The sequence below is a fragment of the Chionomys nivalis genome, chromosome 1 (assembly GCF_950005125.1).
Source record: "Chionomys nivalis chromosome 1, mChiNiv1.1, whole genome shotgun sequence".
Lineage (NCBI taxonomy): Eukaryota > Metazoa > Chordata > Mammalia > Rodentia > Cricetidae > Chionomys > Chionomys nivalis.
Window position 1 is genome coordinate 68,222,458 of NC_080086.1, and position 70,896 is coordinate 68,293,353.

General features: G+C 48.9%; 1 protein-coding gene across 1 annotated transcript; it reads left to right on the forward strand.

Moving 5' to 3' along the window:
* Window positions 1–5,953: 5,953 nt before the first annotated feature.
* Window positions 5,954–55,804, forward strand: Hk2 (hexokinase 2). Its single transcript, XM_057777605.1, has 18 exons — window positions 5,954–6,447; window positions 22,558–22,720; window positions 34,628–34,776; window positions 38,461–38,580; window positions 39,272–39,367; window positions 39,904–40,003; window positions 40,323–40,506; window positions 44,045–44,200; window positions 46,017–46,250; window positions 47,121–47,425; window positions 48,511–48,659; window positions 48,929–49,048; window positions 50,752–50,847; window positions 51,279–51,378; window positions 51,475–51,658; window positions 52,616–52,771; window positions 53,367–53,600; window positions 55,043–55,804. Exons 1-18 carry the CDS (start codon window positions 6,385–6,387, stop codon window positions 55,185–55,187), a joined length of 2,754 nt encoding a protein of 917 aa, XP_057633588.1. The 5' UTR covers window positions 5,954–6,384; the 3' UTR covers window positions 55,188–55,804.
* The last annotated feature ends 15,092 nt before the right edge of the window (window positions 55,805–70,896 follow it).

Consider the following 70,896-nt stretch of genomic DNA (forward strand, 5'->3'; position numbering starts at 1 on the left):
ATAGTTGCTTACATATTATTTATATAATCCCATCACTTATGCCTCAAACTTTGCAATAGTTAGCTCCTTCTCTCCCTTCCTTTTATTGAGAGAGGGTTGACTCTACAGCTCTGGCTGTGTGGAACTCACTAATATACCAGGCTAACCTCAAACTCACAGAGATCCTCTTGCCTCTGCTTCCCAAGTTCCGGGTTTGTTCTTTTCTTTTTTTTCTTTCTTTGTGTGTGTGTGGGGGAGTGTTTAGAGACAGGGGTTCTCTGTGTAGCCTTGTCTGTCCTGGAACTCACTCTGTAGGTCAGGCTGGCCTTGAACTCGGAGATCTACCAGCCTCTGCCTCCTGAGTGCTGGAATTAAAGGTGTGTATCATGACCTGAGTTCTTGTGTGTGTGTGTGTGTGTGTGTGTGTGTGTGAAGGTGTCAGATCCCCTGGAACTGGATCTTCAGACAGTTGTGAGCTGCCATGTGGGTGCTGGGAACTGAACCCCGGTCCTCTGGAAGAGCAGTCAGTGCTCTTAACCGCTGAGTCATCTCTCCAGCCCCTTTTTTCTTTTATTTTAAACTTTATTTTTATTTTATTTTATTCTTTGTGATTTTCACATCATCCTTTCCAATTCCATCTCCCCCCTAATAAAAAAATAAAATTTAAGAGAAAAAAGAAAAAAATCTGTTTTTTACTCTTCTTTTCTCTCCTTTTTTAAAATTTTCTTTTTTGTTTCTTTTGAGACACGTTGTCTTAGTTATTATTATTGCTGTGATGAAACACCACGATCAAAAGTAACTTGGGGAGGAAAGGGTTTGTTTGGCTTCTATATCCTGGATCACAGTCCATTAGTGAAACTAAGGCAACTCAGACTGGGCAGGAACCTGGAGGCAGGAGCTGGTGCAGAGGCCGTGGAGGATGCTGCTTCTTGACTTGCTTCTCAAGGCCTGCTCAACCTGTTTTTCTACAGAACCCAGGGGCAGGTGGGTGGTGGTGGTGCATGCCTTTAATACCAGGACTTGGGAGGCAGAGGCAAGTGGGTCTCTAAGTTCGAGGCCAGTTTGGTCTACAGAGCAACCAGGGCAACCAGGGCTACTCAGAGAAACCCTGTCTCAAAAGACCAAAAAATAAAATAAAAAAATAGAACCTAGTCCAAGGTGATACCACTCACAATGGGCCTCACCCTCCCGCATCAATCACTAATTAAGAAAATGCCCCACATACTGCCTACAGTCTGATATGATATTATAGAGGTTTTTTCCAACCAAGGTTCCCTCCTCTCAGATGACTCTAGCTTGTTTCAAGCTAACATCAAGCTAACCAGCACACAGGGTCTCACTACACAGCTCTGGCTAACCCGGAACTTGCCATGGAGACCAAAACTGGCCTAGATCTCACAGCAATCCTCCTGCCTCCTGAGTGTGGAGATTAAAGGCATGTGTTACCATACCTGGCCTTTAAAAAAAAAAATGGTTCTCTCTCTCTTTCTCGGGGTGTTGATTTTATTTATTTATTTATTTATTTGAGGCAGAGTTTCTTTGTGTAGCCCTGACTGTCCTGCCACTCTCTCTGTAGACCAGGCTGGCCTCAAACTCACAGACATCCACTTCCAAAAGCTGGGATTGAAGGCCTGTGTTACTACCACCCTAAATCTTTTTTTTTTTTTTTTTTGTTTTGTTTTTTTGAGACAGGGTTTCTCTGTAGCTTTTGGAGCCTGTCCTGGAACTAGCTCTTGTAGACCAGACTGGCCTAGAACTCAGAGATCCACCTGCCTCTGCCTTACGAGTGCTGGGATTAAAGGTGTGCGCCACCACGGCCTGGTTTAAATCTTAATTTTCACAAAGGGACATTTTGCAGATTGAGGTCTTTTAGCAAAATAGAATTGTTCCCAGAGAGTTTTCTGAAGCCTATGTAGACTCAGGTCAATCCCATGCAGAGACAAGGCCAGATCCCAGACCTGAACCAACCAGCTGTGAAATCAGAAAACTGGGATTCACACTCACTAGACTCGCAGGCTCTACCACATCTAAAGACACAGACACATTTGGCTTCTACGATCCATTTCCCTAATCTATAATATTTGTTCCATGGGCTCATTTTATGTCTTTAACGAAACAGTAATGCTTTAGGAGGGGCAAGAACCACCTGTTTCCTTTAGTGTTTCTCTGCGAGCCTCCTGCACGCTGGAAGGGCTTAGTCAACACGTGCCGCCTGATTTCTCTCTTGGAATGTGGAGTGTAAACTGTATGGCTCTTCTACCAGTCTTCAGCATCTGTGCCCATGTGTGCATAGGGAGAGGGAGAACACTGAGGTCGGAACACAGCTGCAGCCCCCGATCTCGTGTGGGTGTCTGTCCTCTGATGAATCACATCCCTGTACGTTAGGGACTACCACAGCATGTATCCCAGCCAACCTCCCAGTTACTGGGAACTCTGCCAGAGAGCACATAGGCACCCCGTGACCATGACTTCGTCCTCACAGAAGAGAGGATGGAGAGAGCACTGAAGCATGTGTCTGTGTAAGCATGGGTGTGATGTACAAGTCAGTTGATGCAATCCTTGCCTAGCACACGTGAATCCTTGGGTGTGACTCTCATCTCCAGAGCCGAATAAGCTAGGTGTAGTGGTCAATGCCTGTAACCTCAGCACTGGGTGTGGGGGGGGGGGGGTGGAGGCAGGAGTATGGGAAGTTCAAGATTCTCCTTGGCTGCAGATTTTGGGCTATATGAGTCTCTGTCTCTAAAATAAATAAATAAATAAATAAGTAAGTAAGTAAGTAAGTAAGTAAATAAATAGAATTAGTCCATAAAGAGGGGATCATAGCTGACCTGACCTTACTAACTTTGATCTTAGTTTTTGGAGGAAAATGGTTTTTTTTTTTTTTTTTTTTTTTTTTTTTTTTTTTTTTTGGTTTTTCGAGACAGGGTTTCTCTGTGGCTTTGGAGCCTGTCCTGGAACTAGCTCTTGTAGACCAGGCTGGTCTCGAACTCACAGAGATCCGCCTGCCTCTGCCTCCCGAGTGCTGGGATTAAAGGCGTGCGCCACCACCGCCCGGCGGAAAATGGATTTTATATACTGAGCTAACTATTGGTTTTTAAGTGTCTCTAGAATTTTTTTTATTACATTTATTGATTTTGTGTGTTTATGTATGATGTATATATGCATATATGCCATAGCATGTGTGTGAAGGTCAGGGGGCAATTTTCCGGAGTTCATTCTCTCCTTTTATTACATGGGTCCTAGGGATTAAACTCAGGTTGTCAAGGTTTGACAACAAGCACATTTATCCACGGACCCATCTTACCAGCCTCTGAGTGTTTCTAGGAAGCAGGTTTTTTTTCCCCTTTCTCTTTGCTGTCTATCTTTAACCTATGCCGTTAATTCTGCTTCAGACTTCTGAACACCTAAAGCCAGCCATAATCAGACTCCCTGCCTCGCCCGTGCCTGGGCCCGACTTTTATCTTATCTGAGAGTTCCGGTCTCTTCTTGCTTCAGCCTCCTCTCTGATCCCTTCCTCCCATTCACGCGGAAGACAGCTATTGTCCTACAAAAACAAATCTGATGAACCACTGCTTCTGCTTTAGGTTTCTCTCTCTTGGGAATCCAAGTCCCTGTCAGACACCTCCAGTTTATCTGTGTCTGAAGAGGGAAGCTGGGTTATGAGGCCATTGCAGTTAGGTGAAAGATACCGATGAATTGTGATGGGTAGGTCGGTGGGAAGGATTGAAGAACTAAGTCTCTCTTTTGTGTCTTATAGTCATATATGACATAATAGCCATCACTATAAATCATCTGTTAATTTACACAACAAATACCTGTAGCATACTTACCTTGTGTTAGAGCGCCTCCATTCTAGGCCCTAAAAATATAAGGGAACAATATAGACCTGGACTCTTGATGTTTGGACTGGGGAAGACAGGATGGATATACACCTAGAGAATACGCTGGGTGTGGTGGCACATATCTGATAGCTCACTACTTGGGTGTGAGAGCTGAGATAGGAAAAATTGCATTTTGTTTTTTTGTTTTCAGACAGGATTTTTCTGTGTATCCTTGACTGTCCTGAAACTCAGCTCTCTTCTAGTAGTCATTAGGATTTTGAATTTTATTTGGAGACTGGAAACCAATGGTTTTAAGACAGAAAAAAGACCAACTGATATATATATATACATATATATGTACATATGTAATCTTATCTATTATCTATCTATCTGTCCATCTGTCCGCCTGTCTGTCTGCCCAGGGTCTCAAGTACTCCGAGTTGGCCTTGAATTTCTGACTCTTCTGCCTCCCCCTCCCTCCTCCCTGGGGCTGGGACTCCAGGTGTGTGCCACCAAACCGAGCAATGGTTTGTATTTGAAACAAGCCTCTTTAGTTCTGGAGTGAAGGAGTGATCACAGTGGTCAAGCTAGAGGCAGTCAAAAATGGAAGTTAAACACTATAAAATGGGCCCTGGTGGAGCTTGGTAGCTTGGCCACGAGGGTCTGGCCTCGTTGCTACATTAGACCATTTGCTCACTGATGGTGTGGATATGTGAGAGAGAGTAGCAGGAAAGAATCATGGATGGATGGATGCCATTTTTGGAGACAAAGGGGAAAAAATGGGAAGAAGAGTTAAGTGCAGTCTTGTACATGTTAAGTGTGAGATACTAGTCACCAGGGCAGGGGTGACAAATGACAGTTGGCTAAGAGAGCCAGAAGCCCTGGGGAAAGTCCTTGCTTGTAGATTTAGGTTTGTGAATTACCTGTGTGTAGATGGTGTAACTGCTACTGGCAGCGCTGGGACCAAACATTCATAGAGGAAATAAATGAACCACATCAGAGGTTGTGGAAGAAGGCAGCTCAGCAGAGAAAAACGGGCTGGGGTGTACCTCAGTCGGCAGAGTGCTCTTCTAGCACAAGCCACTGGAGGTGGAGAGAGAGCTTGGGAAGTGAGGTTAGCTGGAACTTGAGTTTCCTGTCCCTCCACGTGCTCTATAAACTCCAGGCTTGCCATTCTCCACCAGCACCAGCCTCAGGTCACCTGAGGTGCTATTTCAATATTGCTGGCTTCTACTAATATGCAAACTTGGAGTCTGGCTTTAGGCATGAGCTGAGGCAGAGGCTTGGGTTCTTCTTGGCGTTTATAAAACATTCCACACTACCGGAGTCTAGGATCAAGCAGCTACATACTCACCATCCCCTCCCACTTATCTGTCCCAGCTACTGACAAGGTTTCTCCCCAGCCGTTTGCTTTCCTGGTTTCCAGAAAGGCTGGATAATACAATGGGGAAGAGAATTCCGTTTCAGAGTGATACCGGTTCCTGTCTTCATCTACCACTTGTTAGCGATGTGACCTTGGGCAAATCTCATTAACAGCACAGCGCCCGGTTCCCTAATCTATAAAACGGGGTTAGTAAAACCCTTACGCTATTGGTATGACGGTTAAGAGGGGCTGACTTTTGTAAGGGCTGGCTTACTTCGCTTCAGGCATGCAGGGATCCTCTGAGTGAGCCAAAATCAAGATGAAAATTAAGATGCTTCATACTGTGACAGAGCAGTGGCAGCCCCTCACATGATCCGCAGATACCAGACTGTGTCCCTGTCCGCCCAGGGCGTGTGTTGGTGTTAATCACTTGTCTTTCCAGTCGCCCAACATCTCTTGGGTCCGCGATCACGCGCCCCCCACCCGAAGCCGTGCCTGACGCGGCGGTGGCTCATGCGCCCTGGAGTCCCAGGCCCTTGCCACGGAACACACGTCCCATCCCCGGCGCAGGGCTCCGCCCCTAGCCTCCGGCGCGCCTCTCTGGACGCCTGCTCCGGTGTCTGAGCGGCCGCACCCGCGGGCTCTGGGCACTGATTGGCTATGAATCGCGGGCGGGCAGCCGAAGAGCTCACACACCCTCTTCCCGCAGCCAATGAACGCGCGCACGTCACTGTCCGGGACTGCCCAAAGAGCCGGCAGCCCCTCAATAAGCCACATTGTTGCAGCAAACTCCAGTGCTGGAGTCCCAGGACACCACAGGCTACTCCGCGTTACCCAGCTAAGGAGATCCAAGGGCGGGAGCATCACGCCAGTGACCCTGAGAAGCTCGATCGTCGGAGTGGAGCAGCACTGTCATTCCTCCCAAGTTAAGCCTTAGTGACCCTGTGACTGAAGTTAGTGACTGGACTCTGGGCAGTTAGATCCGTCTCCAAGAGCGAGACTTTAGGCACTTTCCGTTGTTGTGACTAAACGAAATAAAGAAACTTGTTTCTGGAGACTCGAGGCTCCCAGCTGGTGAGCCACCGTGGTGAACCTTCTTTGTGTGACTCCTGGAGTCCTCAATCCCAACCGAACACCCGTGCCTGCGTACAAAGCGTTGCGCTCCCCCGCTAGCGCTCGAGTCTCGGTTTCTCTACTCGGGCCCCGTCTGGTCTCAGCAAGATGATCGCCTCGCATATGATAGCCTGCTTATTCACCGAGCTCAATCAAAACCAAGTGCAGAAGGTAAGTCACCACGAGCGGGGGAGGTTGGCTCGCTTTGGACCAAGTTGCGTGCTCTCCGGGAATCTGGAGCGCGTGGGGGATCTGCTTCCTCCTTCTTCGGGGCTGGGGACGTGGAACCAGTCTGGGTAGCTGGGAAAGTCCTAGGCACGAGAAGCCACGTCTGCTAGGCACCATCTGGGCCAGGGCGCGCACCACCGAGATACCCACCTCCCCGCGACCCGCGCGCGCTCTCCCCACACTTAGATCCCTGGTTTCTTGAGGGGCGGGTCGCCCTGCACGTAGTCAGAGTCTGCTGCGCCCACGTGGGAGGAGCCCCCTTCTTGCTGCCGAGTTCCGGCAAGAGCACGTGGGGAAGAATCCAATGTAGGGGGAGGAGGCGCGGTGGCAGTGTGTAGCAGCCGGGGCCCGGCCCTCTGGCTCTTAAGGACGCGTTGGAGAGGCTATCGGTTCCTCGTGGCGCCCCTTGGAGGTGGATCGGGAAAAAAAATAAAATAAAAGAAGTCACCCAGGAAGGAGCGGGAAAGGGTGCAGAAAGAGTGGCCCGCCGCGCCCCCTCCCCGGAACTGAACTACCCGGAACTGAGGCTCGAAAGGGGCGCCCCCTCACAGCAGATCTTCCTGGGGACCGCCCCGCCTTTAGTCCCTGCGTCCGGCCTCTGAGTTGGCGGATTTTGGATAGTACTTTCTGGTTTGCTACTAAAAGTTACACGAAGTGAACTCACCTTCCCACCCCAAGATTTCCTGAGTTCTTTTGTATTTTTTGGCCTCTGAAAGCGAACCTTTCAGCGCTCAGATCCTCCTGTGCCCACCTCACTCTCGGCAGCCCAAGCTAATCCGAGCTTTCGGTAGTGCGGCGGGTCATTTACATAAGAAAGGGCCTCGGGCCCTGCCTGGAGCCTCACTCTCTGCCTCGGGGTAGGGAGGTGGGGGTGGACCAGAGCCAAGCTCGGAGTACTCTAACTCCCGGGAGAATTGAGTTTCTAAAATGCCCAGGATTACGGGATTGGTTCCTGTCCTGGGCCCTAGTCCAAGATTTGAGGCAGGGAATGGTCTAGTATTGGCGGGGCGGGGGGGGGGGGGCGTGTTGTCCAGAGGGTTGTGTTAGAGCTGTGAGCCGTTGCTCAGTTACACACTTGAAATTTCAGTGTCTCGTGGGAACAGATTTTAGGGAAGTAGGGAAGTGCCTTCAGCACGTCCTAGGACGCCCCCCCCGCCCCTGGTCCTGAGTGCGTAGGACGGGATGATAGATTGCTCTTGATGTGTACAGGGCCCTGGCTGATGAACCTCACACCTGATTTAGTTGAGATTTTTCTCTGTTGGTTTGTGCTCTTTAATCTCTTGGGATGAGTGAGGTCTTTGATTCTGCTGATTCCTCTGGTCTTTTCTGTTCAAGATACGACAATCTCTTGGCAGTTCCTAAAACATACAGTTGAGGGAGGCCCCTTAATCGTAGAGAGAGTGAATTTCCCTCTTGGACACCTGAATTCTTTTTATGAACTTTCTCTCTGGTTGTGGAACTGTGGATGTATAACAGACACCCTAAGGGGCATGCCACGGAGTCATCTGTTTCCGGGAGTGGAAAGAGGATTGACTAGGGTGTCTGGAAGTGTGGTTTATTCACAACAGGACCCTGAGCCCCTTGAGGCTTATTGCTTCCTACCAGCTGCAGGTGACTGTGCCTGGCTGGCTTTATGAGGACTTGCCTGGGCCCTGGCTTTTTATGTTCCTAACCCCAGGACACTTGGATGTATTTCCTCTAAGTTACCAATAGGGACAGAATCAAATCAGGCCTGTAACTTAAACCAGGTGTACCATGGGATTTAGCCTCCCAGTTTAGACTCTGATCTGGCTTAGGTGTGCAAAGCTGTTTGATCCCCTGCAGTTTGAGAAAAGGCGCAGAGTATCTTGAGTGTCTCTGCACTGAGGAGAAATTAGGAAAGATGAAACTCTGGTTTAATTTTGGAGTCTTTGAGAAGTGCTTGATTTAGATTTTTAGTTTTTTGGGGGGGTTGGCACAGGATCTCTCTAGAGAGTTCTGGCTGTCCTGTGTAGACCAGACTGACTTTGAACTCGCAGAGATCTGCCTGCCTCTACCTTCCAAAAGCTGCGATTAAAGGCGTGCACCGCCACTCCGGACCTTGACCTTGACCTTGAACTTCCTTCCTTCCTTTTTTATTTTTATTTTTTTTGAGACAGGTTTTGACTATCCCTGGAGGCCTGGCACTTACCTGTAGACCAGGCTAGCATCTTACAGAAATCTGCCTACCTACCTCTGCCTCTGGATTAAGGGCCTTGGCCACCATGCCTGGCTTTTTTGATTTGCACTTCTCTGGGATCCCTCAGAAATGATCTCATTCTAGTCTCAGGGTTTGAGAGATGACTCACTGGCTACAGCTAGCCCCTCTAATGTCCTAGTGAACGAGTGCAAAGTCTCTGCTCACCGTTGCTAACTGAAAGTGGAATTCCACACGGAACATCTGCTGTGAACAGAGCTGTTCTAAGCTTCTGACACCGGCTGTTAGCTCACGGAGAGTCAAATAACTTCTGGAGATAAGTGTGATTAGTTTGAGTGTTCCTTATTTTATTGGCAAGGAGCTGAGGTCAAGATAAAGTTGTTCAAGATCACTTTAGAACACCAGGGTGGTTTCTGCTCTTTTTGGTAGGAACATCTTGTTCTTGACCACACACTTGCCTGCTATGGGAACAGTATACTGGAGTGTTCACTTGTGGTGCTGAGAACACTTTGAACCAGCGGGGTGGGGTGGGGGCACTGGTATAGCCAACTCCTGGGTTGGTTTGAGCAAAGACATTGGTGCCTACTGGGTCTTCCTAGGCCCTGGATTCCTTTTTACCTAATGACAGCTACAACCCTGTCAGTTGGTCTGCAGGTTCCTTCCAGACACCATAAGTTTTCCAGACTCTAGTCTTGGAGATAGACTGGTGTATTTCAGGAGGAGTCTTCTCCAGCCCTACCGACCGCCCCTCATCCCAACTTCATTTCCCAAAGTTCCCGACTCTCACTAGGTCTTTCTGCCCTTGCGCTCTCGGGGCCCTGATCACAAATGAAGTCCGACTTTTCTCTCTGTACCTCTCCTGTCTGCATGCATGCCTCCTCTTTCCTGCTTTCTGTCTTCCACCCGCTCCGTGCCTACATCACTGTGCTTGGTGGCGTTGGTTTAGCTACACCCTGCGGTAAGGCTGATGGGTTTCAGTTGGAATCCTTCCTCAGGCAGGGAGAATCCGGGCTGCTCCAGTTGATCATCACGGTTTCTGATCATGGATGGAGTGTTTAGAGTTAGTGTGGGAATGGGGGAAGGGCACTGGTGGAGGAATCAGTGAGGGGCACCGGGGTGTGTGAACCTTTGAGGAAGGGCGGCTCTCGGCTCTCCTTCACCTGAGGCTGCTGGGTGGGAGCGGAGACAGGGTGTGATTGTGTTTCCTGTGTCAAGGCCTTGTGTCCTGCCTGTGGAGAAACAGAAGGTTAGTTTCTTAGGGGGTGAGAAGCAGAGTTAATTTAGCCATGGTCAAACTGTCTCACTACCAGAAAAGTGACATTTAACTCCACTCCTATAATAAATAGGCTCATACACCCTCCTTGTCTGAGGAAGGGTGGACCTCAGCTCTAGACAGGAGGCACTGGGAAGATTACCTCCATCCCCCATGGAAGCAAGGGTCTTATGTAGCCCAGGCTAACCCTGTAAGGGAGGATTGCCTCAGACTCCTGGGCTCCCTGTTCCTACCTCCCAAGGGCAGGAATGAACAGATAACATGATTTTCAGAGCTGAACTTTTGTTTTTGAGGAGTTGACAACTCATTCAGCTGTTTTCTGGGGAGAAACAGAACAACACAGACCAGAGTTTTAAAAAGTCATAGCTAGAGTAAGCTCTGCTACCCAAAACAAGACACCAAAGCCAGGACCCCCCCCAACCCCCACCCCAGGGCTTCTGAAGACCTGCTCTTGGTAAGAGGGTCCATCCCTTTATCCTGGAGTTCTGGCGTCAGCCAGTTTGGTTTGGTTTTGGACACCGTGTAGTCAGCCACTGCCATTTCAAAGCATCGGGAATGGGGCACGGCAAGTCACCCCATATTTTATTGGCTGTGCCGGTCCCAGCAGGGCTTGCTTGGGTTGGCCATGGTATTGTCTTAGTGGCTTTCCAGCTGGGGTCCTCAGACATTTGGAGGTAGAAAATTTTCTGTATGAGGGGCTATCCCCTTCTATCATTGAATTTTATTTGCTTTTTGAGACAAATCTCTCAAGCTGACTTCCAACTCTCTAGGCAGTAGAGGATGACCTTGAAATTTGATTCAGCCGCTACACTCATGCCACTATCTTTGTTTTATGTTGTGTTAGAATCAACCTCAGGGCTTCATGCAGGATAAGAAAGCACTCTACAGACTGAATTACATGCTCAGTTCTTCTCTCTCTCTCTCTCTCTCTCTCTCTCTCTCTCTCTCTCTCTCTCTCTTTCTCTTTCTCTCTCTGACAGGGTCTCACTGTATGTATGCCTGGCTTGCCTAAAACTGCTATGTAGGCCAGGCTGGTCTGGAACTCACAAGAAGATCCACTTATCTCTGCCTCCTGGGTGCCAGGGTTAAAGGTGTACACCCCCAGACCCAGCTTCCTTCCTTCCTTGACAGTCTCAGAGCAACCCGAGCTGATCTAGATCTTAGTGATGTTCCTATCTTGACTTCTCAAATGCTGGGATTGTTGATATTGAGCCTTCTTGCCCTGCTAGCCCCCACCTTTCAATAGTGTGTCACGTGGGAATCTGAGGAAGTTGTGAGACCACGGCCTTAAACAAGCTCCCACCCATCACTGAAAGGCAGGCTCACAGGGTTGGGCCAACTAGAAAGCTATGGGCTGTGCCCTGGTTCCAGGAAGCCGCTGGGGAAGAATCACGGTCTCCTCCTCCGGGAGAATCTCCTTCTGGCCCTGTGAGAGTTTCTTGTTAGCTTTCCACACGTCTGAGCTGGGGCGAAAGGCTGGTGACCCCTGAAAGCAGCAGGTTCTTGGTTACATGATGGAGTCGGCTTGTGGGATTGAGTCCCGGTTATCCACCTAACAAGCATCGGCAGTTTGGGCCAGTTAGGAAACTTTCTAAGTTGCATTCTTTCTGGTTCCCTGGGGGAAGTGGCACCTCTACTCAGACTTTTAGGTGTCTGTTGCTGCACCCCGCGTTGAAGCATGCGCTCTTTGGGGAACCCTGCACCCACCCACCTTCCAGTAACTCTTTTTCAGGAACGAAAGGGCAGAGGGTGCCCAGGGCGATTAGTAGGCCTGCACCTCTGGGGACTGGCATAGGCTTCCTGTCATCTGCTCCAGACGCTGGCTCCCCTGGGGAAAGTCCTGGAGCTGACCTGTGCTGAAGTCATAGCACCCGACCACGGGAGGTGTGGCTGCCTTAGGTTCGTGGAGCTTCTTCCCCTAGGGCCTGAAGGAGACAGTATACCCTCATTCTTTTGGTTCATTAGATGGGGCCTTCTTGAGCCACACTGTAATAGTCTCTGTCGGGAACCCACTGTCTTCACCCTGACATTCCTTTATTACTTTTTGAGGTGCCAAGGGTTAAACTCAGGGCCTAGACAGATTCTCTGTCCCTGAACTATATCCTGTCCCATCCCCTGCCTTCTTTGTATGTGTGGTGGGGGAGAACATCAGGATCTCATATTGTAGTCCAGGCTGGACTGAACCTCACTATGTAGTCCAGGTTAGTCCCAAACTCATGAGTTTTCAGACCTTGGAGTGACGGGTGTGACCCACCCCACACTGCCCCTTGTATATCTTGAATAGGTTTTGTATTCTTTAGTTAGGATCTGGGAGTCTTGGCTGGGGGAGTAGAGACTCATTCCATGGTGGTTGTGAGTGCTTAGTGCTTCTGTCTGTAGATGTTGAGATTCCTTCTCTAGGGCGGCTTCGTGAAGACTTATCTCAGAACCTGTTCCGGAAGTCCTAGAAGTAATGGGATCAATCCATCCAGCAACCTTCTCTTCGTCCCTGCCTGGGTGCTAGTGCCCCTGTCCCTGGAGGTGTGGGTGCACTCCACATTGTGAAAAGCCCTTGCACCCGACTTTCCCTTTAGCCTCTCTAATGCCTGATAAAGGAAGGGATGAGGACAGATCCAACATCTGGGGTTCAGCAAGGGCATTTGCCCCTAATTTCCTTTCCCAGTTGAGGGGCTCTTCCTTCCTACTTACTATGTTTTTCCTGTTAGTGCTTTTCATGAAGCCTTCTAGACTCATCTGTTCCTTCTAGCTGTAAAGGTCTTTATTGGAAAGAGGGTTGAGACAGGGTCTCAAACCGTAGTCCGGCTGGCCTGGAACTCAGTGTGTTATTCAGGCTCCATTAAACTTGCAGCACCCTCCTGCCCCAGCCTCCCTCTGGATACCTGGGCTATTGTTTGTGTCAGCCACCTGTGCTGGATCTCCTATAAAGATCTTAAAGATAAACATCCCTTGTGCTTAGGAGCTGGTATCTCAGACCGCCCTCTTGCTGTATTGCAGAGAAGGCTCTGTTATGCCATTCAGGTAAGGACACCAGGTCAGCCTTTTGCCCAAGGGCGAGACAGAATTCAAACCCGGGCAGGTGGCCTCACTCTGGAGCCCGTGCACTTCACCACCCCCAACACAAAGCAGCCTGGGACAACTGGAGAAGGTTGTCTGTTTTATTGGGTTATGAGTCAGGTGTCAGTTGGAAAGGGACCTTAGGGATGATGTCATTCAAGCCCTTTTACGGTAAAGAAACCAGTTGCGGTGTACAAGGGGACTGGTCCAATATCTCCCACAAGTCCCAAATCTGGAACTAAGTTTCCGGCTCACTGTCCTGGTCCCGTTTCCTTCAGTGTCATCTTTGGGCGTGGGTTCCTCTAGAGCAAAGTCTGATTGACTCTGTGGGCTGTCTGTCGCTGTGGACTGTGTAACGTACGGCCCAACTGGGCCACCTTAGAGTGGATAGCCTTGTCCTTTCCACAGGTGGCAGCCTAGGTGGCCCTGGGCGTGTGAGCATATAGGTGTGGTCTTGGGTTGGGGGAGGAGTTCTGGGCTGTACGCGGAGCAGAGAGACAGACCCCGCAGAGGTTTGATTCAGCAGGTAGACAGTGGCTATAGAAAGAATGAGAGAAGATGCCCCTGTGGGTCAGGAAGCTGCAAGGCAGGTTGTGTGGTCCCTGGCCTGGGGCTGTCTAGAGAAGGCGAAGGGCCCTAGGGAGCCAAGCACAACAGGCAGGACAGGCAGATGACCGTGGAGGAAATGGTGTCAGCATCCCGCAGTGAGAGTCGTGGCCTGGAGAGCAGGGTCGGGCATGAGCGCCTGTCAGTCTGGAGTAACTAGTCTTCGTGTTTCTGTTGTTGTTACAGCCCCATGTTGGTAACCGTGACCCAGTACCAACTCAACTTGAATACTGAGAATTGCTGGCATCACAAATATGCCAAAGACTTGGTTGGTGCTTGTAGTCTTCTGGGAGCAGTGAGAATGGGAGGGACATGTCTAGTGAGCCTGGAACCAAGATGTCTGTCTGCACATCCATGGTCATTGCAGCAGCCGCTCATGGTAGTCAATTTATTGGCTATCAACAGATGTCCATCAATAGATGGGTTGGCTAAAGAAAATGTGGTATATACACATGAAATCTTATTCTGCAATGAAGAATAGTGAAATTATGTTTGTGCAGGGAAACGGATGGAACTGGAGATCATTTGATTGGAATATACCAGACGCAGGAAGATAAATTTCATATTCTCTCATATGCAGAATCTCGATTAAAAGAAAAATGAAACTGGACTGTGGTGGTGCACTCGGGAGGTAGAAGCAGTTGGATCTCTGAGTTCGAGGCCAGCCTGGTCTACAGAGAGTTACAGGACAGCCAGGGCTACACAGAGAAACCCTATCTTGAAAAACAAAACCAAAATAAAGCAAAGTATAAGAAAGTATGAGGGGAACTTTTAGAAACACAAAGGGGACCAGCAGAAGTGGGGTGGGCAGGAGATGGGATGGGGGTTAGATATGGACGAAGAACATGGTGTTTCTGTATGGAGATTATAGTGGTACGTCATTTCCTCCTTCGATTTTTCTCCCTCCAACCCCTTTTGTATCTCCCCTAACTTTTTTCCAAATTCATGACTTTTTCCTTGTTGCATATACTTGTGTATGCATGTGTATATGTAGTGTGTATGGATGTGGATGTGTGTATATAAACATGTACATGTGTATATGTAGTGTGTATGGATGTGGATGTGTGGATATAAACATGTACACATGTGTATATGTAGTGTGTATGGATGTGGATGTGTGGATATAAACATGTACACGTGTGTATATGTAGCGTGTATGGGTGTGGATGTGTGTATATAAACATGTACACGTGTGTATATGTAGTGTGTATGGGTGTGGATGTGTGTATATAAAGATGTGGATGTGTGTATATAAATGTGTACACATGTGTATGTTTTCGAGGCTGACCACTTGGTACTGGATAACCATTCAATGTGCTCTTCTCCAGGGAAGATGGTTTTTCCCACTTGAAGCATTCCTTAGTTTCTGTAGTTCTTCTAGGGTTGAGGCATCTTGAGATTTCTCCCTAACCCATCATTTTAAAAAATGCTTGACTATAGACTGATTTAAAAAAAATTTTTTTTGAGACACGGTTTCTCTGTGTAACAATCCTTACTCATTTTGTAGACCTGGCTGGCCTTAAACTCAGAGATTGGTCTGCCTCCCAAGTGCCAGGATTAAAAGTGTTTGCCACCACTGCCTAGACGAAAAAAAAAAAAAAGAAAAAAAAAGAAGAAGAAAGAAAAAAAGAAATCCTTTCTAAAAGAAAAGAGAAGCGCTAAGTGTGGCGCCATCCACCTTGAATTCCAGCACCTGGGATTGCCTGGGCTAAATTCTCAAAAACACAAGCAAAGCGAAAACAGAAAGTGGTTCTAAGCCTATGTTTTATAATCGCAATCCTACAGTTGTCTGTCCTCACCTTTGCTTTGTAAGTATTTCCTGGCATCTTTGCCTCTTGCTGGCAGAGTCTGTTGTCTCCTTTACCCTGGTGTCTTTGGTGCCCAGCCCTGGCACACTCGATCAGTTCATGGGTAAATGGATCAAGCCGGGGTCCCCCACACCTGGGACCTGTTGTTTGCTGCATTCTCCGTCTGGATGCAATAGCTAAACTGGGAACTGGAGGGCCCAGGCTGGGTATCCCCACTGCCCACCTCCTGGCCGCTGGCAAGTGCTGCCCCCTGGTCTGTCTCATTCCATGTGGCTGAGAGTGAGAACTGACCGAACAGGAAGGCCCGTGATTCACCACGGCACAGGAGGATCTTGGGGGAGTGGCCTGCATGCTTCCTCCTCTTCCACATCACCACACTGCCTCAGGCTCGTGAACACGCTGTGCGTCAGAGCTGGAGGCTCCCCAAGACGGCAGGGCCGCCCCAGCGAAGAGCCTCCTCTCCCATTTAAAGAAAGCATTCAGCAGATCTGTTATTTTCCACCAGTTGGGGTCAGATAGCACGGGTTGTAGCTCATCCTTGTGTCTTCTTCCTTGGGTCGCCCCTTCCTCCTTTAGGAGATACCTGGGCTTCCCTTGACAACTTCAGAGCATAAATTTGCTGTCCTCCGCTCAGCCTTGGCCTTGCTGGGAGGAGTCCGAGAGCATTATAATTAACAAGGACATGGAGAGCATCTGCTAGCTTTCCGAGGATGGACACACCTGTGCCCCAGGTAGGGGTGCCCAGTGAACCGACCACCTGACTGTGGGCCCTTGCCAGGGATTAGGCTTGTGGTCTGGGAAAGCTTCTCCAAGCCTTGGTTTCCTTGTCAAAGGCTGGTGGTAAAACATTGGCAAAGGAATAATGATATATATTTATGAATGAAATTCTTTTGAAATTGTGCTGCAAGCCCGTGTCAGCACACGAGCCATGGCAGTGTGTGGCCAAGTTTAAAGCAGAGTGTCCTCTCTCACCTGCCCTCTTGATCTCTCTGATATGGGTGCTTTGACAGCACACACATAGTATGTAGGCTAGGGACAAGTTCTTGATATCTGCCTTTTGTTGCTCCTACTTCCTTATACAGGGTCTTTCTATGTAGCCCAGGCTGGCCCAATACTTGAACTCTCCCTGTCTTAAGCCGCCCCCCCAAGTGCTGGGATCACAGATGTGTGGCATATAAAGTAGTATCAGTGGTGTATACAGTTAGTGTATATATCAGGTACATATTTTAAATTTTAGTTATGTTTGTCTCTTTTGTGTGTGTGTATGCATTTGTGTGTGTACTTGCACACACACTTGCGGAAGTCAGAGGACAACTTGCACCTGATGGGTTCCTAGGATCGTACCCTGGTCATTGGACTTGGCAGCTCCTTTACCCGCTGAGCCATCTCACCAGCCTGGTGTATTTTATTTTATTTTTTTATTATTTTATTATTATTATTATTATTTTTGATTTTCGAGACAGGGTCTCTACGTAGCTTTTTGGTTCCTGTCCTGGAACTGGCTCTTGTAGACCAGGCTGGCCTCGAACTCACAGAGATCCGCCTGCCTCTGCCTCCCGAGTGCTGGGATTAAAGGCGTGCGCCACCACCACCCGGTTAGCCTGGTATATTTTAAATTATTTTTGTACTACTGGGGATCAAACCCAGGGCCTCATGAATTACTGCGATTACAGGCCTGTGCCATCAGGTCCAGGCTTCTTAGCTTTCTGAATTGAAGTGTGATACACATAAGAGACTAAATAAATACGTGTGGGCTAACAGCGCCACCCATCCTGTATCACCAGTCACCCCCACTTTCTGGCACCAGTTCTCCCTATCTCCCCCGAAGGGCTTCTCACTGTATCCCAGGCTCACCTAAGCCAAGGATGGCTTTGAACTCTCCGATCCTCCTGCCTTCACCTCTTAGTTCAGGGATTGATTGCAGGAATGCATCCCTGAGCCTGGAACCCTCACGACTTGGATTCATGTGAATGGACTCCCTGGGTTGTTCCTACTGTGCCTGCTTCTCTCACTGCTCGTCTGGAGAGGCACATTTGTGTCTTTGTGGATGGTGGCAGGGGCGTGTCCTCATGCTGTGTGATAGTTGCCCCGCATTCCTAACTGTCCTGTAGGAGGCCGAGGCCTGAGACGGTTGACGTAGTCCTTTCTTCAGGACAAGAACCTAAGTGTTAAGAAAGCCGAAGCTCAGCCCGTTGGTTTTGGAACAGGCTTTTTTTGCTAGATTACCCAGACTGACCCTGAACTCACTTTCTCGTCAATCAGGCAGTCCTTGAACTCGAACCTAATAGTAAGATTGGATAATGTTCCTCCAGGACCACTGGAGAAAACCTTCTGAATAGTAGTAATGAGGATACCCAAAGACTGGAGACGGGGGTCAGCTGTGTGTCCGGCTCCCTTCATGGCTTTGCTTTGCTGTGGTGAAGCCGGTGTGGTCACCTTTTTACCCTGTTTCTGCCAGGAGGGTGTGCCTTTCAGAAATGACTGATCATTTGGTTGTTCATGTATTATTTATGCTCCATCTGCCTCCTGAAACAACTTGGTGATTTAGGTCAGCTTCGGTCACAGGATTTCTTGACCAAGGCATTAACAGGAGCTGAACGCAGATCTTTGTCCTTCCTCACACTTAAGGCGAAAGGACAGGGCTCTTCTGGAATCAGGATTTTCATCCCTTGGCCGATAACAGGAAGGATGGTGACTCTGGTACCCAAATGTCCTGCCATAAAATCCTGCAGGGCATTCACTGGCCAAGGGAGAACCAGCCAATAACGTGGGTGGCTACTTTAAAATGCTCAAGTGGTCTTTGTTTCTTTTCCAGATTTCTGTTTTGTTTTGACGAGACAAGGTCTTGCTATGTAGCCAAGGCTGGCCTCAAACTTGTGGTTCTCCTGGCTTAGCTTCCTTAGTGCTGGGATTATAGATTTGAGCCACTGTGCCTGCTATGCGCTTCCTCCCTCACCGGGCAGGGCTTGAGGGATGAGGAGGTTTTGAAGGACCGGATGATACCGGCTTCCCTTCTGGATAGGATTTGCTTTTCTTTCTACCTTTCTTTCTTTTTCTTTTATTTGAGGCAGCTCTGGTCTGGAACTTGCTCTGTAGATCAGGCTGGCCTCGAACTCGAGACTCGCCTACTTGTGATAATCCATTGCTGGGATTAAAGGCATAGACTACCACCGCCTGGCTGTGTTTGCTTTTCTTTATAGCTTGTCCTGTCTCCACCTCCAACTCTGGAGGAAGAGTCACCGTCAGACTGATGATGTGGGAAAAATGAAACCGACCCCAATTGCCCAATGAGGAAGTTCTAATCTCTTCAGCATCTCCGGGCTATCAGCTAGCAGAGCTCTCTAACGCGCCCTTGCCTTGGGTAGCCTGGCAGCCTTCTCTTCTCTGACCCCAGTCAGCTTTGCTCAGGTCTGCCTATGACTCCCCAGTCTGTTTTCCGCTTCTCATTCAGATAGAGACCTACAGGGAAAGCCTCCCCCTTTTTAAAATATGAGTTCTTGGGGTGGAATTCAGGTCCTTATGTTTTTAAGGCAACTTTGCTAGCTGAGTTTTCCCTAGCCCCATTCCCTGCCCTTTTTAAAAGCAAATTCTCACTCTAGCCCAGGCTGGCCTAGAACTTACTCTGTAGCTGGGGCTAGCTTTCAGTTTGCTGCAATCTTCCTGTTCGAGTACTAGGCTCATGGGCTTGCTTCACTGCCTGAAAGACTTGGCAGAGTACAAGAAAATGACTGACTTAAGGCGACGAGACTCCAGGAACCTGACCAGGTTTGATCACATTGTTAACGCCGAGGAACCGTGTTCCAGAGAGGGGTGAGGCTCTTAGACTCAACCCCAGCAATGCCCATTTGGTCAGTCTGGAACGAATATTTAGAGTCTAGGCCATCCTCAAATGTTCAGTGTAGCCAAGGGTGACCTTGAACTCTTGTTTGTCCTGCCTACACCTCCCAAGAGCAGGGATCACAGGCCTGACCACCTGCACTTAGGGCTTATTATTTTCTATTAATTTTTCATATCAGTCAAAATATCATTGATATTTTTTCATTTTGATTATGCTTTTCCCATTCCTCAGCTCCTCCCAGATCCTCCCCAACTTCCTACCTACCCAGATAGTTCTCTCTACCCTTCCCCAGAAAATCAAAATCAAAACAAACACAAAATCAATAATAAAAAAATAAACAAACACACAAACTGAAACACAACTCCCTCAACACAGAAGAGGCTCTGCAAGTGCCTCCTGCGATGCCCGATTGCAGCCCAGACTGGAAACCCTTATCCCGAGAGGCCATTTGGAGACCCTGCAGGAGTTATCCCAGGCTCGTTCAGCTGTGACTAAAGACTGGGGTGAGGGGGCTCTAACCTCTGGGGAACTGAGGGAAGTAGCCGCACGTTTGAAAGCGTTCAGCCTGAAGTCGGGCAAATGCAGTGATCAAACACACACATTCACTCCACTTTTATGTTAGCTGCCCCAGAGCTCCCTTTCCTAAGAGTACTTGTGTTTGGTTGGTGTCCCCACTGTGTGTGAAAGTAAAAACTAGTCCCACCCCCCAAAGGGGTCTTCCGTGACTCCAGGCTTGTGTCCTCCCGGGGACAAATAAAGGGTTCTGGAAACTGCTTTCACTTCTGGAGGTGGCCCTTGGCCGCCACTCATCCTGTAAGTGCACCCACGGAGGGAGGAATGGGCACCGGTGGCATATTTAGGAAGCTATGGTGCTAGGATCTGTAACACAGGTCTGGAGAAGTTCTTTCAAAGACAACAGTGATCAGGTCAGGAGGGGCCTTAGGTTAGTAAGCAGCCTGGAAATGTTTACCCTCTGCTAGTGGCCACAGTGCCTTTATCATTTTTGTCTGCCACTGGAAGGTGATAAGATCTCCTGAGCAAAGGGTAAAGAGGCCTCTAAGAAAGGGCAGCCTTTTAACTCATTCTTGGAGTTAAGAATGAGAACAATTAGCAATTAAAGCCCCCGAAGGTGGGGCTGGGGCTGGGGCTGGCTCAGTTGGTAAAGTACTTAGCTTAGGAGCAGGAGGACCTGAGCTCTGTCCCCAAATTGCATGGTGTCCTCCTCTCTCTCTCTCTCTCTCTCTCTCTCTCTCTCTCTCTCTCTCTCTCTCTCTCTCTCTCACACACACACACACACACACACACACACACACACACTAAAATAAAAACTCAGGAAGTTTGAAGATAAGCCAAGAGAGATTGCTGCGGAATTTGCTCTTTTGTAGACACAACTTCACACTTAGGAAGCGGCACAGAGGCCCATCACAAGGACTCAGCTCTGCCATGTGGGATTTCGTCTACCTCCCTGGCAAACGGTGGAGAGGGGGTGTTCTCTCGTGGAAACAGTAAAGTAGGGCCTCTAATTCTGCCATGTTTCACATTTGAGGCGGTGCATCAGAAGGAGAAGGATGCACCGCCCTGTGTCAGGATTCTTGGGTTATCTATTCTCGCCCTTGGAAGATAGCCCCTAGGCTGCCCCCATCACAAGAGTAAATCACTAGTGTCCTTCAGCATGATGCCTTCTAGCTATGGTGTTCAGGAAGTTAGGGTTAAATGCCCGTTGGGTGGGTTAACCAGGGTGTAGCTAAATTGGAAGACCAGGAGCATTATTTCCAAAGTGTGGTTTAGGTACGGGCAAGAAAAAGCTCAAGTCCTTGGAATAGCTGGGAGGCCTGAGCGTTGTCTTCAGGAGGGCCAGTGCAGGCTCTGGAGGAGAGGGGTCAGGGCTGGCAGGAGGTGATGGGATATGCATGTAGTTTCAGGATCCTCAATGCAGCGGAGGACAGCTTGGATTTACTGCACAGACGGAATGTGGACGAAGAGCAGAGACACGCCCTATGACAGGGAAGTGGACGGAGGCTAGCTTACGTGGGGCTTAGGATGTTTGATGGCTTTCTTAGTCATGGTTCTATTGTTCAGAAGAGACACCATGACCAAGGAAATTCTTACGAAAGGAAGCATTTAGCTGGGGGCTTGCTTACAGTTTCAGAGGTTTAGTCCATTATTGTCATTGTCAAATCAGACAGGGATTGCGCTGGAGCCGTCACTGAGAGCTCCACCCTGATAAGAGGGGTAGGGGGAAGAGGGCGAGCCGGGAGAGGAGAGACACTGGTCCTGATATGGACTTTTGAAACCTCAGTTCACCCACCCCCAGTGACAGACTTCCTCCAATAAGACCACCTACTCCAACAAGGCCACACTTCATAATCCTTCTGATCTTTTGAAGCAGCTCCTCTCCCTGTGACTAAACATTCCAATATATGACCCTACGGGGGCCATTCTTATCTAAACCACCACAGTGGGAAACCCCTAGCAGAAACTAAACACAGGAACAGAAGCGTCTGGGTGGGGGTTGGAAAACTGATGGAAAGGTTAAAGATAGAACTGGGGATTGTGTAAAAACCAGGGAGGAGGTGATGGCTGCTAGCCCTGGGGTGAGGGGTGATCGCATTGGTCATGTGAGATGAGGCCAGTTTGGGCAGCAAGAGAAGAGGGGAGGCCACAAGTCTCTGCCATAGGATGTTATTGTTTTAATTTGGTTTGTTTGAAAATGACTTCTCTTTCCCAGATGTCTCCCCCTAGTTCTCTATTCTCTAGAAATTAAGTTGTTTTTCTTGTTTTTTGGCTTTTGGGGGTTTTTGTTGTTGCTGTTGTTGTTCATTTTGATGAGTCATGTGTAGCCTCTAAGTGGCCTTGTGCGTCAAAGAATGACTTTGAACTGATCCTACTACCTCTGCCTCCAAAATGTTAGAATTTGGGGACCCACCAGGCCTGATAGGTTTTGTTGCGTTGCTTTGTTTCTTGCAGTGTTGGTATTCAGCTGGCGTCTTGTATATGCCAGGAAGTGCTTCACCGCATGTTTTTAGCTGGAGTTCAACTGCCAGCTCCAGAGAATACACACGTGTGCGTGCGCGCGCGCACACACACACACACACACACACACGGCTTTAGTGTGTTGTTTAGGCTACCTTGGAACTGCAATTCTCCTGCCTCTGCTTCAGCTCCTGAATGCTTGAGTTACAAGCCTAAGTTTGTTTGTTTTTGAAAGGCTGAGTGATATCTCTGACATGCAATACTATACTATCATGACTATACTATAGTTCATTTAACCCATTGGTATCTATTGTCCCCACTCCAGGTTGACCAATATCTGTACCACATGCGTCTCTCAGATGAGACCCTTCTGGAGATTTCTAGGCGGTTCCGGAAGGAGATGGAGAAAGGACTAGGAGCCACCACACACCCTACTGCAGCTGTGAAAATGCTGCCCACCTTTGTGAGGTCAACTCCGGATGGGACAGGTACTGTGTGTGTGTGTGTGGGGAGGGATGTGATCACTCCAAGAATCCCTGGACTGGGAGTCCACTTGGTTGGCTTTGTTCAGGGACACAGAAAACTAGTCTCAGTCAAGAGCTTGGTTTCACCCTTAGAAGTCAACGCAGGCTGACGCAAACACTGAGGGCTGAGTGGAAGGCCGCTGTAGGAATGGGATGACCATCCAACAGCTTGGACAGCGGGGGTCAGAACTCTACTTTGTCAGTCTGCTGACAGCCATTGGTTTTCTGCTCATGTGTTGAGCACGTCTTCTTGGCTCAGTTTGGGTTTCCCAGTTCCACATAGATAGCGCACCGTGCTGGTGGTTAGCCATGACAACCATGGGGTGATGGGCACAGCTGTAGGCTATGGAAGCCACTCTCTGTCCAACCTGTACCTAGTTCCATTCACAGTGTTTAGATTGTTTTATGAGCTCCACGAGAAAGTGCTAGAAGTTCAAGCAAACTAGAAAAAAAAATGTGAAGAGCCATTGTATATATCCCAGTTTTGTTTCTGTGTGTGTGTGTGTTTGGTTTTTCTATGAAACAGTTCTGGCTATCCTGAATTCACTCTGTAGACCAGTCTGCCCTCAAATTCACAGAGATCCACCTACCTCTACCTCACTAGTGCTGGGATTAAAGGTGCATACCACCTTCACTCGGCCCAGTATTCTTAAAAATATTTGTATTTTTTTTATGTGTATGAGTGTTATATCTGCGTGTATATCTATACACCACACGTGTGTCTGCCCGCGAGGCCAGAAGAGGGTGTCAGATCCCCTGGAACTGGATTTACAGATGGTTGGGAGCTGCCATGTGGTGCTGGGAATCGAATCCAGGTCCTGACGAGCTGCCAGTGCTCTGAACTGCTGAGGCATCTGTCTCTCTAGCCCTGAAGGTGGAAATAAGAAGCTGTTGTTTGATCCTCTGTTTGGATAATCTCTTTTATGATGCCACTAAGTGAGAGGTTTTTATTACACTGATGGAGACTGATATTGGAAAGATAGTGTTATTTGACTTTCTGGGGAGAAGTAGACAAACATCCATCTACTTAGGCCCCAACACAGACCAAAGAAACCACCTCACTGAAGTCCAGCCTGGTGAGCAAATGGGTTTATTGGGGTCACTTCCAGGAGCATGGGTGACTCAAAGACAGCTTCATGCCAGCAAAGCCCATCCCAGCATAGGTGACCACTTAGAAAAGCTGCAATCCTACAGCTCCTTGCCCAACTTGCCCGCAGCTCCGTGGTCTCCTTACTTACCACAGTGCGTGCTACTGTTGGTACAGCCTTAGGGGAGGGGCCTTTTGCATTTGTGACTTCCTGGTCTTCCTAAGTTTAGTTAACTTCCTGAACCCTTTGTATTCACCAGCTTCCTGAGTCTTACCAACCTCCATCCAGGAGGGAACCTTCCAATGACAGGAAATAGCCACGGGACAGTTGGGTGAGGCTAGATCCCAGAGGGCCTTGCATGGGCCCCTGAAATGTAGAGTTTCCTTCTGTTGCTATGGTGGAGGTGATGGAGTTTTGGAGGGGTGGGGTGTGCACAGAATCTTCAGGCCCATGTTAGTTCATCAGCACAGGTTGGGGTGTCTGGGAGACATAGTCAATGGCCTCGGGGGTCGGCATGATGGTCAGGGAAGAGAAGATTCAAAGCCAGTGCCAGGAGGTTGAACCTGCACTTTGGTTTTGGTGGCAGCATCCCTGGAGGTAGAGGTGGGATTGAGCATTGGCAGAGAGACCTTGCTTACTAGTCCCCAGAATCATCTATGTTCTAGACCAGCACTTCTGAGGTTCATGAAAGGTGGGGTGCTAGTGTGAGTTCTTTATCTGGGAGTGCGAGGAGAGTGCCCAAGCCATTGGAAGAATCAAGAAGTTGACTCAGAACCTGAGGGAGGAGACGACTCTAAGAAGTGAGTCCACTTGTAGTTCCCCAGGCCATGCAGGGTCCGTGGCCAGTCCACTCGTAGTTCCCCAGGCCATGCAGGGTCCGCGGCCAGTCCACTTGCAGTTCCCCAGGCCATGCAGGGTCCGTGGCCAGTCCACTTGCAGTTCCCTAGGCTATGCAGGGTCCAGGCAGTGGAAGGCTGCTCTCTGTTTGTACCTGATCTTGTTGTGTCCTTGAGGAAAACCTTTTTGAGATTCTCTGAGATCTGGTTTAACAAGATTTTTGTACAATTCCTAAAATAAGTATATTTGCTGAAGCCTTTTGACCCAGCCAGACCCCAGTAGTGAGCATGAGTTCAGGGTCATTGTCTGAATGAATGTGGGTCTTTTCCAGGCCCGCAAGGAGCCCCTTGAAGTGTGTGTGTGGGGGGGAGCTGGGAGTTCTGCTGTGCTGTGCCCTCTAGATTGGTATGTTTACCAGTCCTCATTCTGATGGGAAACTGTGCCCCTATCTATGGTTCAATGTGACCTTCTGGTGAATGGATTGACTTCTGAAGGACAGAAGTATTTTGTTAAGGAACTGAAGTACATTTTATGAGCTAGGGACTAATCCTGAGCATGTTAATCCTTAACATGTGTTAAGATTTATTTATGTTTTTAGCTGGGCGATATTGGTGCACTCCTTTAATCCCAGCACTCGGGAGGCAGAGGCAGGTGGATCTCTGAGTTCGAGGCCAGCCTGATCTACAAGAGCAAGTTCCAGGACAGGCTCCAAAGCTTCAAAGAAACCCTGTCTCGAAAAATGGAAAAAAAAAAAAGATGTATTTATTTTTGTGTGTATGAGTGTTGTGTTTGCATACCTGTCTGCCATGTGCTCTGTCGGGAGGTCAGAAGAGGGCACTGGGTCCACTGGACTGGGGTTACAGACTGCGCCATCGAGTGGGCACTGAACACTGAATCTGGATCCTTTATAAGAGCACCAAGTGCTCAGCATTGCTGAGCCACCTCTAACTGCAATTCGTTTACTTAAACAAAAGTTCTATAAGGTATGTTTTTATTTTTTTATTTATTTTCATGAATATTTATTTAGTGTTTGGGGGCACTTGGGTGAGTATCGAGGACAACTTGCTGAAGTAGGTTCTCTCCTACCGTATGGGTCCTGGGGAATGGACCTTAGGTTGTCACGCTTGGCAACAAACAAGTACCTTTACCGTCAGAGCCATCTCACCAGCGCCTAAAAGAGATTTTTATCCTCCTTTTTAGATTATGAGGTTTTGATGGTCAAATACTTTGCCTAAGTTCACACCACTAATGACAGGCAGAGCCAGGAATCAAACATGAATAGGCCAGAGTTACCAGGTGTGTGTGTGTGTCTGTGTGGATAGCAAGTGCTCAACTCAAGCTTTTGAAATAAGATTGTGCTGGTGGTTTAGGTGGTATGACAGGCAGGTGACAAGTGGTGTATAGGACAGCTCGGCGAATCCACATGTTCCTAGCCGTGTTGTTTATAATGCCACCATATTGAAAATGAACGTATCTTTGCCTGAAGGAACAGTGCATAACATTTACTTTATGCAAATGAGCCTGCCTACTACAGAGCTCACAACATAATGAGTTGCCGGAAGACACATAACCCCCTAGTCATTGGATACAAAGAAAACTCAAATGCTTCAAAGCATCCTTGCACGAGGTACGGTCACATCCATCCTGAAGTCACTGAGACAGAAACTGTACTGTGTGTACCGGATAACAGATAGTCCCGTGATAAGGCTCTCTCAGAGCCTCAGTGATAGGTACTCCAGAAAAGGAAAGTTGATTTGCAGAGCAAGCAGGTGGTAGGCCAGCTCAGCGCCAATGCCCAGCCCTGAAGCACACCCCCAATGGCACGCTTTATTCTCCGTGTACCTCCCACGTGCCTAGCACAACAATGCTTCATTCTTCTTTTGAGAACCCTGGTTCAGCTGGATCCACAAAGTCCTCTCCATGGTCCTGTCATCTGTGAGGCCGTGGTGTGCCACATTCCCGTGTCCTGCCTTTGAAGAGTGAAAATTGTCTCGGGGAGAAAACGCTTACGCAGATGAGACAATTAGAGAGTGATACCGGGCCATATAATGCAAGCACAGGCGCGATAAGGAGAGACCGGCTTGGTGATAGGCTGTGTGGAAGCTGCCGGAGCCCCTTATCTTGGTTGCTGTGTATTATACCAACATCCATGCCGCGAAGGCCTGAGTCAACAGCGAGCGCACAAGCCAGTTAATAAGTGGGTTTCTGTGGTGCCGCCAATCTAAGCAAAGATTGTGCTGATAGCCTCTATAGTGGGTGGCATTTTCATATGTTGGGTACTGGGTCAAACACCTGTTCATTTGTTGTATATTGATTTTTTGTTGTTGTCGTTTTTTTTAGATAGGGCCATATATAGCCCTTGTGTAGCAGTCCCCAGAGGCCGCTGGTGTTGTGCTGTAGGACAGGCTGGGGCAGGTCCCTTTCTGGGAGTGTAGAATTTGTTATAAGGTCAGTTCAGAAACTGAATGTAGACGTCTACTTGGGAACCGAGTGAGGGATCTTGGAAGTTCATGGCTAGATGCTTCTGGCACTGGTGGCCAGGAATGGTCCTGTGTTTCGTGAAGCCAATGCAATCCAGTTGTCTAGATTTCCCAGCTTCACCACTTAATCGCATTACCTGTCTACACTGGGTAGTCCAGTGCCCTAGAACGCCGTCCCCCACTGCTGCTTGGCTGGGCTGCCGTGCACTTTCTACGCCCATCCTCTGCAGTGCTTCTCACACTCCAGCCTTGCGACAACATGATTGACCTGTTTGGGAACAAGAGTCTTTGACGATGACATTTGCGAGATCCTGGCAGCCCAGGATGAGCTCTGCTGTAACTGCTTTCGCCAGGGCCTATTTTGGCATTATATAGTTATACCAGACCCGTGTCCTGACATGCTGACACCTAGCCATGCCATGAACTTCACGTGCTCACCAATTTTCTCCATCTGGCAGCTTTGTACTAAGTCTTGTTGCCTGTGCCTGAACGGTGTCCTTGTACGGGCAGAATTGATCGTCTCTATACCACCTTGTATGGGCAGAATTGATCGTCTCTGTTTTCTCCTGGCTGGGCTGCAGTCAGAGGCTGGGTTCCAATCAGAACAACTGTGGAACTCTGACGAGCTGTCTTCAATGCTCACTGTTGAAGCAACTGATGTCAGGGAAATGCTTGATCCACAGACTCATGACGGATTCAGGTTTCTTTCCCTCCACTGTGTGACCCACTTCAGTGCCAGCAGCCTACAGGGGCGGGGCAATGGTTAGAAGGCACAGTTTGCTCTAACATGAGACACACTTTATCTCTCTCTCTTTTTTTAAAGTTTCATTTTGTGTTTATTTCTAAGACCAAGCAGCCCTGGCCGGCCTGGAATATGCTATGTAGACCAGGCTGGTCTTGAACTCACAGAGATCTGCCTCTGCCTCTTGAGTACTGGGATTAAAGGCGTGTACCACGACTCCTGTCCCTTCTATTTTAAATTATATATATATATATATATATATAATATTTCAATATATATATATCTTTAGAGTGTGTCATAGTCAGTGCCCTGAGAGGCCACAAGAGGATGTCCAATTGCTCAGAGCTGAAGTTAAAGTAATTGTGTGTGGATGCTGGGAACCAAACTCAAGCCCTTTGGAAGAATAGCACATGCCCTTAATCTCTGAGTCATCTCTCTAAGTCCCAGGTTTTTGTCTTTTAACTTTCAAAATAAGTTTTAATCATACGCTCTATATACAAGTTACTGACCAGCCATTTTAATAAAGTGAAAAGTCGAAAACACAAAGTTGATGCCTTTTAATGATTGTCCATTGCCCCACATCAGTGACGACAAAGAGAAGGGGGAGGGCGTCTAGAAACAGACTATTGAAGGTGGGCAGGGTCCAGTGCGAAGCTGGGGCCTGAGTGATCGATCACCACCACTGAAGTAGTGACTTTTAGCTGGGTACCGTGGCTCATCCCTGTAATTACAGCACTCTGGGGCTTGGGGGAGGAGCCAAAGCAGGAGGATTGCGTGATTTTGAGGCCAGCCTGGGCTACAGAGTGAGGCCTCATATAATCAAACTTCAAAACAAAGGCCGGTGAGATGGCTCGGTGGGTAAAGGCAACTCAACAACCTGAGTTTGGTTCCAGGGGCCAGCATGGTGAAGGAAGCGACAGACAGCTGTCCTCTAAAGGCTACATCCACATACATAAATATATGTAAAACAAAACCAAAGCAAATACTTCATTAAATGACCCCACCTCTATTTGGAGAATGTATCACAGATCTAAATTTAATTGAATGAAATCTTATGGTGCAAAAACCCACAGAAGAAACAGAAACAGTGAGAAGAAATAAAACTGGAGATGGGCTCGAGTGAGCTACTATTGAGTCTCTCCCTCACCCTCGCTACAGGCAGGCCTTGCCACTTTGAAGCATGCCTAGAACCATGGGAACTGAGAGGGATATCCCTTGTTTAGAAGGGGCTCCCAGAATCCACCATTTCTAAGTAGCCTGTTTAATCACCTGCTGTTGGGGCTTAGGGGCCACGCGCCAGCCCCAACCCTGACCCAGGACACTACGGCTTCGAAACATGAGGCCAATCGCCTTTTTATTGCAAGGCACTCTTAACAGAGCTCTGACTGGGCCTTCTGTGGCATGTGCCCGACAGGAGAAGCAGGTGGCGATCTATTTTAATTAGTGGCAAGTACCTAATGATTGAAAATAGACCCTGCTGGGACATTCAACTGGCCCCTGTCCCTCAACCTTAAAAACAAAATAAAACAAAACAAGAACCCAGACGTCAGTGGGAGAAGTTTTTAAACAACCCTGGAGTGATGAATGGCCCAAATCAATTACGGATGTCATGGTACCTAAGGTGACATTGACCTACCTGTTTCAGATGGCTAGCCAACTGCCATTTCAGTGCCTGGCCTTCCCGGTGACAGGTGAGTTCCCAGGAGAAGCTGGAACCCTTTATCTCACTGACCTTATGGATCTGATAAGAGTCAAACCGAAAGTGGACTGCTGGTTGTGTGGGCTGGGAAGTGAATCAGCGAACGAGAGGCTGGAAGGAGCAGCTTCGCCCTTCTCCCACCGGGCAGTTTGATGGAGGTGGCACCACCCTTCCCCTCTGTCACCAGTACCTGCGCTGTGGGTGGAACTATTTTCTGATTTATATTTTATGTATTATGTGTGTGGGTGTTTTTAAATGAAGAGCATTGGGCTGGAGAGATGGCTCAGAGGTTAAGCGTACTGGCTGTTCTTCCAGAGGTCCTGAGTTCAATTCCCAGCATCCACATGGTGGCTCACAGCCATCTCTAATGAGATCTGATGCCCTCTTCTGGCCTGCAGGCAAGCATGCAAGCAGAACACTGTGTACATAATGAAAAAAAAAAAACAAAAACAAAAAATGAAGAGCATCTTCCTCAGAGAGTGTCCTGAGGTGGGTACAGAGTATGTTGGTATAGTACAAGAGAGTACCCGTTTACTTTGTTCATAGACAGGTAACCCCACATCAACCAGCTTCCGCAGGTCCTGCTTTAGGGAAGGGCCTACCGCTCTTCACCATCTTGCTTGTCTTCATCCCTCCGCTCAGTATGGAAGATCTAGCCTCCAGCGGATCAGCTGGACTCTTGGTAGAGATGGCGGAATCCTTGTTTCTCCTTCTTGCTACTCTATGGCTTCCAGGAATGAGAGTCACGAAAGAGGAGGGTGTGGGCTTGAAGAACAGGCACAGGTTTTAGAGTTGGAAGCCTTGGCATCAAACCCTACTTCTCTTTCACCCTTTTGTGACCTTAACCAAATGACTCAATTTTAGAGGCATCACTTCCTGACACACAGCCCAACTCGAGGGTGCTGTTGCCTCCAGGTTTTACACTCTTGGCATTGTAAGTGAAGAATTCCCTATTTGAGGGTTTATAGCTTTCCAGTAAGCAGCCTTGTTACTCATCGTCGAAAAATCCTTTGGCTAGGCAGCTCTGGACCTGAATATTGGCTGTGATCAAAGACATCTGCCACTAACTTCTCCCAGCATATTCAATGTTTTATTACACTTGTTTGTTTGGTGTGTGTGTGTACCTGTGTGTGCTGGAATGCGCGTGCGTGTGCAAGTGCCACAGAGTGAATATGGAGGTCAGAGAAGAGCTTACAAGAATGCGTTCTCTCTTTCCGTCATGTGGGTTCCAGGAGTCAAACTCGGGCTGTCTGGCTTGGCGGCAGTCGCCTTTACCCAGTAAGCCAACTCATCAGATCTCATATTTTATTTTTTAAAAAGTGAAAGTTAAGACCCAGTGATAACAGCTTGCTTAACAGTATGAGAAGTCACCGGACCAGATCTCATAAAACCCTTGTAGTTGCCAGACAAACGTCTTTCTAAAGAAGTGTGAGCCATTAATGAACGAATCCAACGTGAGGTAGTGTTGTGCATACTGAGTTGCCTCAGAAACCAACTGCAGTTACTTGGTATTCTCTGGGGAGCCTGTTGAGCTTTTTTGCTAGTAGTTTTTTAAAAGTGTATTTTATTAGGCATTATTTTAAATTTTATTTTATTTTTTTATTTTGAGGTAGAGTCTTTGTCATCCTGTCCCAGAGTGCACTATCTAGACCAGGCAGCCCTCAAACTCACAAGAGATCTGCCTGCCTCTGCCTCCAGATTAAAGTTCTGCATCACTAGGCCCTCTTAATTTAATTTTATTCGTATGTATGTATATATGCCTGCTTGTATGCCTGTGCACCATGTAAACGCAGTGCCTGTGGATACTAGAAGAGGGTCTCTGATCCTTTGGAACAGGAGTTTTAGATGGTGGGGAGCAACCCAATGTCGGTGCTGGGAGCCATCCTCAGGTTTTCTGGAAGATCAGTGCTCTGTCGTAACCCACAAGCCATCTCTTCAACCCTGGTTATGACTTTTTAAGGAATCTTTTCCCCCGTTGGACTGAAACTCAGTTTGTACCCGTAGTGGTATTTCAACTGTATTTTAATAAATAAAGACTTCCTGAAGATCTGAGAGTAAACAGTCCCACTGGTCAACCTTACAGACCAGGTTATGGTAACACACACCTTTAATCCCTGTAGCCACAAGGACACACAATCTCATTCTGAGATTCCTGGAGGCAGGATCGCTATTTTGGACTGAGGTTGAGGGTAAGAGCCAGTGACTGGCTGCTTTGCTTTTCAGATCTTCATGTTGAACCCCAATTTCTGACCTTGAGTTTTATTAATTGTGTTTCATGTAACTGAGACTTACTCCAGTTCCCACTTCTTAAGTATTGGATTTACAGGAGTATGTCACCATGCTGGGCTAGGAAACTGCTCTTGGTGTGTTTCCTTGCATCAGAACCTTTCTCCTTCCCTGCCATAGTCCCACTGATGTGTTTGCCCTTCACACTCACAGCCCGTCACATGCTCCCATGAACGCTATTCTGGGATGCTGGAATGTCTTGGAAGGATCCCAGTAGAGGTCGGGCTTGAGCTATGACTAGTAGTATTCAGAGTGACCAAGAAGAGTTAGGAGAAGAACTTTCAGACCAAGGAAGGATAATGAAGGATGACAAGGACCCTGGCACTTTCCCGATGGCTATCTGTGTGTCCATACATTCATATATAAACTAGTCTGTATTTCATCAAAACCTCATGAGCGCTGTGGGAAGTCAGTACTATAAGCTATGGGTTCTATAGGTGAGGAACGTGCCCGGAGGGCCCCAGGCAGTGCCCAGGCCACTGCTGAGCCAGAATTCATGAATCCTGGTCACCATGCATAAAGTCTGTCACTTAATCTCTGCCCTGTGTGGAATGGTCATGAGCCATACAGAGATTGGGTCCTTCTGTTGCCCTTTGGGGTCATCGTGTGGTTTCTGGAGTCACTGCTTCACGCTCTGAACTGAGAGAGGATCCAGTCCTTGGTCACGAGTGTGTGAGGAGCATGTGCTGAAGAGAGGAGAGGAGAGGAGAGGAGAGGAGAGGAGAGGAGAGGAGAGGAGAGGAGAGGAGAGGAGAGGAGAGGAGAGGAGAGGGGTGTGTTCTGAAAGAATGGTGAGTGTCCCTCTTTAGTCCATCACAAAATACAGCTGAATCACATTCCTGATGGAGCCGAGCTGGGCTGAATCCAGCTGGGCCGGTCTTCATAACCAACCGTCCCCCATGGCCACTGATTCAGCGGATCGTGTGTATCCCCGACCTCAGAGTGCTGATGAGGCAACTCACCCTTCATTTTCTCTTTCATCCCCCTGACAACCACCACATAGTGTTTCCTAGACTCTGGCTGAGGCCCCATGGCTGGTGGTGGTTCAGTACTCGAGTGTCTAGAAAAGTCATCTGAGGCCATGAGGAGGGGTGGACAGAACGCTCCCCCCCCCAGACAAGGCTGGCATTGCTTTAGTAAGCCAAAGGAATTGGCACCTGGTGTGAGCAGTATGGCGATGCTCTCCGAAGCCCAGTAGTGAACGGAAAATTGGTACCTGTAGGAAGAATGCTGAAATCTCCAGCATTGACTCCAGTGGCTTTCCCCAGAAAGGTGTCTGTCATCTCTCACCATATGGGGTCTGGGAGACTTGTCCCAATAGGTGTGAGACTAACTTTGCCATGAGCCTGGTGCTTACTGTGTCTTTTAAGATCTTGCTGTAGTTCTGGATGATTCAAGAACATTACCTAATTCTCTCAAAACAATCGTGGGAGGTGTGATGCTCCTATTTTACAGAACAGAGGCCAAGGAACCAAATTCTGTGTGCCTGGAGTAAAAGAGGCTTTAGGCTAAAAAGTAGTCAGGCATGGCTTCTCACATGTGATGTGGGTTTCACTAGCTCTGCACCAGAAAAACTGTGTGTGTGTGTGTGTGTGTGTGTGTGTGTGTGTGAGTCCTGAGGAGTCTCAGGTGGCTGACACTTAGCCCAAGCGACTGCTTTCTGCTTTGCATTTTAGGGACTATAGACACTGTATTCAGGGAACTGCTAAGATGTGGCTATTCTGGGGGGAAGGGGATGGCCATTTGCAGGAGGGAGGCAAGGTGCGTAGGGAGCCCAGGGAACCTGGGCACAGACAAAATCGAAATCCTTTAGTTTATTTAGTCAGAACATGTCTTTGGCCCTCCCAGCCAGACAAGATCAGTGTTGACCAGCACATTAAGTGAGTCTCCCCTCCCCCACTGAGAACAAACCCTATCCCTGCAGAGAAGGTGAGGCAGGTGGCCATTGGGAGAGGCTACAGTGGGGTGAGCGCTCTCTTGTCTGGCTCTCCTGTGGCCTCCAGACCTCTTCTGCATTTTCCTGCTGCGCCCACTGCCCTGTGCCTCCCAGCAGCTGCCTGTGTCATGGAACCGCTCTGGGGTGCTTCCTCCCTATTGCTAGTGCCTGGTGGGATAAAGCCTACAGGCCAATCTGTTTTCTCAATGGAGCTTCTTCTTCCCAAACAACTCCAGTTTTAAGTCGTTGACAAACCAACCAGGCAAGCAGGAATATGAAATTGTTTCATTGTTCATGTGAATTGCAAAGTAATAAAAAAAAAATCTTATCATTAAGAAAGCCAAACATAACCCGGCGGTGGTGGCGCACTCAGGAGGCAGAGGCAGGCAGATGTCTGTGAGTTTGAGGCCAGCCTGGTCTACAGAGTGAGTTCCAGGACAGGCTCCAAAGCTACACAGAAAAACCCTGTCTTGGAAAAGGAAGGAAGGAAGGAAGGAAGGAAGGAAGGAAGGAAGGAAGGAAGGAAGGAAGGAAGGAAGGAAGGAAGGAAGGAAGGAAGGAAGCCAAGCGTGAAACTGGGTATTGCCCATAATCCTAGGGCTCTGGAGGCAAGCCTGTGTTACTCTATGAGACTGTCTCAAAGAAAGAAAGAAAGAGACAGATGTGTCTGGAAAAAGGGAACCAATTGACCGCCCTCACCCGTGCTCATGGAAGACTTGAGGGTTGAAGTCTTGACTGGTCTCCCGGAGGCCGTTTGCTCTTGTCTTTCACCATATTGACAGTGGCCCCTCCTTTGTCTACAGAACATGGAGAGTTCCTGGCTCTGGACCTTGGAGGAACCAACTTCCGTGTTCTTCGAGTAAGGGTGACAGACAATGGCCTCCAGAGGGTGGAGATGGAGAACCAGATCTATGCCATCCCTGAGGACATCATGAGGGGCAGTGGAACCCAGGTACAGTCTTCTTATTGGGACAGCAGAACCAAAATGCCCCCAATCCCAAGTATCCAGCTGCCAAAGGATGCAGGATAGCCTCAGAGCCACGCTCAGAGACAAAGGGTCTGAAAATATTTCCTCGCTTCCTCAGCTCTCCATGAGCATGCCTTCCCCAGGAGTGGTCTGGTTGGGGGAAGAAGCCCATAGCCAGTTGAGGGTCCCACCTCTCCCAGCCAAGTGCCCTCTGGGCACGGAACATGGCAGAGAGAGTCAAGGCTCTCCTCCTGGAAAACCTTACAGCTGGGACAGTATCTAGGATGTCCTAGGGACTGTCTTGTGGTGGGAGAAGGTGCAGGGTGTCCCATGGGTATTGGTAGCTCAGCTGCTGTGGCTGTGTGGTGTCTGCACAGTGGCAGGGTGTTTGCTTAAAAGATCAGGTCCTGTATTGGGACAGCCTTGGTGTGATTCTGGGCAAATGATAACACCTCACGGTGCCCCAGTCTGTAGAGCGAGATGATGGGGTAATAGTTAGGTCATGCAGCTGCTCTGAGGGCAGGGGTGTGGCTAGTGCCACAAGTGGCGGGCACACTGGTGTTTGCTGTTTCTCCACGGGAGTTTTTCTCTTTTTCACATCCTTCCTGGCCTGTCTCCGGCCAGCGGTGGCATTGTTCCCCTTCACGAAGAATGTGATCACCTTTTCATGTTGCTTGTCTCTCATTATGGGCCCTGCTCCCAGATGACAAATATTTGAGAACCAAGTAAGACAAAGCCAAAAACTGTACCAGAAGTTTATCTGTGGTTGTGAGAAAGACTTTCAATGTCCTAACAATGAGCTGGATGATTCTCCCATCTCCATAGATGGCTACTTACTCTTTAACCACACGAAGTGCCCAGGTACCCCATGGTCCTGGCAGATTCCTCCCAGGAGCCTGGCTAGGGCTTGGGACGCGAGGTGACAGTCGCACTGTGTCTGTCAACCTAGAAAGAATCTGTTTCAGGATCCAAGAAGTTAAAATTGACTTTGAACTCTCTCAGACAGGCAGAGCTAGGTACTCAGCTGTAATCCTAGCTTTGAGAAGCTGAGCCTGGAGGATTGAGAATTCAAAGCCAGTCTGGGCTATATATAGAGTGACATTATTTCCAAATGAAAATAATTAAAATATGACATCTAATAAAAAAATCTCAAACTACTGAGTTAGAAGGCATGAAAAAAATCATTTCTATTCTTTTTTTCTTTTTAGCTGTATTTATTTATTGTGTGTGTCAAGTAAAGATCACAGGACAATTTGTGGGAATCAAATAACTGTGAATGTACTTGTCCAGGGTGTCGCCTGTCACTGACTTCCCGTTCAGACCAATCTTGATAACCTCTTCCTCCTCAGCCTTCTGCCACACCCCGCTGGGGTTTATGAGGTGTAGCTCTTGGGAAGAGGAGTGAGCTGTCAATAAGAAGCAGGAAAAGCTTGGAGCGCAGGCTGGCATGCTTGTGCCCTTTGAGCCTTTTTATGGCAGCAAAGTGTTGACTTTCCCAGCATCCTATCCTGATCCTCAGAGAGCAGGAAGAGAGAGTTAGTCTTCCAGTTCAAGGGAGCAATCTTGATTTTTCTATGACTTCTCTTTGGATAAAGAGTCTCACCCTAAAGGCTGGGGCTGGAGCTGTGCAGAGCACACACACAGCATGCACGAGGTCTTAGTTCTGTCTTCAGCACAGGGAAAAAGTGTACAAACGAGCATCGGAATAGGGTTCTATGAATGTGTTTAATATGCCCCATATTTGTTTCAGCATGGGCAGAGTTTACTGCTCTCTCTCTCTCTCTCTCTCTCTCTCTCTCTCTCTCTCTCTCAGCCCTATCTATATATTAAACTTTCAGCTAGCTCAAGGGAAGATGGCCTGTCTTTGCCGATGACCCTCTTGGTGACAGCTTTGTCTGTGCGCTTGCCTTGGATTGGAGGTTCAAAGTTCAGCATCAGCTGTGGTTACCCTTGCGCAGGATGAGACAGATGGACAGGATCCACGTGGGAGTTCAGTGCGGGCTGGCTCCTAGATTAGGCTGGCTTCCTTCCTGACTCCACACCTGCCCATCACGCCAGACATCAGGGAGCCAGTGGCCTTTTAACCCCCATCCCTTACGGTGGAAATGTGGAAATCTGCTTCAGTATTCCACAGTGAACTTGTGGCTTGGTCTCCAGAGGGGTGTGTGAAGGCTGGAGGATATCACAGGGTAGTCCCGCTTTTCTCCATCATGTGGGTCCCAGGGACTGAACTCAGGCCACATGCTGGGTGCCAAGTGCCTTAACTCTCTGAGCCATCTCACCAGCCCCTTTGCTTCCTTCTAGCAAGGAACATGCATGTCCTCATTCTCCCGACTTTGCTTCCTTGGCTTTTAGATTTTTGCTACCTGGCCTCTTGGCCCTTGGAGTCTGTTCAGCCTCTTTGGCTTCTGCTTCCTTTTTACCCCACATGGCCCCTGGCCTCGGTCTCTCAACATCTGGAGAGCTACCAGCTTCTCTTTGCTAAGTGGGTGAGGAGGGCCTGCTTGGTGGTGAGCTCTAGCCTGCTGGAGGCCTGACTTGTCAGGAGCCTCTGCGGGGCTCAGTGATGTGTGGGCCCAGCTCAGTGCTCTCACTGCCCTGGCTTTCATTTTGAAACCAGAAAACAGACATAGGGGCTCTGGGAAATGACTTAGTGGTTAAGAGCCATTGCTGCTTTATCAGGGGACAAGGGTGTGGACCCCAGAATCCACTGCAGGCCCCCGACAACCCCTGTAACTCTAGTTCTAAGGGATCACTCTCTTCTGGCCTCCTGGGCAGACAAACATACATCTATACACAGATAGAAAATAAATTAGAATAAGATAACAACAAAACCAAAAATAACTTCTCTGAATTGAACCCCAGGAATTAGTTTTCTCTTACAGAGGAAAAATATGAAGGTTGCTTTTTTTGTTGAGTTGGTTCATCAAGAGCCAACAGAAAGTATTCTGTCCCTCCTCCATCAAGAGTCAGGGGTGCCAAAGCACTTCTTGGCAGTGAGATTGGCATTCTATTCTGGGAAGATAAGTCGGACTTCCATGATGGCCAGAGGGGGATGCTCTGTCTTCGGGGAATATGTGGACTTTCTGATTGCTACTTCCCCTGACTTATGGGCTCTTCTGACTGAGAGTCACATAAAAGCCTTCAGTGGAAGACTCCATCTGATGAGCACTAATTAGCATTATACCTCTGTGCACACGGAGACTTAGTCATATCCTGTAACCAGAGAGCAGAGGATGGCTTAAGTTCTAGTAGTTTGTCTTTGTATAAGTTACGTGTTACTGTAACAAGGTACATTAGATAGTCAGGGTTTATTTTGCCCTGGTGTTAGAGGATACAGCCTGTCTTGGTCAGGAAGATGTAGGCAGGAGCCTGGTCACATTGTGTCCATAGTCAGGAGCAGAGAGATGGATATGGGGGCTCAGCTCAATTACTCCTTTTTATTAATCCAGGACCCCAGCCTGTTGCAAGGGTGCCACCATGTTTGGGGTAGATCTTCCCACCTGTACGAACCTAATTCAGAAACACCCTCACAGGCATCCTTAGAGGTTTGTCTTCTAGGTCACGCCAGATTCCGTCAAGCTGGCAATCAGTGTAAAACCGCCACACCAAGTCTCTTTCCCTCTGCGTTATCCTGCATCCCTGCTCACTTCCTGTTTGTGTCCTCAGCTGTTTGACCACATTGCCGAGTGCCTGGCCAACTTCATGGACAAGCTACAAATCAAAGCGAAGAAGCTTCCCCTGGGTTTCACCTTCTCGTTCCCCTGCCACCAGACGAAACTAGATGAGGTATGGCAGGCTGAGATGCTTGCGGTGGCATCGGGCTTGGGGTTGTGAGGGCGGGGGAGAACTCCCGAGCCCTCTGCAGCTGTGGTGGCAGTGGCGCAGAGGCGTTTTGCATATGAGCTCTCAGTATTGAGACTTTGGTCCTTCTGGGAACCTGTGAGTATGTGTTATGTGTCGGTGCAGAGGACAGTGATGCCATACGAAAGATGGGGTGTTCTGTTACCCTCCTCTACACCCCAGGACACACTTTGTGATATCCGTATCCTGTCCAGATTAGTAGTAATGAGAATTTAAGATCTCTTCGGATCTAAAGGGCCACGAGAAAGACCTGTGGATGAAACAAAGATACCTGGGAGGCTGGGCATGTGCTCACCTGATAGAAGGCTTGCTTCGCACACACAGTGCCTTGGGTGCCATCTTCAGAACGGCATAAACTGGCCACAGCAGTGCATGCTATAATCCCAGCCCTCAGGAGGGTCAGAAATGTGAGGGCTGTGTGTGTCCTGTTTGACACCTTCCACTGCTTAGAGACGGGGAATCACGACAAACTCGTGTATGCACGCTCCTCTCCCGGGCTAGTCAGGAGACAGTGTACAGATTTAGCCATGGCTTTAGCCCTGAGGTGCAGAGGGCTCTGCTGAGCGCTTTTGTCACTGTTTCAGTTGTGGGAAATCATTCTTTGGTCTTCTTCTAGAGTTTCTTGGTCTCGTGGACCAAGGGGTTCAAGTCGAGCGGCGTGGAAGGCAGGGATGTGGTGAATCTGATCCGGCAGGCTATCCGGCGCAGAGGGGTGAGTAGCCAGTAGGAGCTCTCCGGCTGCCAGCTCTGTCAGCTCCACTCTGAATCTTTCCCTGTCTGCCCTTGAACTCAGCACGAGATGGTTTTGTAGGACTCAAGGATAAGTGTTGAGCATTCCTGCCATGTTACCCAGGGACTTTTGTATGTGATCAGATGCCTTTGGGGTTTTGAGATTTGCTTATGAACAGTAACTCTGGCCTTGGTACAAGAAACACCCTTTAATCCTTAACCTGAGGACTCATTGTCAAGTAGGGATGTTGGCATGATTGACAAGAGGGAGGAATGGAGCAGAGAGGTGACAGGCTAGTTCTGCTGGCTGTGTAGGAGGGACGAGGCAAGACGGCCCCAATCTTTGCTGCTGTCTGGGAAGCTGTCCTTACTGAAGACAGTTGGGGAGATCTCTACCTCTAACCATCTTTGGCTATGGTTTGAGTTAGTATCACACCTGCACGGTGTTACACATGTTGCTTTCTCCATCTTCCCGCCTCTCTCCCCTCGTGATGATGAAGGTCCTTTGATCCTCTGCAGGACTTTGACATTGACATTGTGGCCGTAGTGAATGACACGGTTGGGACCATGATGACCTGTGGCTATGATGATCAGAACTGTGAGATCGGTCTCATTGTGGGTGAGTGAGCCCCTGGTGTGAAGGCTGGTGCCAATCAGTGGGTGGTGATGGGCACCGAGAGTGAGGAAAGAATTTTTAGCCCCGGCGTTTTCTCCTACTTTGTAAAGACAATGGTGCAGCTACTTTGGGCCAAGCCAGGACCTGTGCAGTTAAGCAGTGTAGTGTACTAGCTGACTGGCCTGCCTGTGCACTGCATTGTCCCGGGATGCTGCCATGAGGAATCTCAGCCCTTAGGCAGAGAAACAGCAGTGAGGAGGGAAGTGGGTGGGAGCCGATTGTGTATGTAGGCAGTGGACGAACAGTTTCTTCCCTTGACCAGGTACTGGCAGTAACGCCTGCTACATGGAGGAGATGCGTCACATTGACATGGTAGAGGGTGACGAGGGACGGATGTGCATCAACATGGAGTGGGGGGCCTTCGGGGACGATGGAACGCTCAATGACATCCGCACCGAGTTTGACCGAGAAATCGACATGGGCTCACTGAACCCTGGGAAGCAGCTGTAAGTGGGGCCTTCCTGTGGATGGGTACAGGTAGGGTGTGGGGCCGAGGTGGGGACCGCCACGTGGGAGGGTTGTTTCCGTGCTTTTGCGTTGTCCCCAAAGGGTTGTGCTGGCACACACCAGTTATGGGAATGCTCAAGATCATAAGTCACCAAATAAAAACACACTGCTTGCCCTTCAGGATGGTCACTTTTTGTCTTGGGTTCTTTCGGAGACCGAATCTTGATGAGCAAGAGTCCTACCTCAGCCTGCCATGTGCTGGGATCAGAGGTGTGCTGAGCAGAAAAGTCATTTTGGAAGGTCACATTCCAAGTACTTGCCTTTTCCTATAGACAGTGAGCCCCGTTAGAAAAGGCACAGCGACTATGAGACTCCTTTAAAGGCACCGTTTGTGGCCTTCAGCCCATCACTGCTGGGGGACAAGATTGTAGCACCTGCTTTATTTGATGAGGAGAACTGAACCCAGGCAAATACTCCCAACCGAGCTTCATTCCTGACCTCGATTTGGTTTTGTTTGAGACATGGTCTTTCACCGTTTAGTCCTTGGCTGTCTATGTGGACCCAAACTGGCTACAAATTCACAAACCCACCCACTTGCCTCTGCTTCTTAAGAGATTTAAGGGTGTGTGCTGCCTGGTGTTGGTTCTTTTTCTTTTTTAATTGTTGCTTGCTCAAAGTGCCAGATCTTTCAGACTTCATTTGTACTAGGCATCTGGTTCAGCTGTGTCCTGGGGAAATCGGAGGCTCAGCATTTAGATTCTGAGTCCTTTATGCTCCAGTTTGAGCTTTGTTACTTTTGATTTTTTTTAAAAGAGTTTCATAAGATGTATTCATTTTGTTTTATATGTGAGTGTTTTGCCTGCGTGTGCGTATTGTACCACATTCATACTTGGTGACTGGAGGAGATCAGAAGAGGGCATTGGATCCCCTGGAACTGGAGTTACTACCATGTGGGTGCTGGGAATCGAATCTGGATCCTCTGCAGAGCAAGCAGCCGGTCGGTGCTCTTAACTGCTGAGCCATCTCTTCAGCCCTGCTTTTGACTCTTACACAACCTTATTTTGCTGTTGAATTTGCTAAACTTCTGTTGAAGATCTTGAAACAGGGTTGGCTGCTGCAAGGGCTAAAAGGCGGTTGCAAAACTGTTTTGAGCAATGTACCATCTCTGTGGTCTTCTTGGTGCTGTGTTTTAGAAAAACTGTTAGTTCTGGCCTCTATCTGGAAAGGAAGCCCAGAAAGCCCAGCTCTATGAACCGGGGCAGAGGTGGCTCGCCTTTAAGTCACACACAGGCTTCTCTCCATGTTGAAATGGCAGTCTGTGCACTTGGACTCTTAGGAATTTCTGGATGTGTCTGTTGTGGGTGCTGAGAGGTTTATCAGCTGCAAAGCCACTAACTTGGTGCCTGCTTACATTCTTGGGGCACACCCTCGTCACTGTGAGGAGCTGTGTCTTCAGAAGTGCCCACAGAAAAAGTGACCTATAGTATGGCTTATCCATAGATGACTGACAGAGGCTGGGAGGGCATCTTCCAGATTGTCAGCTGGGGTGGCCCTAAGTCATGCTGGACAACGTCATGTTGTGAAGAGCATTGATGGAGGGGTGGTACCCTTTCAGCTGACAGTGTGATGTAGACATTTGAACTTTATAGTGTTGAATTGAGGTCAGGATGCTACTCAGGCTGGGGCCCTTGTTGGAACTTTGGGTTTTTCATTTTAGAGACGAGTGTCTCTCATGCAGCCCAAGCTGGCTTTGAACTCACTATCTGGCATGATTATTTTTATTTTTAAGATTGATTTTTATTTCATGTGCATGAGTGATTTTTTTTTTTTGCATATATTAACCGCACTGTGTGTCCACGTGCCTGTGCTGAGGAAGCCAGAAGAGAGAGGGCTGGAGCCCCTGAAGCTAGAATTACATGCAGTCATGGGTGCTGGGAATCTAGCTTAGATTTTCACCAAGAGCAGTACCCACTGTTAACCATAGAATTGTTTCTCTATCCCTGATTTTCTTCTTTTTGAGACAGGGTGTCACTGTGCAGCCCAGGCTAGCCTGAAACTTTGATGCTTTTGCCTCAGTCTCCCAAACGCGTCGCTGTTTGGTGTCTGAAGCCAAGCTGCCAGATCTCCTTTTGCTTTATCCTGCTTTAGCAAGTCACATCTTGCTGCTTGAGAACCTGGCTTTCAACTCCTGCTAAGTATCACTCTGTGTCACGCCCCTGCTGGGGTATGGCCCCTCCTAGTTAGTACACATTGTGCTTCCTTTCTGAGACATCAGTGGGCTTTCTTTACCAAAAAGATAATCCTCAAGGCTTGGTTTCTTCTGTCATGTGATCCTAGGAGCCTAGGCTAAAAACAATCACTAAAGAAAACAGTGACACCTAGTGGTGGGAAGTCAAATTACAGGACTCGATTCCGGAGCTGATTATCACCCATTTTCTTGAGAGTCCACAAACTTCGGAAGGCAGTGTCTGTAGATGAGCTGGAAGATCTGCACCTAGATCTAATTAGAGCTACTTCGGTTTTCTGTTGGGGCTCTATATAAGGCTAGTTTAAAAAAAATATTGTTACTATTATTTTTTTTTTCTTGAGACAGCATCTCACCAGGCTGGGCTGAAACTTGCTGCATACCCTACAGTGACCTCAAACCGTAGCATTCCTGTCTCAGCCCCTCGGTGTGAACAGTGCGAACTACCATGACTGGCTTTAAGGTTTTGTTCTAAAAAGAGCATTTGCCTGCTTGGTGTAGGTAAACTGCACCTGTAATCCTAGTACTTGGGAGGTTGCCTGGGTTCGAGGCCGGCCTGGAGACCCTGTCTCAGAAAGGCAAAGCAGTAACAGCAGAAACTGTACCACTGACAAAAGCATTTTGTTGTTGTTGTTTGTTTTGTTGTGGGGTAGACTAATAGTAAATACTTTTGTTGTTGCTCTGTTTTGGATTTTTGAGATGGGGTCTCCTGTAGCCTAGTGTGGCCTTGAACTTCTGACCCTCCTACCTCTATTTCCCAAGTGCTGCCATTATTGGTATGACCACCATGCCTAGCTCTGAGTTGGACTTTAAATAATCACTCTCTGGGAAACTTAAGTTATACCAGATTTTGTTCCAGAATATTCCATAATCCCTATGTTTCTTTGGGATGCTTAATGAACCCACTCATTTTTATGGATGATTGGCTGGTCCTGTATCTTATGTCTCCTTACAGAACCGCTGTGTTCTGTAAGTCTAAGTGAATCCTCAATCGCTGAATTCTAAAGCATGCTGGAGTCTCATGTCTGCCGGCCTCGGGAGGAGGCATGGCGTCCATCCGTTACTGGACCGTCACTGGTCTGTCTCTGGAGGAGGCATGGCGTCCGTCCGTTACTGGAACGTCACTGGTCTGTCTCTGGAGGAGGCATGGCGTCCGTCCGTTACTGGACCATCACTGGTCTTGTCTCTGGAGGAGGCATGGCATCTGTCCATTACTGGACCATCACTGGTCTGTCTCTGGTGGAGGCATGGCATCCGTCCGTTAATGGAACGTCACTGGTCTGTCTCTGCAGGTTTGAGAAGATGATCAGCGGGATGTACATGGGGGAACTGGTCAGACTCATCCTGGTCAAGATGGCTAAGGAAGAGCTGTTGTTCCAGGGGAAGCTCAGCCCGGAACTCCTTACCACTGGCTCCTTCGAGACCAAAGATGTATCAGATATTGAAGAGTAAGCTGCTGGGCCCTCTGCCTCTCTGCTCACCCAGTCTCTGTGATTTGGGTGGGAACTGGGGTGGAGGGGAAATGAGGGGGTTGGCTTTGAGCTATATGTGTGTCTGTATGTAAATGTGTGTGCCATAGGTCAGACTTTGTATGTTTTACAGCCTGCCTATCTTACTTTTTTGCGGGGGGGGGGTTTCGAGACAGGGATTCTCTGTAGCTTTGGAGCCTGTCCTGGAACTCCCTTTATAGACCAGGCTGGCCTCGAACTCACAGAGATCCGCCTGCCTCTGCCTCCCGAGTGCTGGGATTAAAGGCGTGCGCCACCAACGCCCGGCCTAGCCTGCCTATCTTTAAGATAAATTTTTCTCACTGGCCTAGATTTACCAAGTAGGCTAGGCTGATTGGCCAGGGAGCCCCCAAGGTCTCCCCCATCTCCCCCTCCTCGGTGCTGCGATCAGACATACATCATATCACCTGACTTTTACATGAGTTGTGGGGATTGAACTCGGGTCCTCATACTTACAAAGCAAGCACTTTACCCTCTGAGTGTCCCCTCAGCCGGGCCTTTAAGGTCTGAAGTAGGATCACAGGGGTCCATACAGGTGTCTTCGGGTGGCCCTATGACTGAGTTTGCTCATCTCTGCTCCTGCTAATTTGAGAATGACACTACCAAGGTGACTCAGGATGCTAGGAATAGTTGGTGGGACTTGGGGGATGCTGCTCTGGCCGTGATGTTGGAGGAAAGATTCTGTGCTGACCTCAGTTTTACAATAGGAAAAAAAGCGGTCTTTCGATGCTACTCTGTTTTCTGCTGCGATGATACATGCTGACCAAAGGCCACTTGGAGAGGAAAGGGTTGGTTTGGCTTATACTTCCGGGTCACAGTCATCACTGAGGGAAGTCAGTTGGAACTTGAAATAGAAACACTGCTGGCTCAACTGGCTTCCTTTTTCAGCCCAGCACCATCTGCCTAAGAACGGACCACCCACAGTGGGCTGAGCCCTCCAGCAATTGACAATCAAGACAGTCCCCTAAAGACATGCCCACAGGCCAACTGATCCAGGCAGTTCCTCCATTGAGGCTAACCAGAACCAGATTCCCATAGATACACGTACCCACTCATAGCTTGGCAGAGATGGGAGTAAGGACATCCTGGTTTTTCTTTCTCATTGATAACAACACCACAAGATTTAACTCTACTCTTCTATGCTTGAGATTTCTATGTGACTGAAGGGACATGATGGAGAGAGAAAGTTTTTGTGCCAAAGCAGGGCAGCGAAATAGTTCAGTGGACTTTGCTAATAAGGACCCTTAGAGTAATTCTGCCTGCTCTTTGTTAAGCCCAGAGCAGGACAAAGGCCTGTGTTATAGAGGCATGCGCCCACTCGAGTCTCCTTGACCCTAGCTGCAGGTATAGTCTGACTATTGCTGTTCTAGAGAGCGACAGGTGGGCCGCACACTGAACTCATGCACTCAGAGGTGGCTGGCAGCTGGCCCGCCATTCATCTGCTTCGAGGGGAGCAGAGCAGGAACCCGCACACTCGCTCACTCGCGTGTGCAGCAGCAAAAACAGGGTCTTGTCTTTATAAGGCACACCTAGAGGAGCTACTAGTTTTCCCTGTGTGTATGTAGGGGGAGCGGGGCTCTGGGAGAGGAGCCTCGGAATTGCCGTGTTGGACTCTACTCCCTACTGCTGAAGGAGTCTACCCTCCCTCGAAGGGGGAGTTTGCTGGAGCTGGGGACTCCCCGGCCAGCCCACAGCCCCTCTCACTGGTCATAGCGAGTTAGACACCCTTTCTCACACCCTATTATCTGTTTCCCAGTGATAAGGATGGACTACAGAAGGCCTACCAGATCCTGGTGCGTCTGGGACTGAGTCCGTTGCAGGAGGACTGCGTGGCCACACAACGAATCTGCCAGATTGTGTCCACGCGCTCGGCCAGCCTGTGCGCAGCCACCCTGGCTGCGGTACTGTGGCGCATCAAAGAGAACAAGGGCGAGGAGCGACTTCGCTCCACCATCGGTGTCGATGGCTCTGTCTACAAGAAACACCCCCAGTGAGTGAGCAGTCTGGGCGTGGGAGCAATGGAGCCCGCTGGAGACTCCAGGAGCCAGTGCTGTGTTCCCCAGTCAGTGGTCACTGTCTGTCTGGATGGGGTTGACTTCTGAAGGCAGCTGGTGATTTGCCCTCTGTCCAGAGTCCTTGGCTTGGCTTGTCTCCTCCTCCACTCTCTGGTTTTTGCCGTTTTGAGATAGGCTGTTGTGTAGCTCTAGACTGGCCTCAATATGTGGCCATGGACGAGCTTAAATTTCTGATCCTCTTTTCTCTACCTCCCAAGTTCTCAGATTACAGCTTGTGCCACCTTTATGTAGTGTCGGGTTGAGTGCTCTGTGCATTGTAGGCAAGCACGTTGCCGGCTAGACATCATCCCCAGCTGCTTCCACCTTTTGGTTCTGTTTTATCAAGACAAGGTTTCTCTGTAGCTTTGGAGCCTGTCCTGGAACTCACTCTATAGACCAGGCTGGCCTTGAACTCACAGAGATCCTCCTGAGTCCAACTGTTCCTGTTGGGTATTCCCTGGGCATTGGATGAAATGAGATGAACCAGGAGCAGGCAGCATAGGAAACACTTGATTCAAGTAGATTGCCCTAGCAGAGGATGGCTCCATCTGCTAAGCAGAGGAGCTGTGACGTGTTCCATGAGAAAGATCATGTCTCATGTGACTGCATACAGGGGCAATAGCTTTAGAAGAACCAGCTAGGGCAGTCACGATTGCATACCAGCTCTTATACAGTAAGATGGAAGAATGGAGAGAGGAGACATGGACACGGGGCCACTGGCTCGGGGCAGAGACGGAAGCTACTCTGCAACCATTTGTACCACTGTAACCATGGACACCTGTCTCTTACTCTGTGTGTTGCTGCAGTTTTGCCAAGCGTCTTCACAAGGCAGTGAGGAGGCTGGTGCCCGACTGTGACGTTCGCTTCCTCCGGTCTGAGGATGGCAGCGGCAAAGGGGCGGCTATGGTGACAGCGGTGGCCTACCGGCTGGCTGACCAACACCGTGCCCGCCAGAAGACACTGGAGGCTCTGAAGCTGAGCCGCGAGCAGCTGCTGGAGATCAAAAGGAGGATGAAGGTGGAAATGGAGCAAGGTCTGAGCAAGGACACACATGCAGTAGCCCCTGTGAAGATGCTGCCCACTTACGTGTGCGCCACCCCGGATGGTACAGGTACACAGCACGGGTGCCCTCAGCTCGCCTGGTGGGGTTTGTTCTGCTGCCGACATTCATCAGGGACCTTTTTAAAAAGATTTATGTAAAGTTTCATGCCTGTCAGTATGCATAAGCTGGTTGAGTCCACGGGAGGGTGTCCAGTCCTCTGGAGGTGGGGTTGCAGACAGCTGTGATGTGGGTGCTAGGGAATGAACTCGTGACCTGCAAGAAAAATATCTGCTCTGAAATTATCTCTTGGGCCCCATTTGTTTTGCTTTTTGGCGTGGGTCTCGTGTAGCTTGATGTGACCTGAATACTTGTTCTAGGATTATTGGTGTAGCCAACACTTGAACCAATTTTGTTCAAGTGTTGGCAGAAAACTGCAGCTGAGAGAAGTTAAGAACCTTGCTCAGGGTCATACAATCAGAAAGCGTCAGCAACATTCAGACCTAGGGATCTGGGGTCAAGAGTCAGCTCAAACACTGTGTTAGTTGGGGTCTATTTGTATTTCCTACCTGGCCCCACAAAAACTTTCTGATCCATGGTGGTCTTCCATAGTTGGCATAGGCTCCAGAGGAAGAAACTAAGATTTGGTTGCTGGTCACCTCCTAGCGATGTGGCCTTATTCCATTCAATCATATCTCCAAGATCATCTATATGGGGGAACGAAATGGGTTGGGTTGCCTTGGGGTCAAATAGCCCAAGATTGACTTTAAACTCACAGTGTAGCTGAGGCTGGCCTTGAATGCCTGATCCTCCTGCCTCCACATCCCCAATGCTGGGATTGCAGGCTTGCCACACTGCCTGACTTCAGTTTCCTTTGAAAGAGTCCCTCAGCTGTTCCTTCTCTCTTCCAGAATCGTACCCTCTGTAGCATTTGTCTTGGCTCAGATGTTATATCTGACAATTTTAAGCATACTGTACTGACATACCTGATGTTCTAAAGAGCTGACTTCTGGGATCAGGTAGGACCATTAGGATCTGGTCCTGAGGCTCTTCCTTCCTTAACTGCTAGGTGGCGCTCACACTCCGTCTTTCCTAACAAAGGACAGGTGTATAAACTGTCAACCACAACTCATTACCATTCTGGGTTGATTTTCCAGAGAAAGGAGACTTTCTGGCCTTGGATCTTGGAGGAACAAATTTCCGGGTCCTGCTGGTGCGCGTGCGGAACGGGAAGCGGAAGGGTGTGGAGATGCATAACAAGATCTACTCCATCCCTCAGGATGTCATGCATGGCACTGGGGAAGAGGTGAGGCTTGGCACAGGAGAGAAAAGGAGCTGACATGCGGGGGAGGAGGGGAGGTCATGAGCTTCTGGGAGGATCTAGTGGCCTTCCCAACTTCAAAGACACCCCCCTCCCCACGCCTTCCCCCCTGGCTTGGGGAGGGCTCAAGGGTTCAGGGCCCTGGCAGAGTGGCTCCTCAGGTGATGCCTGAGCTTGCATTTTTCCTGGGTCGAATGTTTGGGGGCATCCCCCTCTGGCCTGGGTCTTTCCCTCACTGCCTGTTCTTCCTGCAGCTCTTTGACCACATCGTCCAGTGCATCGCGGACTTCCTTGAGTACATGGGCATGAAAGGCGTGTCTCTGCCTCTGGGCTTCACCTTCTCCTTCCCGTGCCAGCAGAACAGCCTGGACCAGGTAGCGCTGCCTTCTGGGAGGGCTCTCCTGTGGGCTTCAGTTTACAGAGGGGAGAGTTGTTCTTCGAAGAGGGAAAGAGGGTATGAGTGACCTTGGTTGGGAACCTTAGTGGGAACTCGTATTTTACAATTTAATTTATTTGTGTGTGTTGGGGTGCCACATGTATGTTCAAGCAGGGGTATCCACATTGTTTTTGAGACAAGGTCTCTCATTAGCCTGGAGCTTACTAAATTTGCAAGGCTGTCTAGACACCAAACCCTAGAGATTCTGCGATCCCCACCTTCCCAGGTTTTTACGTGGGTACTGGATATCAAACTCAGGTCCTCGTGCACCCAGGTAGACACTACCTTTTCATGCCAACACATGTGCAATCTTTGTGCATTTATCGGGGAACCTGACACTGTTGACTGCTCCTGTCATGACTGTAACATCTTAGATACTTGCTGAATTTTCCTGTCTGTTTCTGTGAGGCCTGTGTATTAAGTCTAGAGCTGTAAAAATAAAGAGTACACAAAGCAGGAGCCAGCTGTGGCCATTGGCTCTGATGACATCACCCTTTGGATGAGGTTTCAGTAGACGTTAAGGAGACATGGAGACCCAGAGGTCTCTGGCCACATTTATTCACCACATTTATTTGGCAAGTCTCCCTGGCTGTTGAAGCCCAGCGTTGTCTTATTGTAATGACCATCTGAAATGAGGTTATAAACACTTTTGCCAGAGGCACAAAACTCACCAGTAGATGAGAGATGGGTAGGGGAGACAAACACGTCTTTGTCTGTGTGGGGGTGAAGCTAGGCCTTCACGGGGCTGTTTGGTTCTGAATCTCTTGGGATCTGATCACAGGATGACACATCCAGGTTTAGAGAATACACAATTGATGGGCGCATCCATGAGTGAGGCTTGGAGACACCGTGTGTGTGGGTGGCCGTGGTTCCAGCCTTATGGGAAAGGGATTTGAGGCTGCTGGTTTGTGCTGGCGGCTACAGTATCAAGAGCAATAGGGAACAAACCTTTCTCCCACGTGCAAAGCCAATGGGTATCTGTTCAGGTGGCCCGCACACAATGAAGGGCACATTAAAGGGGTTCTAAGGGGCTGGGAGATGGCTCAGATGGTACAGTGCTTGCCTTGTAAGAATGAGGATCTGAGTTCATATCTCCAGCACCCATATAAAAGCTGGGTACAATAATGTGCCTGTCACCCCAGCCATGGGGAAGCAGAGCCAGGCAGATCCGGGCACTTTTGACCAGCCGATCTAACTGAATTAGTGAGTTCCTGGTTTAATGACAGGTCCCTGAAAACAATAAAGTGGACAGCAAAGGGGGAAGATGTCAGGTATTGACCCCCGGCCTCCACACGCCTGCCACCTGCACAGCTTTGTGCACACAAACATGAACAGAAGCACTCATCCCTCCCCGCCCCCGGCCCCGTTCTTTGTCTGAGTCTGTACAGACTCTGGGGAGCCTGGTGGCTTCTCTCCCTATGCTGTTCCCCAGCTCACTGTTCACTATGTCTGGAAACTAAGACATACACACAAGCAGTGGTGAGAATTAAATGATACAACCAAGTCAGTACCTTAGATACAAGCGCAGGGTCATTTGTGGGTAATCTGTTTGCAAAGTGGGACTCCAGGAATGACCAGTATCCCCTTTCTGATGTCTCCCTTTTGTACCCGTGCGTTATTTATTTATTTGTTTTCTTCCAGAGCATCCTCCTCAAGTGGACAAAAGGCTTCAAGGCATCTGGCTGTGAGGGCGAGGATGTGGTCACGTTGCTGAAGGAAGCAATTCACCGGCGAGAGGTGGGGGCCACAGTACAAGTCCCGATGCATCAGTACCGCCGTAGGAGACATAGTGCAGATCCTGATGTTTTGGTCCCCCAGTGCCCAAGGTCCCCGCAGTATTCAGAGTCAGGGCGATATCACACGCTATTACTTTGTTGGAGGGAAATTAGCTCCATCACTCAGCAGTGGCTGATTAACTACTGGGCGTGAGGACTCAGGGCTGACCACAACAGTCTACTCTAAACAGAAGCCCATGATCCAGTAGCAGGCGCTGCTGTAAGGCTTTGAGGAAAAGTGAAGTTGAATGGGGAGAGCAGAGAGGAGTGAGCAGATAAGTGGCTGTGTGTGCGTGTGTTTGTGTGTGTGTGTGTGTGTCTGTCTGTCTTAAAGTGCCTAAGCAGAGGATATTGGAATTTGTGGACTAGACAGACATCTGCTTCTGCCATCAGGAGTTTGACCTGGATGTAGTTGCTGTCGTGAACGACACAGTTGGGACCATGATGACCTGTGGCTATGAAGACCCTCACTGTGAAGTTGGCCTCATCGTTGGTAAGGACACCAATTCTCCTTCCCGAATGGGGATGCATGGCCTCGGGCAGATGGGAGACTGGTGCTGAGGGAGGACCGGTGCCCTCTGATTGACAGGCACTGGAAGCAATGCCTGCTACATGGAAGAGATGCGCAATGTGGAGCTGGTGGATGGAGAGGAGGGACGGATGTGCGTCAACATGGAGTGGGGGGCCTTTGGGGACAATGGCTGCCTGGATGACTTCCGCACAGAGTTTGATGTTGCTGTGGATGAGCTCTCTCTCAACCCTGGCAAGCAGAGGTAAGCACTCACCTGTGTTGGGGGCGCACATCCTGAATGAGACCTCGGTTGGCTAGGTTCTCTCCACCACGACATCCACCCCGCCCCCCAGACACTTATTCTCTTGAGGACCTTAGTGGGTTTCTCCTTCAAAGAGCTTCTTAAACACACCAACAAGGTCCGGGAGAGTGCACTGGAGGCTAGGTCCGAGACTGAGGAAAGCCAGTGAGAACTGGCAGCTCTTGTAGCTCCCGGGGTGAAGAAGTGGTGTTGGCGTGGCTTTGACAGGAAGGAAGCCTTTCTCCGGCTACCCAGCATCTAGTGCCTCTATTGTCAGAGTGGACGAGCATCCTCAGTGTTACGGAGCCTCACGCAGTGTGGAGGCTTAGAGCTGAGCTGAGACCTAAGGTCTGCCACCCTTCCCACTAGGAAGATGCCATCTAGAATGTCACCAGACTGAATTAGTCAAAGATCTTGGTCCTTTAGACAACACTTTGCAAATGATTAGTCTAAATTAGAGGGCTCAGACTAAAATACCTCTGCAAGCCAGGCAAGCACCATTCATGAAGGAAGCAGGCTACACAATGAGGTAGGGTAGCGATAGTGTCATCATTGACCTTTGGGCTTTAGCTTTTTAAAAAGGCATTGTGCGTAGTCACAGTCATGGCTGGCTCCAAAAGTATGTGTCGACACAAGTTATTTGAGCAAGTAAGTTGTCCAATGGAATTAAGGATGAAGACTCAGCCATCCTGCCCCGATCCTGGAAGGGGGATTGGGTTTGTGAAGTGTGTCTCTTCCTAAGGAGCCGTCAGCCATCAGGTGGTGTTTTGGTGAATGTTTGAAAAGATTCCTGGATGTTGCTCACACGACTCAGGAGCTGTTCTTTTCCCGCAAGAGGAGTGTGCCAACTCCCTACTTTCTTTTTTGCCTGGACACATTTGCCCCCTTCTGACTTCTGTGGGCACTGTCACACTGCAGATTCGAGAAGATGATCAGCGGCATGTACTTGGGCGAGATTGTGCGTAACATCCTCATTGATTTCACTAAGAGAGGGTTGCTGTTCCGCGGCCGCATCTCAGAGCGCCTCAAGACGAGGGGAATCTTTGAAACCAAGTTCCTGTCTCAGATCGAGAGGTAAGGATGGGGACTTGGGAAGAAGGTGGGACCATGTGCTCGTTTTTTCCCCTCATGAATGGACAGGCTCACAGGTTTCCCCGGCTCTTGTGAGGTCAGGATGTGGCTCAAATTGGTCTGCTTATAGTGAGTGACCCCTTCCCAACTGACACCACCCCCCAAAGAACCATGCTGGACATGGAAAAAGGCCGTGGAAAGTGGTATTGCTGAGTTTAAACTGAATATCAGGGCTAGTCTGCTTGGAGGATGTGAGTTTCCTTTGTCTTTAGTATAGATTGGTTTTTGTCTTCTTGAGATAGATCTTACTATGTAACCACGATTGCCATTGCACTTGGTGGCAATCCGCCTGCTTCCGCCTCCTGAAAGCTGGGATTGCAGGCCAGCACGCCTGTGAGCATCAGTTTTGTGGTAGCCATGTTCTACCTTGGGTGTCAGATAGAACGAGGGCCTTTTGTTCATAGCTCTGTCACCTGTGGGAAGAACGAGCGGATGAGCACTGCTCAAGAGCCAGATAACACCCTCCCCCCCTCCCCCACCCTCACCCCCAGAACCTGCCTGGGCACACCTGACCATCCATTGTCTCCTTCGCACGCAGTGACTGCCTGGCCCTGCTGCAGGTCCGCGCCATCCTGCGCCACCTAGGGCTGGAGAGCACCTGCGATGACAGCATCATTGTGAAGGAGGTGTGCACCGTGGTTGCCCGGCGCGCGGCTCAGCTTTGTGGCGCAGGCATGGCCGCTGTGGTGGACAAGATAAGAGAAAACCGAGGACTGGACAGCCTCAAAGTGACAGTGGGTGTAGATGGGACTCTCTACAAGCTCCATCCTCAGTGAGTACCTGCCCCTGGAGGCCTTCCCTGTCTTCCCTTCCTGGTGCACGTCTGTCCTTGACTTCTCTCAGCCACTCCAAAGAGCGTTTAGTGCTTAGTTTGGAGATTAATGGTCACGGCCCCTTTGCTGGCTTGGGAGTCTTTGTGCAGTTGTGGTTTGATCATTTTCAAGGCTGGACAGCAGCTTTTTGGGTTTTTTGAGGCAGAGACTTGTGTAAACCACATTAGCCTTGACCGCATTATGTAGCTGAGGCTGGCCTCGAACTCCTAACCCTCTGACTTCCACCTCACAAGGTGGGATGGCAGGTGTGAACCAGCACACCTGACTGCGGCGGGGGGGGGGGGGAGGGAAGGGGGGTCATGTTTTCCGGTGATCACATCACTGCTGTTCTCTGTCGTTTAATCGTTCTGACATTTTAGCTGCTGTGAACAGTGCTGCTGGGAATACTCTGGTTCCCTCACTCTACAATTCCAGCAAGATTTTCCCTGTGATCCGGAGATTATCACACAGTACCACTCAGGGCTTGTGTTAATAAAGGTTTTGGAGGCGCACAGCCATGCCCATGTCTGTGTGCTGACAGTGGCTTTATTCGTGCTCAGATGACACATAACCCACAACACTGAAGCGTGTATGTGCATGTGTCTATGTAGGGGTACATACACAGGGTTAGGTGTCAGAGACGGATTGATTTCCTGGAACTGGAGCTACAGGCAGTTGTGAGCTACCTGACATGCTGCCAATTACATTTGTCTCTTGAAAGAACAGTAGATGAATAGACGTTCTAACCCCAGAGCCATCTCTCCAACCCGTAATTGACCCTGTAATTATTTGTACATGGGTAGAGGTGGGGAGTGTGGGGAAATTGTGTGCTTGGGTACCATGCCTACAGAGGCCAGAAGATGGCATTGGAGCTGGAGTCACGTGGGTGCTGGGAACCGAATCTTGGTCCTGCAAGAGTCGTGTGCACTGCTCGTGCCAAGCTAGCTGTTCCAGCTGTTTTTAAAGCTGGTCTCTTGTATTCCAGACCCGCCTCTAACTTTCTATGGAGCCAAGGGTAACCTTGAGCTTTTGACTCTCTTGCCTCTGCTTCCTGTTTGCTGGGATTACAGACAAGTGCTATCATGCTCAGTTGATGCTGGGGATAAAACCCAAGGGCCTCACTTGTATTGCTAGGCAAGCATTGTCAACTGAGCTACATCCCAGGACCAACTGATTTATTTTGAAAAAAAGTTCACCAGCCTCTCAAGACATTTGTGCCAAACTTGAGCTTTCCACTCTCTCGACTGGCCACTCTGTAAGACTAGGGCGTGGCCCTCGAGACTGTGTTTTCTGGCACCCAGCACACAGTCAGTGTTTGCTGTCATGCTTCTCATCTTCATTCCTGTTTCCAGCTTCCTTGGAGGACACGAACCAGTCACATCCCTTCTTTCTCTCTTTCCAGCTTTGCCAAAGTCATGCATGAGACCGTGAGAGATCTGGCTCCGAAATGTGATGTGTCTTTCCTGGAGTCCGAGGACGGCAGTGGGAAGGGAGCGGCTCTTATCACTGCGGTGGCCTGCCGCATCCGGGAGGCCGGGCAGAGGTAGAGTCAGAGACCAGACGGGACTTCTCTGCTGCGTGGCCGCTTCCTGCTTTAAGTTATGAGGATGGATGGACCCCTTGTAATTTCCTGCACAGAGAGGACCCTGTGAGACTTGAGACTTTTGTCTCTGTATATTCACTGTAGAGTTTGACACCCAATCCTTGGCCTTCCTGAGAATCAGAAGTATGGAATTGTTCACAGTTGTTCCTGTTACCTCCAGAGAGCATCCCTCCCCCTATTCTACTTCCGGTACAATCCTATGGGATGGAGATAGTCTTAAAGACATGGCTGCCTCATCTTGGATGTGAATGTGACATTTGTAGGTGGACAGCATCTCACCAAAAGGATGTTTGCTTCTTTTGTCAGAGGCAGACGTTGGGAGGGAGGCGGAGTAGAGGGACATCCCCCCATGTTGGCCTTATGGCTGACCCTCTTCAGCTCAACCATAAGCATTTCCCTGCTGGTTCTAACATTTGCTGTCCTGGAATAGAGAATCCAAACCAAAGCCAAGAGTTGACACCTCCTCCAAGTGTTTGTGGCTTTACCTCACATGACTGAATGCATCATCCACAAACAACAGACCTTGGTTGGGGGTGACTTTTGGTAGCTTTTTAAGTCTTCCCCCCCGTCCCGTCCCCCCTGCAGAAGTGGAAACACTGTTTTATTTTGTTTGTTTCTTAATTTATGTTTGAAATTTATATAGTTTGTGAAACAGGTCCTCTCCTTCATTGTGTAATGGTTAATTGTAAGTAATGTATTTATATGTTCCTTTGTTCTGTACATAGCTGGCCAGGGTCTCGTGACTTGGCCTCATTAGTAAATCCGTGTAGTTCAGGATGTGAGGTGGAAACACTGACTGGCTCCTAGAAACACCTCATTCACCCGTGGGCAGAGGAGAGGTGTGGTGGGCAGACGGCAGAGTACCAGCCTTTTCCTGCAGTCTGAGGAGCGTGTGCAGGGCAGGGATGGAGACTGAGGCTGGCCCCCGGATAGAGGAAGCAGCAGCTCTGTCCGCTTTCCTGAGTGATATCGCCTGGGATGTTAGCTAAAGGAAACCGAAGGACTTGTTCAACTACTCACGCTTAGCAATCTCCATCTGTAGGTCAGTCAGTGTTTTAAAACGGTTTAGCAAGCTAAAGAAAGCCACCAAAAAAAGAAAATGTCCTTAAAGTTCTATCTGATTGTCATAACAAACCAAATGAAGCAACGAAACAACCAAAAACCTCAGGGATGCTGTGGGGTATTTGTACCTTTGCCCTCTGCTGTCCGTCTGTCTCCCCAGACTGAGCTGCACTGAGCTGCTGACTCGCTTTTTTATACATGCTATTTATTTCAGACTGTTGGAGGAGGAGGTCTCGAAAGCCCTGTCCTCTGCTCTGACTCCAAAAGTTCACTTCTACTCTAAAAATACTAGATTGACCACCAACGTTAAACCTGGCTATGACCTAATAAAGAGGGGATGGCCTTGTCGTGCTAATGAGCAGGATGCAGGGGTCAAAACAGAGACAGAGAGAAACTCACCACTGGTACACCCAAGTTGTGCGCATTTCTCAGTTGTGCAAAGCAGAGCCTGGTTACCGCTGAACAAGGTGGGGTACAAAGGAATATGGAAACTGCCAGGTCCTCCTGAGACTGTACCAGGCTGGCACTGCCAGTGGGGCGTGGCACCCTCGCTCCCCCGACCTGATCCAGACCATTGAAAGCCAAAGCCACCTATAGATGTGGGAACCACTAGAGGGTAGCCACGGAGTGCAGACGGATTTTGACAACATTTTTGAATCTAAATTTTACACTGTCAGATCAGGCCCCATCTCTGATAGAGGACACTTTGTAGGTGGAGACGAGCATGTGGCTAGCTTTTGAGGAAGTTGTTGGCTTTCACTCCAGAGGAGGAGGCAGTGTGCACTGCCTTGGCACGAGGCTGGCTGCTCCCAGCCCTGGGCTGACAGCCCTCCACTAATGCTGCTTTGTGTGATGTTCAGTGAACTTTTGGCTCATCTCAAATCCCTGGGCACTCAGTCTAGTGAATGTGTTGTCATCATGTACAATAGAGAACTAGTCAAATTAACCATGTGATGTTAACTATTATTAATAAATTTTAACTTTTTTTTTTCAAAATATTTAGTGTGTGATTGGATCTTAAAAATGAGCACTTTTTATTTTAAGAGTGCAGTCGTCTTTGGGGCAAGTTAGCACTGACCGTCACTGATGGGATCAGTAAATACATTAGGAGTACGGTGTTATCTTTCAGTATCCATGGAGATGGGTTCTGGAATACTAAAGCTTGTAGGTGGTCGGACACTGTGTTACCTTTATTGCTGTGATAAACACAATGGGCAGCAGGAACCCGATACTAAAAGCAGAAGCTGAAGCTGAAGTTGGAAGCAGAAAGGAAGGACTAGAAATGGTGTCAGTCCTTAACTTCTCGAAACCTGCCCCCAGTGACACTTCCTCCAAGGCCACAGCTCCTAAACCACTCCAAACAGCTCCACTAAATGCGAACCAGTATTGAAATGCCTGGGATTATGGGGCACATCTCATTCAAAACATCACAAATCACTATATAAAACAAGTCATATTAGCCTGTAACTTAACATCCATCCTCCGGCTCCGGGTGCCTCACACTGCCTAGAGGTGCTGGGTCAGCGGTTCCTACACTGGGGTTCAGAGACTATACACACAGTAAAAGTCTATACATATTTGGGGTGCAAATTTAGTTTCTTTCTATTTCAAATATATACATAATTTTAAGTGCCCCAGCCCGTGAACCCAGGGCCAACCAAGCAACCCTGTCACGAAGCTACATCTCGTGTTTTCCTCCCAACCCCTCTCTGAGGTAGGGTCTCCTGTAGCCCAGGCTGACCTTGAACTCCTGGTCCCGCTTTAGCTTCCCAAGAGCTGGGAGGACAGACGTGTGTCACCATCCCTGGCCCCAGTAACCTTAACTCCCCCTAGCCCAAGCAGGCTTTGGTCTTGCCGTCTCAGCCTCCTGAGTAGGAGCATTTATAGATTTCCTTTCTTTTTTGAGACGGTCTCACTGTACCCCGGGATGACCTGCACCTTGCTGTGTCTGGGTGGTAATAAACCTGTGGCAATCATCCTGCTTATCCATCCAGAACTTGGGGGGCTGGTGTGAGCCGCTGTAAGCACCTTGACTAGAGAGATGTGACAGCTGAGGAGCTGAGCAACGGGGAGAGGGGAGACCGGATCCAGGTGGCATGCACGTGTAATCCCAGGGATGGGGAGGCAGACACGGGTGCATCCCTGGAGTTCACTGCTCAGCAAGTCCCAGGCCACTGAGAGACCCGGTCTCAGAAAACAAGGCAGACAGCTGAGGAAAGGCAGCTAAGACTCTCTCTCTCTCTCTCTCTCTCTCTCTCTCTCTCTCTCTCTGTGTGTGTGTGTGTGTGTGTGTGGTTTTTCTAGCCTTTACATTTCTGAAAACATTGCCTTAAAAATGTAATATAGTTGACTATAGTGCGAATTCTAATTCTAATTGGTCTTAATAATAAAGACCCGGAGTCGGATATTAGGGGGTGAAAGCTGAAAGATCAGAAGGACAAAGGGGCAAACCACAGTCACTTCTTACCCTGCCAACTCCTCAGCCTGAAAAGATTGAGCTCGTGTCTCCTTCCGCCTTAATCTTCTCTCCACCTAGCCATACCACTTCCTGTGTCCACTTCTCTAGTGCTGGGAGAGACCCCAAGTGGTGAGATCAAGGTGTGAGCTCTATTTCTCTTTAGAGTGGTTCTATCTCACATAGCACAGTGTGGCCTTGAACTCGTGATCTTCCTGCTTCCACCTCCCAAGTCTGTCTGTTCCCCCACTGCCTGGCCTCTGATCCTCAGGCAAGTTTTATTTGTTACAACACAAATAAAGTATCACCACAGTTGACAAGATAGTTCAGTGGATGGGAGAGCTTGACATGGAGCTGGAGAGATGGCACAGTCGTCGAGGGCACCTGCTGCTCTTCCAGAGGTCCTGAGTTCAAGTCCCAGCAACCACATGGCATCTAACAACCACTCAATGGGATCAGAAGTCTCTTCTGGTGTACAGACGTACATGCAAGCAGAGTACTCATTTATAAATAAATCTTTTTTGAAAAGAGAGCTTCATATGCAAGCCTGGAGCCCACCACAGAAGAGAACTGACTCTCACAAGGTGTCCTCTGATCTACACAGACACACATACACACACAAATGTGGGAGGAGGGGACATTTGTATCCTACACAAAATCTGAGGTGGGATGATAGAGTTACATTATGCACACTTGGGTCCTGTTTCCCCTTCCAGCCTTGTTTGTTGAAGTGCCTCCCCTTGACTTAATAGTAGCAAGAAGCAAACTTTAGTTGAGGATGACCTTGAGCTGACCCCCTGCCTCCACTCCTCCAGTGTGGAGTTCTGCGCACGTGCCATCACTTCAACCATGGGTCTCTTTGGCTTTTCAGAGCAGATTCCCTCAGATTCCCTACTCTGAGCCTCTGTGTGTTGCAGCTGGCTTGGTCCTGTCTGCAATCTGTCCTACCGCCCAGTGTGGACACCTGTCTTCCCGGGTCATCTTGGCCTCTCTGGCAGTGTGAGGGAAAAGCTTGGGGGAGGCTCCAGAGTGGGCAGACAGCCCCCACAGACCCTGACAGACACTGGATGATCAGGGAGGGGTTTTAGTATAATTTCGGGTAGATTTCCATGCTCGCTCTCAGTGTCCCAGATGGCACATGCTCACCCCTTCCTGCCGGCTCCTTCCTGTCCGGTCCCAAGTCCTTCATCCACCCAAGAAAAAACGACTTTCTTTCAAACAAGCAGGCTGCCTACACTCAAGTGTGGAAGTAGCTCTCCCAGCCCCCACCAACCCCCATCCAGCCTCCACCACCTCCCATCCAGCCCCCTTCGTTCTCTCTGTTATTTTGTTTCCTTTAGCTGAGCCCCAGGTGCGGAAAGCTGGCATATGGGCACCTCCCCTGCTCTGAGTGTTTTCTAGCCTCGCTTTTCTATTTTCTTACCCCCTTTAAGCCTCTCCTTTTCTGCTCTTCCCTCCCAATGGCAGTCTTAGCACCCTGCTTATGTAAGCCTGGATGAAGCATCATTGTTTCCCGCAGCCGCTGGTTTTCTTTATTTCTCTTTCTAAGGATAAGGATGAAAGGCAGGCAGGGTCCTGCAAATGCTAGGCCTGCGCTCCACCACTGAACTGTAGGCCCTCGGTTCCTCGAGCTGCTTTAGAAATGTACAAAACAGTCAGCTAAAAGCCTCTTTTTGCTTTCTGCCCCTCAAACATGATTCTTTTACATTCTTTTATTAACTTTGTGTGTGTGTATGCACACATGGACAACTTAGAGTCATTTCCTCCTTCCATCATGTGGGCCCCACAATCAAACTCAAGTCATTAGATTCATAGGTGATGAATCTCTACCCACTGAGTCATCCTGCCAGTCCAGCACACTCAAAGGCCCACAGACATTGTTGTGTTTATTTCACTGCTTCTAGTAGCTACAAACGTCTCATTCTGTGTCCAGCCTGTCTCCCATCTGGTTCCTTATGGTGGACAAGCACACTGACTCTACTCTGGCGACACAAACACAATGGCTTTGAGCCCCTTTAATGGCTGATCTTGGGGGTTAACTCTGTGATATCCAAAAACAACTTGGCACTCTTGGGGGTTTCTTAGTCAGATTATTTGAAGCGGGAAGACCATCCTCCGGTGCAGCCCACGTGAAAGGACTCCCCAGCAGGAGGCTCTCCTTTGGGCCTGCTTTTGCCACTCTCGACTGTTGTTACAGCTGGCATGCAATCAACTTCCTCAGATTGACTGCAGATCAGTAGCTTTCCAGGAATCCCCCAAGTCTCCAGCGTCAGATGGGGACTACTGAGACAGTTAGTTCTGAGGTCAGAACAACTGCCAGAGAACTGGCCTGTCGGCTGTGGAACAGTCACTGTTGGACCACCCGGACTGTAGTCTTTGGAAGTGTGATCTCTCAGCTTGTGCTTTGGCTGCCTGCTGCCCTGCTGTCCCTGTCACGATGGACTCCAGTCCCTGGAACCATGATGAAGTCCTTGAGAAACCTTGACGACAAAAGACCTTCATTACAAGAGGAAATTTTATCAGAAGAAAAGGTTCGCCAGGAATATACATGCCTGCTAGCAAGATCCCATTTCTCCAGCACCACCCCGCCCCCATCTATTCTTTTTGTTTTTGTTTTTCAAGACAGGGTTGAGGGTTTGGGGAGCTCGGGTCTGAGGGGAGCGTGGGGGAGGAGGAGGGAGTGCTGCCAAGCGGGGTGGGGAGGCAGACTCAGAGCCTGCTTCCCACAGGTGCAGTATCCAGCGCCCTTCGCCATGCCTCGATGTTAATTTTGCAAGCATGCTTTGCTCGCATGTGTATTGCAAGAGATACTTTGCTGTGTTGGGTTTTGTATGTAGGTGGTCATAGTACTATAGGGGGTGACATTTTCACTTTTCCTTCCATTTAATCATTAAACCCGCCCTTTCCCACTTAGCTTACCACACTCGCTGGGGGCTTTAGTGCTAGGTCAGACGGAAGCAGCAGTAACACATTGTGTGTCATTCCTAATCTTGAGGGGAATGCGCCTCCCTTTCCTTTACGAGAGAACTAGCAGCTAAGCCAGGAGTGGTGGCTCCGGTGTTAAAGTCCAGCATTCAGGAGGCTAAAACAAGAGAATTATTTTGAGTTTGAAGGCAGCCTGGGCTGTTTTAACTCCATCCCAAAACACAATTGCTACACGTTTTTGGTACCAATGTAAGGAATTTCTCTTTTGTGACTTGAATTTTACTACTTTTGATTATATGTGTGTGTGTGTGGTTATTTTTAAATTTTATGTGTGTATATTTTAATTTTATGAATGTGTATATGTGTACCCATGGAGGCCAGAAGAGGGCACTGAACCTCCCAGAGGTGGAGTTAGTCAACTCAGATCCTCTGCAAAAGCAGTTTTCGCTCTTAACTGCTGGGCCATCTCTCAAACTCAGAAGCGTTCTTTTCTGTTCTTGTGTTTGAGGCCCTTCAGAGTACACACAGGGGGCTTTATGTGAATACTCAAACTTTATTCCTTACCATCCTGGTGGGAAAACCAAGGTCTGGGTGCTGTTTGGATTGGTTCTGGCGAAGGCTCCCTCCCAGGTTCCCAGGCAGCATCATCTCTGTCCTTATGTGGGGAAGGAACTCCGATCTTTCAGTCCCTTGGAGGAGGCGTCCAGCCCTGAACTCCATCACACTGGGAGTTAGTGTTCAATGTCTGAATTCGGAGGGGGGCTGTGATGGGGGCACACATTCACTCTACAGCATTTGGTGCTGTTGAATGTTTAATCAAATCTCCAGAGTTGCTGGATTTTGCTAAATGGCTTATCTGCATTTACTGCAATAATTCAGGCCCTTCCTCTTTATTCTCTATGATTATGCAGAACCTTGCTTTGTCCTCTTGTGAACCCTCCTTGCGTTGGTGGGGAAACCATACCCGGTTTTTATACACTGTTGGAGCAGCCCCTGTGTTTTCAGCCGTAATCTCCTCTAGAGCACTGTCGGTCGCGGGCCAGAGCCCCCACTGGTGTTTAAGCTTCCGCTCACTTCACAGTGTCCCCTTAAAAAGCCTGTCAGATGGAGTTGGAGTCCAGCTTGGCTGATGTGCCTTCTCGGCTCTCATGACCTCTGGTCCCCTCCAGCTGTTTTCTACCTCTGAGGAAACTGGGTCATTTGCCTGGAGTTGCCCTGGGTGACATCTCTGGTGACATTTTCTGCTCTCCTGTCTTTCTACAAGTGGGTCATCAAGTCTAGGCTCCGGATCAGATTTTGTTCAAGTATCAACATCCCCGAAGATGCTTCGGTTACATGGTTCTTTCGTCTGTGTTGTGTCTGTTGTTGTATCTTCCATTTTATTGTACGTTCCATCTCGCCTGCCCCCTTTTGGGTCAGACCTGTCAGAATATTATTTCATCAATCTTTTAGAAGAACTAATTTTTGATTGTCTTTTTAAAAAATTTGTTTCCATTTTCTTTCTCATTATATTATTGTTATTATTGTTTTGTTTTTGAGACAGGGTTCCTCTGTGTAGTCCTGGCTGTTCTGGAACTTGCTCTGTAGACCAGCTGGCCTGGAACTGAGTTCTGCCTGCCTCTCCCTCATGAGTGTTGGTATTAAGTCAGCACCACCACTGCCTAGCTTTGTTTATTATTATTTTTCCTTCTTGGTATTTTGCTCGTTTGCTCCCTTGCTCTTGTCTTACTTTCTCAAACTCACACGGAGCGCGATCTCTGAAGTTACAGACATCCGGCTCCCTGTTGCTCTCTAAGTTCTAGCAATTCGGGGTCACACCTGTTTTGTGTAACACAGCCATTTCTGCCCTAAACACAAAGTGATTTTCTGCATGTTGTCACCTCCGCCTTCGTCTTCTTTTCTGCTTTTCTTAAATGTAATACTCTCCCGTTTTGTTTCCAACAATATATTCTATTAACTAACTGTTTGCTCTGCATTTCTCACTCTGCCATGCATTTGTTCCAAGGAAACAACCCACATTGATCTCTGGGAACTGGTCGGGTGCTCCTTTGTAGCTTGGACATGGAATACAAATGTAGCATTTGTGTGTGTGTGTGTCATGTCTGTGTGGATACCTGTAAAGTCCAAAAGAGACCATTTGATCCTCTGGCTCTGTTGTCAGCAACTGTGAACTGCACGCGGTGGTGCTGGGAACCAGACTCAGGTGCTCTGAGAGCATCCAGGGCTCCTAAGTGCTGAGCTTGCTCCAGGCCCTAATCTGTGTGCCCTTTCTGTGTGCACTTGAAGACCATGTTAGGTACTGAACTAGAGAAAGAGAGGAGGAAGGGACAAACCCTGAGTCAGAGTGACTGCGGCTATATTCTGGAATATTAACAAGTTATTTCTGAGTTTCTTAATGATGGAATTCCAGGTAATTTATTATATTTTTCTTTTATTAAAGATAGATTCTTTTATCACATAATATATCCTGATTGCCATTTCCCCTCCTTCTTTCCCTCCTATCTGGATTTGCTCCCTTTCTGTTATTAGAACGAGATAGTAATAAAATACAACAAAATAAAATATATTAAGATAAAACAAAACTTACTGTATTTTTGAAAGCAGTAGTGTTTTTTGTTGTAGTCTTTGTGTGTGGTGTGTATGTGTTCACATGTGTGTGTATATGGTGTATACACGTATTGGGGTGTTTATACAGGCACTTGTGGAAGCCCTGGCTTGATGCTGGGTAACCTGAAGTTCACTGGTTCAGCTAAACTGGCTTACCAGCTCCAGGATCCTCCTGTCTCCACTCCCCAACACTGGGCTTATATACACTTGCTACAGTGCCTGACTTTTTTATGGGCTTGGGGATTTGAACTCAGGTCCTCATGTTTACATGACAAGCACTTTACCCACTGAGCCATCTCCCCAGTCTTCATTTACCTATGTTTACAAACAGTCTTGAGAATTCTCTCAGAGATTTTGAAAGAGGAATGATTTGGACTAGGGCTAACTCTCACCATGGCAGACCACCCTGGTGACTGACTTAGTCCAGTTTTGGTGTTGTAATGAAACACCAGAGTCTGGGTACCTTATACAGAGAAAGGCTTATTCCACACACAGTTCTGGCGGCTCGATCGAGTGACCACACCTGCCAAGGGGCTCTGCTGGGTCACAGTGTGGTAATGGCACTATGAGGAGCATGTACAAAGGATCAGGTGGGCAAAGCGGAAGTAAGGGGCAGGGAGGAGCTGAGCATGCTCTTGTCTGCCAGTCCTCCAGCCCAGGGGCACCAATCTGTGCTGGAGGTGCTTCTCCAGCCATCCAATCCACCTCACCCTTGAAACGCCCCCACTTTTCTGTGTCATTTCATTGGGGGAGGGATCAAGCTTCTAATGCATGACCTTTGACCACTTCCAAAGCGTGGCACTTGCCATCCTGACCTATAAAACTGACGGTGTTTGAGCGACCTAGCTTGAATCTCTACCTCTCTTCTGTCGCTTGTAAGCTTCATCTGGTGCTGGAGTATTTACCTGAAAATTGGGGAATTCTGGGATGTGGTCCAGCTGCTGGATGCCAGCAGACAGGACCGCTCACAAAGGTGGCTTCAGGTACAGTGCACGGGGCTGCCCAAGCCTGAGCAGGTGGGGAATGAGACTTTCCCTATTGTGTGCTCAGGAGCAGAGGAGGCCTCTCGCTGCCTTCGTTGAGCAATAACCACGGCTCTCACTCCATGCTCTGTTTTCGGGGCTGAGGGACCATTTCCAGGGCAAGCGGGCAAGAAATACAGTCAGAGTGTCAAAATAAATAGAAAATTTGAATCCCCTGCGGTTCCTGGACCTCGGGTCTTCTGAGGGACAAATATCTATTGTGTTTTATCAAATGTTTTTCATCTTAATAAGCGCTAGGAAATGCCAGAACCATTTACAGCTTCCTGCTAACCCTGGGGACTGGGAAGGCAGGCATGCGGGACTGCTGAATAGTTCTGTTTCTCCACTGCTCAGTGGTACTCCAAATGGTTTTGCCCTGAGGCTGCAGAGTCTCCCGGGAGACCAGCTCTACCATCTACCATACAGGACCCGACTTCCAGCAGGACCAGCGACTCATTCCTTGGAAGTGGTCTACACATTTCTAAGCCCCAGTGTTGCCTGGAGGGCATTTGTCCGTGGACCATAGAATGAAAATATTGAAAAAGTGCCCGTTTTTATTCGGTTCATATATATTGCACATGAGGTGGGTATGAGGTTGCCGCAGAAACAATTGGATGCAAGGAATGTGACCGTGAAGAGATCAGGTTAAACCTAGTTTTGAGCCTCCCTCACCAAGATATACGATATGTCCAACACATTACTCATGACAGAGTAGAAACCCCCGAGAAATGACATAGCCAGAGGCGTTTGAGAAAGGGGCTCCAATCCAGAGTCTATTATGGCTCCACCGCTTCCCAAGCGCCCCATCCTCTTGGACTTATCAGAAGTTGGTACCCACCCCATCTGCAAGGGCCCAGAGCTGTGGAGAGATGGCGCCCCTGAAGGCTACCCTCAACACTGCAAAAGGCAAATGTTACCAGTGTCACCTTTGTGATCCTCAGTAACTTTGTCTCAGAGGCTCCCTCCAGTGGCCTCTAGTGGACACTGCATCATTGTCTTTTGTCCCTTACAACCGGTGTTGCTGAACTCCTGGAAGACAGAAGACCGTCCTAGTCTTAGATATTACTAGATGAGGGTTTCTCTGTAGCTTTGGAGCCTGTCCCGGAACTAGCTCTTGTAAACCAGGCTGGCCTCAAACTCACAGAGATCCACCTGCCTCTGCCTCTGCCTCCTGAGTTCTAGGATTAAAGCGTGCACCACCTCCACCCAGCGATCCCCTTTTTCATTCTCAAGTCCCTCCTCCCTGCCTTCATTGCTCCATCTTCTTGAAGGGGGTGATTCTTGGTTTGGGGAGATGGACAAACCCAGGGAGATTGCATCCCAGCTACAGAGTTCAGCTGCTAGGAAGGAATGCCATCTTTCACTCCATTCTCTTTCCTGGGTGCCTGTTCCCTGTATCGCTTCATACTTCCGCAGAGATTACCCTCTAAAGCCCCAAATCTACTGGCTAGGAAGATGGCTCAGCTGGTAAAGTGCCTGTCACACAAGGATGAGGACCAGAGTTCGGGTCTCCATCACCCATACAAATGCCAGGTAACTCGAACCTGTATTTCCAGCACTGGAGATATGGAGATAGAAGGGCCCCTGGGGCTTGCTGGTTAGTCTAGCTCAGCCAGTGAGTTTCAGGTCAATGGAGAGGACACTCATCAGTTTCTGGCCTCCGCACATACCTGCACGCTCACATGTGTCCACATGTGAGCACACACAAAGTTCCAGTCTACCTCTAGAGATGGCCAGACTTCCCCATCTGTGTAAGTTGTCCGTCTGGAGGGAAAGCTTCCGTCCTTTAGGTTTTCTGTAAAGCAGTCGTTGACTGTCTGCCTGAGCCCTGCCTCCGAAGAGGTCAGGCTGGGAGGAAGACGCGCCTGTGCGCCTCAGCCCTCTCCTGGATGCTCAGGGGCGTGGCTGACTGGGCCTGGCATCCTGCCAGTAGCGGGGGCTCCTGAGCTCTGTTGTTTTCTCATATGACTCATTTCTTGTGTCCCTTCCCACTCTCAGGAACAGGTGTTCCTGCCTATGGCTCAGGGTTGACTCCTGACTGTAAATTGAATGAGGAAGGCTTGCCAGAAGACAAGGAAGGACCACTCGTTACAGTCTGGGGCAGTATCTCCTCTAGTAACATCTGGCCAGGTAAGTGAGAGCAGAGATCAAGACCACCTCCAGGCCCCTGACTGTTCTGGCAGGTGTCCTTATTTGGGCAGATGCCATTCCAAATAGTTGAACCCAGGCCTCAGACCACTGGGGTCAGTGTCTGTTCCTGCTTAGTTAGCATCAGCAGGAAGCCCAAAGGCCTCTTACAGCATAGGTATCTCATGTAGCCCAGGTTGGCCTTACATTTACAGTATAGCTGAGGTCAAATAACTAATGAGAAGCATCTCCAGGGAGGAGGGTCAGGACAGGAAGTCAAACAGGAACTGAAGGCAGACGCTGTGGAGAAACACTGCTTATCAGCTCGCTCATGGGTTCTGGCTTAGCTAGCTTTTTGGTATAGCTTCACACCGCCTTCTCAGGGAATGGTGCCGCCCACAGTAGGCCGGGCCCTCCTATACCAATTAGCAATGAGATGATCCCCACAGACATGCCCACAGGCCAGTTTGACCTAGGCCAACTGGCCACTCAATTCAGATCCCTTTTCAAATAACTCTAGGCTGTGTCAAGCTGACCGCTAAAGCTAATTAAGACAGGATGGCTCTCTGGTTGCAGGAACCTGCAGCTGAGATGCCTCAGTTCCTTTTCTGGCCGACAGGAAATAGAAATCCGACAGGAAGAGGGCCAGACTGTATGACCTCAAGACTTGTTCCTAAGGTTCTTCCTTCTGAAGTTTCCACAACCTTCCAAAGCTGCACCACCAGCTGGGGACCGAGTGCTAAACCCTGCAGTTGGAGAGCGGGTGCATTTCACATTCAGATGGCAACAGCAAGTCACAGCCAAGGGGAATGATCTCTGCCACGGAGTACAGATGCTGTCTGGGGGCATTCTTAGCTTGTGGCTTGGTAGAAGGTAGTAGCTTAAATGATTCCAAAGGTTCCTATCTGGTCACCAGGATGTTAGGTCAGATATAGGATGGCCAGTGGATGCTTATCAAATGTGTCCCAAGATAATTCCTCTCCAGACCTGCTAGAGCACTCCAGCTCTTCACAGCTGCAGAGTTCTAATCGTCAGCTTTATGGAATCTTTGTCATTAGTGTGGCTTTTCTCTCGCTCTGCGAACTCCAGTTCTCAGTCTTCCCTGCCCTAGGCTTGGCCGCCCTGTGAAACTGTAAGGTGTAAGAACCCAGTTTTTGAAATGGATTTTCTCAGGTGTTTTGGAAACCGACCCCCATCCTTTCCCAAACTCACCCATTCATTCAGCAAACACTGGTTAAGAAACTATGAGGACTTCTGGGGTGCGGTGATGAATGAAGTGGGCACACTTCTGCTGGGCGTCCCAGTGGCCAGCAGTGATGGCGATGACAGGAACCGAGCAACATGGGAACAGCTGGTGTCTGATTTCCTATCTGTTGCTGTGATGGCACACTTGGCCAGAGTTATTCAGAGGTGGGAAGACGGATGGATGGTAGTTTGCAGGTTGTAGTCATTGCTGAAGGAAGTCAGGGCAAGCACTCAAGCAGGAACCTGAAGGCAGGCCTGCTTGCTAGTCCACTCAGCCCAGAAAGCAATCAAAGATGGTTAAGGTCCTGTCCAAAGAACAATCAGGTGACTTGACTCCTCACACCTCCCCAGTCCTGCCCCCGGCTTGCTAAAGGTGCCATGCTGTGGGCCTGGAGGAAGCTAAGCTGCAGTGGGACCACACCATCACCAAGTGAGTTTCTGATGATATTAAAATTGATCTTGTAATGACCTTTGGTTGCAGAATTATGGGAGCAAAATCGTTATTCCAAAAACTGGTTGATGGTAGAGAGAAGGAGTAAGCATTTATTTTGCCTTTGTTGTTTGTACTCTGCTAGGGGTCGGGGGTCTGGATAGCAGTAGCCCAGCTAATGAGCGAGGGGAGGATGGAGTTTGATGGCGCCATCATTTGGCGGTCTTACTGAAGTAATGGGCTCAGGCAGGGAGCGGAAAGAACCCTGAACGTGACAGAGGAGTACACGCTTCCCTCCCAACACCTGAACGTGACAGAGGAGTACACGCTTCCCTCCCAACAGGAAGCTATGTCCCCACCTAGAATCCAAAGAGCAACATGCCAGTAACTTAGAGGAGGGTAGATGGGCTACAGGAAGCCCCAGGGCACATTCAGCTACATCTGGAGCTAGGACACTAAGACTGATGAGAAGAAGAGTTTCTGTGGACTTATAATTCCAGAGGGATGAGTCCATCACGGTGGGGAGGCATGCGCCCACGGAGCAGAAGCTGAGGTGCACGACTTGAATTGCCAGCATGAAGCAGAGAAAGCAAAGCAGAAATAGGCAAGGCTTGTTCCTCTCAAAGCCTGCCACCAGCGACACACTTCCTCTCTGGGGGGTCACACCTCCTAAATCCATTCAAACAGTGCTGTAAACAAGGGAGCAATGTTCAAATACTGGAGACTATGGGGGGACATTTATCATTCAAACCAATGTAGTCATCCCTGGCTGTGCAGTGAGTTTGGGACCAGCCTGGCTTCCATGAGACCCTGCCTCCAAAACCAAATCAACACAAACAACCATGACTGGACTGCTCTGTGTCACACCAGGAGGTCGGAGGAACTCACACCTCCCTGAGGATAATAGGAGGTGAATATGATTAAAGCACACTATTTACATGTATGAAAATGTCACGGTGAATGAATTATTATGTATAATTAATGTATGCTAATAATAATTTAAAAATTGGCATTTTACAGACTAAATTTGGAGATCCTCCCAAACAGAGAAAGCAGAAGGAGGAGGCAGAAAAAGAGCACAGTCTCCAGAAAGTGAGAGGAGAAACAGGAGAGAGTGGCACTCTGGGGACACGTTGGCATGTGGATGGGACACACTCACTCCTGTCAAGGGCTGTATGTAGGAGCCAGCCATGATAGGCTAAATATGAACAGAGCACCCAAAGGAAGTTCTTTACTTCCAACCATTATCACCTGCCAGAGTAGGACTCAGCCATCGATAAATTAGTAGAGGCCTGAGTCTCAGTAGTTTACCCTGAAGCAATACCTGGTAGCAGGAAGAACCACAAACTGAGATTACCGGACCACCATCCAAAAACAGACCAGCCAAAGGAAATGCCTAACATACCAACCACTATAGATAGGATCACCTGCCAAGACACACTCACCAGGACACCCTTAGACAAATGTCAGCCAATCAGGGGTCCTGAACCTCAGAAACCCTTCACCTCCAACTTTACTACTATAAAAACCCCATTCTAACTGAGCTCGGGGTTCTCCGTTTATTCCAATACACTGGACATGCGGAGAGACCGAGTTTGCAAATTTGCACAAAATAAAGGCTCTTTTTTAAAGACAGGGTTTTACACAACTTAAACTGGCCCCAAACTTGCAGGGTAGCCAGCCAAAGCTAGCCTTGCACTCGTGATCCTCCTTCCCGGTGCTGAATCGGCCTCCTTACCTCCCCGGCTCTTTAAGAGCACGAGGCCGCCGTATATTTTTG

Coding starts and splice junctions, on each gene's coding strand:
- Hk2 (XM_057777605.1), top strand. CDS start 6,385: ATGATCGCCTCGCATATGATAGCCTGCTTATTCACCGAGCTCAATCAA. Junction 40,004..40,322: donor TGAGATCGGTCTCATTGTGG/GTGAGTGAGCCC, acceptor TCCCTTGACCAG/GTACTGGCAGTAACGCCTGC. Junction 49,049..50,751: donor AGCAGAACAGCCTGGACCAG/GTAGCGCTGCCT, acceptor GTTTTCTTCCAG/AGCATCCTCCTCAAGTGGAC.